Source organism: Mesocricetus auratus, unplaced genomic scaffold (assembly GCF_017639785.1).
Source record: "Mesocricetus auratus isolate SY011 unplaced genomic scaffold, BCM_Maur_2.0 scaffold_2739_pilon_obj, whole genome shotgun sequence".
Taxonomy (NCBI): Eukaryota; Metazoa; Chordata; class Mammalia; order Rodentia; family Cricetidae; genus Mesocricetus; species Mesocricetus auratus.
Genome location: NW_024434430.1, coordinates 99,108 through 161,838, shown reverse-complemented (window position 1 = coordinate 161,838; position 62,731 = coordinate 99,108). Strand labels below are relative to the sequence as shown.

Genomic DNA, 62,731 nt, shown 5'->3' with positions numbered 1-62,731 from the left:
CTTCTCTAACTATATAACACTATATGAGAAAATACGTACTTAACTTCATGAAAAGTAATGACACAACACAGTATGTGAAACTAAGTGCTTAACTTCTTCAAAACTAATGATAAAACATTGTGTGTGAAACTACATGCTTAACTTCATGAAATCTAACTATATAGCACTATATGAGAATCCACGTACTTAACTTCATGAAAACTAACGACACAACATTGTGTGTGAAAATATGTGCTTAACGTCATGAACTCTCACTATATAACACTATATGAGAAACTACGTACTTAACTTCATGGAAACTAACGACACAACACAGTATGTGAAAATAATTGCTTAACATCTTCAAAACTATCAATACAGCATTGTGGTTGAAGCTACGTGCTTAACATAATGAGAACTTAACATATAACACTGTGTTAGAAACTACATTCTTAACTTCTTCAAAACTAACGATACAACACTGTGTGTGACACTATGTGCCTACCTTCATGAAATCTAACTATATAACACTATATGTGAAACTACGTACTTAACTTCATGAAAAGTAATGACCCAACACAGTATGTGAAACTACATTCTTAACTTCTTCAAAACTAACGATACAACACTGTGTGTGACGCTATGTGCTTACCTTCATGAAATCTAACTACATAACACTATATGAGAAACTACGTACTTAACTTCATGAAAACTAACGACACAACACAGTATGTGAAACAAAGTGCTTAACATCTTCAAAACTAATGATACAACATTGTGTGTGAAACTACATGATTAACTTCATGAAGGCTAACTATATAACACTATATGAGAATCCACGTACTTAACTTGATGAAAACTAACGATACAACACTGTGTGTGAAACAATGTGCTTAAGGTCATGAAATCTCACTTTATAACACTATATGAGAAACTACGTACCAAACTTCATGGAAACTAACGATACAAAACAGTATGTGAAACTAAGTGCTTAAATTCTTCAAAACTAATGATACAACATTGTGTGTGAAACTACATGCTTACCTTCATGAAATCTAAGTATATAACACTATATGAGAAACTACGTACTTAACTTCATGAAAAGTAATGACACAACACAGTATGTGAAACTAAGTGCTTAAGTTCTTCAAAACTAATGATACAACATTGTGTGTGAAACTACATGCTTACCTTCAAGAAATCTAACTATATAACACTATATGAGATACTACGTACTTAACATCATGAAAACGAACAACACAACACAGTATGTGAAACTAAGTGCTTAACTTCTTCAAAACTAATGATACAACATTGTGTGTGAAACTACATTCTTAACTTCATGAAATCTAACTATATAACACTATATGAGAATCCAGGTACTTAACTTGATGAAAACTAACGATACAACACTGTGTGTGAAACTATGTGCTTAAGGTCATGAAATCTCATTTTATAACACTATATGAGAAACTACGTACTTAACTACATGGAAACTAACGACACAACACAGTACGTGAAACTAAGTGCTCAACTTCTTCAAAACTAACAATACAGCATTGTGTTTGAAGCTACGTGCGTAACATAATGAGAACTTACCATACAACACTGTGTAAGAAACTACATTCTTAACTTCTTCAAAACTAACGATACAACACTGTGTGTGACACTATGTGCTTACCTTCATGAAATCTCACTATATAACACTATATGAGGTACCACGTACTTAACTTCATGAAAACGAACGACCCAACACAGTATGTGAAACTAAGTGCTTAACTTCTTCAAAACTAATGATACAACATTGTGTGTGAAACTACATGCTTACCTTCATGAGATCTAACTATATAAAACTATATGAGAATGCACGTACTTAACTTCATGAAAACTAACGATACAACACTGTGTGTGAAACTAGGTGCTTAACGTCATGAAATCTCACTATATAACACTATATGAGAAACTACTTACTTAATTTCATGGAAACTAATGACACAACACAGTATGTGAAAATAAGTGCTTAACATCTTCAAAACTATCAATACAGCATTGTGGTTGAAGCTACGTGCTTAACATAATGAGAACTTACCATATAACACTGTGTTAGAAACTACATTCTTAACTTCTTCAAACTAATGATACAACACTGTGTGTGACACTATGTGCCTACCTTCATGAAATCTAACTATATAACACTATATGAGAAACTACGTACTTAACTTCATGTAAAGTAATGGCACAACACAGTATGTGAAACTAAGTGCTTAACTTCTTCAAAACTAATGATACAACATTGTTTGTGAAACTACCTGCGTAACTTCATGAAATCTAACTATATAACACTATATGAGAATCCACGTACTTAACTTCATGAAAACTAACGATACAACACTGTGTATGAAACTATGTGCTTAACGTCATGAAATCTCACTATATAACACTATATGAGAAACTACGTACTAAACTTCATGGAAACTAACGATACAAAACAGTATGTGAAACTAAGTGCTTAAATTGTTCAAAACTAATGATACAACATTGTGTGTGAAACTACATGCTTACCTTCATGAAATCTTACTATATAACACTATATGAGATACTACGTACTTAACTTCATGAAAACGAACGACACAACACAGTATGTGAAACTAAGTGCTTAACTTCTTCAAAACTAAGGATACAACATTGTCTGTGAAACTACAGGCTTACCTTCATGGAATCTAACTATATAACACTATATGGGAAACTAGGTACTTCATGAAAACTAACGACACAACACAGTATGTGAACCTAAGTGCTTAACTTCATCATAACTAATGATACAACATTGTGTGTGAAACTACATGCTTAACTTCATGAAATCTAACTATATAAAACTATATTAGAATCCACGTACTTAACTTCATGAAAACTAACGATACAACACTGTGTGTGAAATGATATGCTGAACGTCATGAAATCTCACTATATAACACTATATGAGGTACCACGTACTTAACTTCATGGAAACTAACGACACAACACAGTATGTGAAACTAAGTGCTTAAATTCTTCAAAACTAATGATACAACATTGTGTGTGAAACTACATGCTTACTTTCATGAGATCTAACTGTATAACACTATATGAGAAACTACGTACTTAATTTCATGAACACTAATGACACAACACAGTATGTGAAACTAAGTGGTTAACTTCTTCAAAACTAACAATACAGCATTGTGTTTGAAGCAACGTGCTTAACATAAGGAGAACTTACCATATAACACTGTGTTAGAAACCACATTCTTAACTTCTTCAAAACTAACGATACAACACTGTGTGTGACACTATGTGCTTACCTTCATGAAATCTAACTATATAACACTATATGAGAAACTACGTACTTAACTTCATGAAAACTAACGACACAACACAGTATGTGAAACTAATTGCTTAACATCTTCAAAATAATGAAACAACATTGTGTGTGAAACTACATGCTTACCTTCAATTAATCTAACTATATAACACTATATGAGAAACTACGTCCTTAGCTTCAAGAAAACGAACGACACAACACAATATGTGAAACTAAGTGCTTAACTTCTTCAAAACTAATGATACAACATTGTCTGTGAAACTACAAGCTTACCTTCGTGAAATCTAACTATATAACACTATATGGGAAACTAGGTACTTCATGAAAACTAACGACACACCACAGTATGTGAACCTAAGTGCTTAACTTCATCATAACTAATGATACAACATTGTGTGTGAAACTACATACTTACCTTCATGAAATCTAACTATATAACACTATATGAGAATCCACGTACTTAACTTCATGAAAACTAACCATACAACACTGTGTGTGAAACTATGTGCTTAACGTCATGAAATCTCACTATGTAACACTATATGAGAAAGTCCGTACTTAACTTCATGGAAACTAACGACACAACACAGTATCTGAAACAAAGGGCTTAACTTCTTCAAAACTAACAATACAGCATTGTGTTTGAAGCTACCTGCTTAACACAATGAAAACTTACCATATAACACTGTGTTAGAAACTACTTTCTAAACTTCTTCAAAACTAACGATACAACACTGTGTGTGACACTATGTGCTTACCTTCATGAAATCTAACTATGTAACACTATATGAGAAACTACGTTCTTAACTTCATGAAAACTAACGACACAACACAGTATGTGAAACTAAGTGCTAAACATCATCAAAACTAACGATACAACACTGTGTGTGAAACTATGTGCTGAACGTCATGAAATCTCACTATATAACACTGTATGAGAAACTACGTACTTAACTTCATGGAAACTAACGACACAACACAATATGTGAAACTAAGTGCTTAACTTCTTTAATCTAACAATACAGCATTGTGTTTGAAGCTACGTGCTTAATATAATGAGAACTTACCATATAAAACTGTGTTAGAAATTACATTCTTAACTTCTTCAAAACTACTGATACAACACTGCGTGTGACACTATGTGCTTACCTTCATGAAATCTAACTATATAACACTATAAGAGAAACTATGTACTTAACTTCATGAAAACTAACGACACAACACAGTATGTGAAACTAAGTGCTTAACATCTTCAAAATTAATGATACAACATTGTGTGTGAAACTACATGATTACCTTCATGAAATCTAACTATATAACACTATATGAGAAACTACGTACTTAATTTCATGAAAACTAATGATACAACACAGTATGTGAAACTAAGTGCTTAACTTCTTCAAAACTAACAATACAGCATTGTGTTTGCAGCTACGTCCTTAACATAATGAGAACTTTCCATATAACACTGTGTTAGAAACTACATTCTTAACTTCTTCAAAACTAACGATACAACACTGTGTGTGACACTATGTGCCTACCTTCATGAAATCTAACTATATAACACTATATGAGAAACTACGAACTTAACTTCATGAAAAGTAATGACACAACACAGTATGTGAAACTACATTCTTAACTTCTTCAAAACTAACGATACAACACTGTGTGTGACGCTATGTGCTTACCTTCATGAAATCTAACTATATAACACTATATGAGAAACTACGTACTTAACTTCATGAAAACTAACGACCCAACACAGTATGTGAAACTAAGTGCTTAACTTCTTCAAAACTAATGATACAACATTGTGTGTGAAACTACATGCTTAACTTCATGAAGGCTAACTATATAACACCATATGAGAATCCACGTACTTAACTTCATGAAAACTAACGATACAACACTGTGTGTGAAACGATGTGCTTAACGTCATGAAATCTCACTATATAACACTATATGAGAAACTACATACTAAACTTCTAGGAAACTAACGATACAAAACAGTATGTGAAACTAAGTGCTTAAATTCTTCAAAACTAATGAAACAACATTGTGTGTGAAACTACATGCTTACCTTCATGAAATCTAACTATATAACACTATATGAGAAACTATGTACTTAACTTCATGAAAAGTAATGACACAACACAGTATGTGAAACTAAGTGCTTAAGTTCTTCAAAACTAATGATACAACATTGTGTGTGAAACTACATGCTTACCTTCAAGAAATCTAACTATATAACACTATATGAGATATTACGTACTTAACTTCATGAAAACGAACGACACAACACAGTATGTGAAACTAAGTGCTTAACTTCTTCAAAAATAATGATACAACATTGTGTGTGAAACTACATGCTTAACTTCATGAAATCTAACTATATAACACTATATGAGAATCCACGTACTTAACTTGATGAAAACTAACAATGCAACACAGTGTGTGAAACTATGTGCTTAAGGTCATGAAATCTCACTTTATAACACTATATGAGAAACTACGTACTTAACTTTATGGAAACTAACGACACAACACAGAACGTGAAACTAAGTGCTTAACTTCTTCAAAACTAACAATACAGCATTGTGTTTGAAGCTACGTACGTAACATAATGAGAACTTACCATATAACACGGTGTAAGAAACTACATTCTTAACTTCTTTAAAACTAACGATACAACACTGTATGTGACACTATGTGCTTACCTTCATGAAATCTAACTATATAACACTATATGAGAAACTACGTACTTAACTTCATGAAAACGAACGACCCAACACAGTATGTGAAACTAAGTGCTTAACTTCTTCAAAACTAATGATACCATGTTGTGTGTGAAATTACAAGCTTACCTTCATGAAATCTGACTATATAACACTATATGAGAAACTACATACTTAACTTTATGAAAACGAATGACACAACACAGTATGTGAAACTAAGTGCTTAACTTCTTCAACACTAACAATACAGCATTGTGTTTGAAGCTACGTGCTTAACATAATGAGAACTTACCATATAACACTGTGTTTGAAACTACATTCTTAACCTTTTCATAACTAACGATACAACACTGTGTGTGACACTATGTACCTACCTTCATGAAATCTAACTATATAACACTATATGAGAAACTACGTACTTTAATTCAGGAAAACGAACGACACAACACAGTATGTGAAACAAAGTGCTTAACTTCTTCAAAACTAATGATACAACATTGTGTGTGAAACTACATGCTTACCTTCATGAAATCTAACTCTATAATACTATATGAGAAACTACGTACTTAACTTCATGAAAACTAATGACACAACACAGAATGTGAAACTAAGTGCTTAACTTCTTCAAATCTAATGATACAACATTGTGTGTGAAACTACATGCTTAACTTCATGAAATCTAACTATATAAAACTATATGAGAATCCACGCACTTAACTTCATGAAAACTAACGATACAACACTGTGTGTGAAACTATGTGCTGAAAGTCATGAAATCTCACTATATAACACTATATGAGAAACCACGTACTTAACTTCATGGAAACTAACGACACAACACAGTATGTGAAACTAAGTGCTTAAATTCTTCAAAACTAATGATACAACATTGTGTGTGAAACTACATGCTTACCTTCATGAGATCTAACTGTATAACACTATATGAGAAACTACGTACTTAATTTCATGAACACTAATGACACAACACAGTATGTGAAACTAAGTGGTTAACTTCTTCAAAACTAACAAAACAGCATTGTGTTTGAAGCAACGTGCTTAACATAAGGAGAACTTACCATATAACACTGTGTTAGAAACCACATTCTTAACTTCTTCAAAACTAACGATACAACACTGTGTGTGACACTATGTGCTTACCTTCATGAAATCTAACTATATAACACTATATGAGAAACTACGTACTTAACTTCATGAAAACTAACGACACAACACAGTATGTGAAACTAATTGCTTAACATCTTCAAAATAATGAAACAACATTGTGTGTGAAACTACATGCTTACCTTCAATTAATCTAACTATATAACACTATATGAGAAACTACGTCCTTAACTTCAAGAAAACGAACGACACAACACAGTATGTGAAACTAAGTGCTTAACTTCTTCAAAACTAATGATACAACATTGTGTGTGAAACTACATGCTTACATTCAAGAAATCTAACTATATAACACTATATGAGTAACTACGTACTTAACTTCAAGAAAACGAACGACACAACACAGTATGTGAAAATAAGTGCCTAACTTCTTCAAAATTAATGATACAACATTGTGTGTGAAACGACATGCTTAATTTCATGAAATCTAACTATATAACACTATATGAGAATCCACGTACTTACCTTCATGAAAACTAACGATACAACACTATGTGTGAAACTATGTGCTTAACGTCATGAAATCTCACTATATAACACTATATGAGAAACTAGGTACTTAACTTCATGGAAACTAACGACACAACACAGTATGTGAAACTAAGTGCTTAACTTCTTCAAAACTAATGATACAACATTGTCTGTGAAACTACAGGCTTACCTTCGTGAAATCTAACTATATAACACTATATGGGAAACTAGGTACTTCATGAAAACTAACGACACAACACAGTATGTGAACCTAAGTGCTTAACTTCATCATAACTAATGATACAACATTGTGTGTGAAACTACATGCTTACCTTCATGAAATCTAACTATATAACACTATATGAGAATCCACGTACTTAACTTCATGAAAACTAACCATACAACACTGTGTGTGAAACTATGTGCTTAACGTCATGAAATCTCACTTTATAACACTATATGAGAAAGTACGTACTTAACTTCATGGAAACTAACGACACAACACAGTATCTGAAACAAAGGGCTTAACTTCTTCAAAACTAACAATACAGCATTGTGTTTGAAACTACGTGCTTAACACAATGAAAACTTACCATATAACACTGTGTTAGAAACTACTTTCTAAACTTCTTCAAAACTAACGATACAACACTGTGTGTGACACTATGTGCTTACCTTCATGAAATCTAACTATGTAACACTATATGAGAAACTACGTACTTAACTTCATGAAAACTAACGACACAACACAGTATGTGAAACTAAGTGCTAAACATCATCAAAACTAACGATACAACACTGTGTGTGAAACTATGTGCTGAACGTCATGAAATCTCACTATATAACACTCTATGAGAAACTACGTACTTAACTTCATGGAAACTAACGACACAACACAATATGTGAAACTAAGTGCTTAACTTCTTTAACCTAACAATACAGCATTGTGTTTGAAGCTACGTGCTTAATATAATGAGAACTTACCATATAAAAAACTGTGTTAGAAATTACATTCTTAACTTCTTCAAAACCACCGATACAACACTGTGTGTGACACTATGTGCTTACCTTCATGAAATCTAACTATATAACACTATAAGAGAAACTATGTACTTAACTTCATGAAAACTAACGACACAACACAGTATTTGAAACTAAGTGCTTAACATCTTCAAAATTAATGATACAACATTATGTGTGAAACTACATGCTTACCTTCATGAAATCTAACTATATAACACTATATGAGAAACTACGTACTTAATTTCATGAAAACTAATGTTACAACACAGTATGTGAAACTAAGTGCTTAACTTCTTCAAAACTAACAATACAGCATTGTGTTTGCAGCTACGTCCTTAACATAATGAGAACTTTCCATATAACACTGTGTTAGAAACTACATTCTTAACTTCTTCAAAACTAACGATACAACCCTGTGTGTGACACTATGTGCCTACCTTCATGAAATCTAACTATATAACACTGTTTGAGAAACTACGTACTTAACTTCATGAAAACTAACGACCCAACACAGTATGTGAAACTAAGTGCTTAACTTCTTCAAAACTAATGATACAACATTGTGTGTGAAACTACATGCTTAACTTCATGAAGGCTAACTATATAACACTATATGAGAATCCACGTACTTAACTTCATGAAAACTAACGATACAACACTGTGTGTAAAACTATGTGCTTAACGTCATGAAATCTCACTATATAACACTATATGAGAAACTACGTACTAAACTTCATGGAAACTAACGATACAAAACAGTATGTGAAACTAAGTGCTTAAATTCTTCAAAACTAATGAAACAACATTGTGTGTGAAACCACATGCTTACCTTCATGAAATCTAACTATATAACACTATATGAGAAACTATGTACTTAACTTCATGAAAAGTAATGACACAACACAGTATGTGAAACTAAGTGCTTAAGTTCTTCAAAACTAATGATACAACATTGTGTGTGAAACTACATGCTTACCTTCAAGAAATCTAACTATATAACACTATATGAGATACTACGTACTTAACTTCATGAAAACGAACGACACAACACAGTATGTGAAACTAAGTGATTAACTTCTTCAAAAATAATGATACAACATTGTGTGTGGAGCTACATGCTTAACTTCATGAAATCTAACTATATAACACTATATGAGAATCCATGTACTTAACTTCATGAAAACTAACGATACAACACTGTGTGTGAAATTATGTGCTTAACGTCATGAAATATCACTACATAACACTATATGAGAAACTACTTACTCAACTTCATGGAAACTAATGATACAACACAGTATTTGAAACTAAGAGCTTAAATTCTTCAAAACTAATGATACAACATTGTGTGTGGAACTACATGCTTACCTTCATGAAATCTAACTATATAACACTATATGAGAAACTACGTACTTAATTTCATTAAAACTAATGACACAACACACTATGTGAAACTATGTGCTTAACTTCTTCAAACCTAACAATACATCATTGTGTTTGAAGCTACGTGCTTAACATAATGAGAACTTACCCTATAACACTGCGTTAGAAACTACATTCTTAACTTCTTCAAAACTAACGATACAACACTGTGTGTGACACTATGTGCTTAACTTCTTCAAATCTAACTATATAACACTATATGAGAATCCACGTACTTAACTTCATGAAAACTAACGGCAAAACACAGTATGTAAAACTAAGTGCTTAACTTCTTCATAACGAATGATACAACATTGGTGTGAAACTACATGCTTAACTTCATGAAATCTAACTATATAACACTAGATGAGAATCCAAGTACTTAACTTCATGACAACTAACCATACAACACTCTGTGTGAAACTATGTGCTTAACGTCATAAAATCTCACTATATAACACTATATGAGAAACTACGTACTTAACTTCATGGAAACTAACGACACAACACAGTATGTGAAACTAATTGCTTAACTTCTCCAAAATAACAATACAGCATTGTGTTTGAAGCTACGTGCTTAACATAATGAGAACTTACCATATAACACTGTGTTAGAAACTACTTTCTTAACTTCTTCAAAACTAATGATACAACACTGTGTGTGACACTATGTGCTTCCCTTCATGAAATCTAACTATATAACACTGTAAGAGAAACAACGTACTTAACTTCATGAAAACTAACGACACAACACAGTAAGTGAAACGAAGTTCTTAACATCTTCAAAACTAATGATACAACATTGTGTGTGAAACTACACGCTTACCTTCATGAAATCTAACTATATAACACTATATAAGAAACTACGTACTTAACATCATGAAAAAGAACGACACAACACAGTATGTGTAACTAAGTGCTTAACTTCTTCAAAACTAACAATACAGCATTGTGTTTGAAGCTACGTGCTTAACATAATGAGAACTTACCATATGAACTGTGTTAGAAACTACATTCTTAACTTCTTCAAAACTAACGATACAACACTGTGTGTGACACTATGTGCTTACCTTCATGAAATCTAACTATATAACACTATATGAGAAACTATGTACTTAACTTCATGAAAACGAACTACACAACACAGTATGTGAATCTAAGTGCTTAACTTCTTCAAAACTATTCATACAACTTTGTGTGTGAAACTACATGCTTAACTTCATGAAATCTAACTATATAACACTATATGAGAATTCACGTACTTAACTTCATGAAAACTAACCATACAACACTCTGTGTGAAACTATGTGCTTAACGTCATGAAATCTCACTATATAACACTATATGAGAAACTACGTTCTTAATTTCATGAAAACTAACGACACAACACAGTATGTGAAACTAAGTGCTTAACTTCTTCAAAACTAATGATACAACATTGGGTGTGAAACTACATGCTTACATTCAAGAAATCTAACTATATAACACTATATGAGATACTATGTACTTAACTTCATGAAAACTAACGCCACAACACAGTATGTGAAACTAAGTGCTTAACATGTTCAAAACTAACAATACAGCATTGTGTTTGAAGCTACGTGCTTAACATAATGAGAACTTACCATATAACACTGTGTTAGAAACTACATTCTTAACTTCTTCAAAACTAACGATACAACACTGTGTGTGACACTATGTGCTTACCTTCATGAAATCTAACTATATAACACTATATGAGAAACTACGTCCTTAACTTCATGAAAACTAAGGACACAACACAGTATGTGAAACTAATTGCTTAACATCTTCAAAGTAATGAAACAACATTGTGTGTGAAACTACATGCTTACCTTCAATTAATCTAACTATATAACACTATATGAGAAACTACGTACTTAACTTCATGAAAACTAACGACAGAACACAGTATGTGAAACTAAGTGCTTAACTTCTTCAAAACTTACAATACAGCATTGTGTTTGAAACTACGTGCTTAACATAATGAGAACTTACCATATAACACTGTGTTAGAAACTACATTCTTAACTTCTTCAAAACAAACGATACAACACTGTGTGTGAAACTATGTGCTTAACGTCATGAAATCTCACTATATAACACTATATGAGAAACTATGTACTAAACTTCATGGAAACTAACGATACAAAACAGTATGTGAAACTAAGTGCTTAAATTCTTCAAAACTAATGATACAACATTGTGTGTGAAACTACATGCTTACCTTCATGAAATTTAACTATATAACACTATATGAGAAACTACGTACTTAACGTCATGAAAAGTAATGAAACAACACAGTATGTGAAACTAAGTGCTTAAGTTCTTCAAAACTAATGATACAACATTGTGTGTGAAACTACATGCTTACCTTCAAGAAATCTAACTATATAACACTATATGAGATACTACGTACTTAACTTCATGAAAACGAACGACACAACACAGTATGTGAAACTAAGTGCTTAACTGCTTCAAAACTAATGACACAACATTGTCTGTGAAACTACAGGCTTACCTTCATGAAATCTAACTATATTACACTATATGGGAAACTAGGTACTTCATGAAAACTAACGACACAACACAGTATGTGAACCTAAGTGCTTAACTTCATCATAACTAATGATACAACATTGTGTGTGAAACTACATGCTTAACTTCATGAAATCTAACTATATAACACTATATGATAATCCACGTACTTAACTTCATGAAAACTATCGATACAACACTGTGAGTGAAACTATGTGCTTAAAGTCATGAACTCTCACTATATAACACTATATGAGAAAGTACGTACTTAACTTCATGGAAACTAACGACACACCACAGTGTGTGAAACTAAGTGCTTAACTTCTTCAAAACTAACAATACAGCATTGTGTTTGAAACTACGTGCTTAACATAATGAGAACTTACCATATAACACTGTGTTAGAAACTAGTTTCTTAACTTCTTCAAAATTAACGATACAACACTGTGTGTGACACTATGTGCTTACCGTCATGAAATCTAACTATGTAACACTATATGAGAAACTACGTACTTAACTTCATGAAAAGTAACGACACAACACAGTATGTGAAACTAAGTGCTTAACATCATCAAATGTAATGATACAACATTATGTGTGAAACTACATGCGTAACTTCATGAAATCTAACTATATAAAACTATATGAGAATCCACGTACTTAACTTCATGAAAACTAACTATACAACACTGTGTGTGAAACTATGTGCTGAACGTCATGAAATCTCACTATATAACACTATATGAGAAACCACGTACTTAACTTCATGGAAACTAACGACACAACACAGTATGTGAAACTAAGTGCTTAACATCTTCAAAACTAATGGTACAACATTGTGTGTGAAACTACATGCTTACCTTCATGAGATCTAACTGTATAACACTATATGAGAAACTACGTACTTAATTTCATGAACACTAATGACACAACACAGTATGTGAAACTAAGTGGTTAACGTCTTCAAAACTAACAATACAGCATTGTGTTTGAAGCAACGTGCTTAACATAAGGAGAACTTACCATATAACACTGTGTTAGAAACTACATTCTTAACTTCTTCAAAACTAATGATACAACACTGTGTGTGACACTATGTGCTTACCTTCATGAAATCTAACTATATAACACTATATGAGAAACTACGTACTTAACTTCATGAAAACTAACGACACAACACAGTATGTGAAACTAATTGCTTAACATCTTCAAAATAATGAAACAACATTGTGTGTGAAACTACATGCTTACCTTCAATTAATCTAACTATATAACACTATATGAGAAACTACGTCCTTAACTTCAAGAAAATGAACGACACAACACAGTATGTGAAACTAAGTGCTTAACTTCTTCAAAACTAATGATACAACATTATGTGTGAAACTACATGCTTACATTCAAGAAATCTAACTATATAACACTATATGAGTAACTACGTACTTAACTTCAAGAAAACGACCGACACAACACAGTATGTGAAAATATGTGCCTAACTTCTTCAAAATTAATGATACAACATTGTGTGTGAAACTACATGCTTAACTTCATGAAATCTAACTATATAACACTATATGAGAATCCACGTACTTACCTTCATGAAAACTAACGATACAACACTGTGTGTGAAACTATGTGCTTAACTTCATGAAATCTCACTATATAACACTATATGAGAAAGTACGTACTTAACTTCATGGAAACTAATGACACAACACAGTATGTGAAACTAAGTGCTTAACTTCTTCAAAACTAATGATACAACATTGTCTGTGAAACTACAGGCTTACCTTCGTGAAACCTAACTATATAACACTATATGGGAAACTAGGTACTTCATGAAAACTAACGACACAACACAGTATGTGAACCTAAGTGCTTAACTTCATCATAACTAATGATACAACATTGTGTGTGAAACTACATGCTTACCTTCATGAAATCTAACTATATAACACTATATGAGAATCCACGTACTTAACTTCATGAAAACTAACCATACAACACTGTGTGTGAAACTATGTGCTTAACTTCATGAAATCTCACTATATAACACTATATGAGAAAGTACGTACTTAACTTCATGGAAACTAATGACACAACACAGTATCTGAAACAAAGGGCTTAACTTCTTCAAAACTAACAATACAGCATTGTGTTTGAAACTACGTGCTTAACACAATGAAAACTTACCATATAACACTGTGTTAGAAACTACATTCTAAACCTCTTCAAAACTAACGATACAACACTTTGGGTGACACTATGTGCTTACCTTCATGAAATCTAACTATATAACACTATATGAGAAACTACGTACTTAACTTCATGAAAACTAACGACACAACACAGTATGTGAAACTAAGTGCTAAAAATCATCAAAACTAACGATACACACTGTGTGTGAAACTATGTGCTGAACGTCATGAAATCTCACTATATAACACTGTATGAGAAACTACGTACTTAACTTCATGGAAACTAACGACACAACACAATATGTGAAACTAAGTGCTTAATGTCTTTAACCTAACAATACAGCATTGTGTTTGAAGCTACGTGCTTAATATAATGAGAACTTACCATATAAAACTGTGTTAGAAACTACATTCTTAACTTCTTCAAAACTACCGATACAACACTGTGTGTGACACTATGTGCTTACCTTCATGAAATCTAACTATATAACACTATAAGAGAAACTATGTACTTAACTTCATGAAAACTAACGACACAACACAGTATGTGAAACTAAGTGCTTAACATCTTCAAAATTAATGATACAACATTGTGTGTGAAACTACATGCTTACCTTCATGAAATCTAACTATATAACACTATATGAGAAACTACGTACTTAATTTCATGAAAACTAATGATACAACATAGTATGTGAAACTAAGTGCTTAACTTCTTCAAAACTAACAATACAGCATTGTGTTTGCAGCTACGTCCTTAACATAATGAGAACTTTCCATATAACACTGTGTTAGAAACTACATTCTTAACTTCTTCAAAACTAACGATACAACACTGTGTGTGACACTATGTGCCTACCTTCATGAAATCTAACTATATAACACTATAAGAGAAATTATGTACTTAACTTCATGAAAACTAACGACACAACACAGTATGTGAAACTAAGTGCTTAACTTCTTCAAAACTAATGATACAACATTGTGTGTGAAACTACATGATTAACTTCATGAAGGCTAACTATATAACACTATATGAGAATCCACGTACTTAACTTCATGAAAACTAACGATACAACACTGTGTGTGAAACTATGTGCTTAACGTCATGAAATCTCACTATATAACACTATATGAGAAACTACGTACTAAACTTCATGGAAACTAACGATACAAAACATTATGTGAAACTAAGTGCTTAAATTCTTCAAAACTAATGAAACAACATTGTGTGTGAAACTACATGCTTACCTTCATGAAATCTAACTATATAACACTATATGAGAAACTATGTACTTAACTTCATGAAAAGTAATGACACAACACAGTATGTGAAACTAAGTGCTTAAGTTCTTCAAAACTAATGATACAACATTGTGTGTGAAACTACATGCTTACCTTCAAGAAATCTAACTATATAACACTATATGAGATTCTACGTACTTAACTTCATGAAAACGAACGACACAACACAGTATGTGAAACTAAGTGCTTAACTTCTTCAAAAATAATGATACAACATTGTCTGTGAAACTACATGCTTAACTTCATGAAATCTAACTATATAACACTATATGAGAATCCATGTACTTAACTCGATGAAAACTAACAATACAACACAGTGTGTGAAACTATGTGCTTAAGGTCATGAAATCTCACTTTATAACACTATATGAGAAACTACGTACTTAACTTTATGGAAACTAACGACACAACACAGTACGTGAAACTAAATGATTAACTTCTTCAAAACTAACAATACAGCATTGTGTTTGAAGCTACGTGCGTAACATAATGAGAACTTACCATATAACACTGTGTAAGAAACTACATTCTTAACTTATTTAAAACTAACGATACAACACTGTGTGTGACACTATATGCTTACCTTCATGAAATCTAACTATATAACACTATATGAGAAACTACGTACTTAACTTCATGAAAACGAACGAACCAACACAGTATGTGAAACTAAGTGCTTAACTTCTTCAAAACTAATGATACAATATTGTGTGTGAAATTACAAGCTTACCTTCATGAAATCTGACTATATAACACTATATGAGAAACTACATACTTAACTTCATGAAAACGAATGACACAACACAGTATGTGAAACTAAGTGCTTAACTTCTTCAACACTAACAATACAGCATTGTGTTTGAAGCTACGTGCTTAACATAATGAGAACCTTCCATATAACACTGTGTTTGAAACTACATTCTTAACTTCTTCATAACTAACGATACAACACAGTGTGTGTGACACTATGTACCTACCTTCATGAAATCTAACTATATAACACTATATGTGAAACTACGTACTTTAATTCAGGAAAACGAACGACACAACACAGTATGTGAAACTAAGTGCTTACCTTCTTCAAAACTAATGATACAACACTGTGTGTGAAACTACATGCTAACCTTCATGAAATCTAACTCTATAATACTATATGAGAAACTATGTACTTAACTTCATGAAAACTAATGACACAACACAGAATGTGAAACTAAGTGCTTAACTTCTTCAAATCTAATGATACAACATTGTGTGTGAAACTACATGCTTAACTTCATGAAATCTAACTATATAAAATTATATGAGAATCTACGTACTTAACTTCATGAAAACTAACGATACAACATTGTGTGTGAAACTACGTGCTTAACGTCATGAAATCTCACTATAAAACACTATATGAGAAACTACGTACTTAACTTCATGGAAACTAATGACACAACACAGTATATGAAAATAAGTGCTTAACATCTTCAAAACTATCAATACAGCATTGTGGTTGAAGCTACGTGCTTAACATAATGAGAACTTACCATATAACACCGTGTTAGAAACTACATTCTTAACTTCTTCAAAACTAACGATTCAACACTGTGTGTGACACTATGTGCCTACCTTCATGAAATCTAACTATATAACACTATATGAGAAACTACGTACTTAACTTCATGAAAACGAACGACACAACACAGTATGTGAAACTACATTCTTAACTTCTTCAAAACTAACGATACAACACTGTGTGTGACGCTATGTGCTTACCTTCATGAAATCTAACTATATAACACTATATGAGAATCCATGTACTTAACTTCATGAAAACTAACGATACAACACTGTGTGTGAAACTATGTGCTTATCGTCATGAAATCTCACTACATAACACTATATGAGAAACTACTTACTCAACTTCATGGAAAATAATGATACAACACAGTATTTGAAACTAAGAGTTTAAATTCTTCAAAACTAATGATATAACATTGTGTGTGGAACTACATGCTTACCTTCATGAAATCTAACTATATAACACTATATGAGAAACTACGTACTTAATTTCATGAAAACTAACGACACAACACACTATGTGAATCTATGTGCTTAACTTCTTCAAACCTAACAATACATCATTGTGTTTGAAGCTACGTGCTTAACATAATGAGAACTTACCCTATAACACTGCGTTAGAAACTACATTCTTAACTTCTTCAAAACTAACGATACAACACTGTGTGTGACACTATGTGCTTACCTTCATGAAATCTAACTATATAACACTATATGAGAAAATACGTACTTAACTTCATGGAAACTAATGACACAACACAGTATGTGAAAATAAGTGCTTAACATCTTCAAAACAATCAATACAGCATTGTGGTTGAAGCTACCTGCTTAACATAATGAGAACTTACCATATAACACTGTGTTAGAAAGTACATTCTTAACTTCTTCAAAACAAACGATACAACACTGTGTGTGACACTATGTGCTTAACTTCATCAAATCTAACTATATAACACTATATGAGAATCTACGTACTTAACTTCATGAAAACTAACGGCAAAACACAGTATGTGAAACTAAGTGCTTAACTTCTTCATAACGAATGATACAACATTGGTGTGAAACTACATACTTAACTTCATGAAATCTAACTATATAACATTATATGAGAATCCACGTACTTAACTTCATGGAAACTAACCATACAACACTCTGTGTGAAACTATGTGCTTAACGTCATAAAATCTCACTATATAACACTATATGAGAAACTACGTACTTAACTTCATGGAAACTAACGACACAACACAGTATGTGAAACTAATTGCTTAACTTCTCCAAAATAACAATACAGCATTGTGTTTGAAGCTACGTGCTTAACATAATGAGAACTTACCATATAACACTGTGTTAGAAACTACTTTCTTAACTTCTTCAAAACTAATGATACAACACTGTGTGTGACACTATGTGCTTCCCTTCATGAAATCTAACTATATAACACTATAAGAGAAACTATGTACTTAACTTCATGAAAACTAACGACACAACACTGTAAGTGAAACGAAGTTCTTAACATCTTCAAAACTAATGATACAACATTTTGTGTGAAACTACAAGCTTACCTTCATGAAATCTAACTATATAACACTATATGAGAAACTACATACTTAACTTCATGAAAACGAACGACACAACACAGTATGTGAATCTAAGTGCTTAACTTCTTCAAAACTAATGATACAACAGTGTGTGTGAAAGTACATGCTTAACTTCATGAAATCAAACTATATAACACTATATGAGAATCCACGTACTTAACTTCTTGAAAACTAACGATACAACACTGTGTGTGAAACTATGTTCTTAACGTCATGAAATCTCACTATATAAAACTATATGCGAAACTGCGTACTTAACTTCATGGAAGCTAACGACACAACACAGTATGTGAAACTAAGTGCTAACTTCTTCAAAACTGACAATACAGCATTGTGTTCGAAGCTACATGCTTAATATAATGAGAACTTACCATATGAACTGTGTTAGAAAATACATTCTTAACTTCTTCAAAACTACCGATACAACACTGTGTGTGACACTATGTGCTTACCTTCATGAAATCTAACTATATAACACTATAAGAGAATCTATGGACTTAACTTCATGAAAACGAACTACACAACACAGTATGTGAAACTAAGTGCTTAACTTCTTCAAAACTAATGATACAACATTGTGTGTGAAACTACATGCTTACCTTCATGAAATCTAACTATATAACACTATATGAGAAACTAGTTACTTCATGAAAACTAACGACACAACACAATATGTGAAACTAAGTGCTTCACTTCTTCAAAACGAATGATACAACATTGTGTGTGAAACTACATGCTTAACTTCATGAAATCTAACTATATAACACTATATGAGAATCCACGTACTTAACTTCATGAAAACTAACCATACAACACTCTGTGTGAAACTATGTGCTTAACGTCATGAAATCTCACTATATAACGCTATATGAGAAACTACGTTCTTAACTTCATGAAAACTAACGACACAACACAGTATGTGAAACTAAGTGCTTAACTTCTTCAAAACTAATGATACAACATTGGGTGTGAAACTACATGCTTACATTCAAGAAATCTAACTATATAACACTATATGAGATACTATGTACTTAACTTCATGAAAACTAACGACACAACACAGTATGTGAAACTAAGTGCTTAACATCTTCAAAACTAACAATACAGCATTGTGTTTGAAGCTACGTGCTTAACATAATGAGAACTTACCATATAACACTGTGTTAGAAACTACATTCTTAACTTCTTCAAAACTAACGATACAACACTGTGTGTGACACTATGTGCTTACCTTCATGAAATCTAACTATATAACACTATATGAGAAACTACGTACTTAACTTCATTAAAACTAAGGACACAACACAGTATGTGAAACTAATTGCTTAACATCTTCAAAATAATGAAACAACATTGTGTGTGAAACTACATGCTTACCTTCAATTAATCTAACTATATAACACTACATGAGAAACTACGTACTTAACTTCATGAAAACTAACGACACAACACAGTATGTGAAACTGAGTGCTTAACTTCTTCAAAACTAATGATACAACATTTTGTGTGAAACTACAAGCTTACCTTCATGATATCTAACTATATAACACTATATGAGGAACTACGTACTTAACTTCATGAAAACGAACGACACAACACAGTATGTGAATCTAAGTGCTTAACTTCTTCAAAAGTAATGATACAACATTGTGTGTGAAACTACATGCTTACCTTCATGTAATCTAATTATGTAACACTATATGAGAAACTAGGTACTTCATGAAAACTAACGACACAACACAGTATGTGAAACTAAGTGCTTAACATCTTCAAAACTAATATACAACATTGTGTGTGAAACTACATGCTTAACTTCATGAAATCTAACTATATAACACTATATGAGAAACTAGTTACTTCATGAAAAGCAACGACACAACACAGTATGTGAAACTAAGTGCTTAACTTCTTCAAAATTAACAATACAGCATTGTGTTTGAAGCTACGTGCTTAACCTAATGAGAACTTACCACATAACAGTGTGTTAGAAACTATATTCTTAACTTCTTCAAAACTAACGATACAACACTGAGTGTGACACTATGTACTTAACTTCATGAAATCTAACTGTATAACACTATATGAAAAACTACGTACTTAACTTCATGAAAACCAACGGTAAACACAGTATGTGAAACTAAGTGCTTAACTTCTTCAAAAGTAATGATACAACATTGTGTGTGAAACTGCATGCTTACCTTCATGAAATCTAACTATATAACACTATATGGGAAACTACGTACTTAACTTCATGAAAACTAATAAACACAACACAGTATGTGCAACGAAGTGCTTAACTTCTTCAAAACTAACAAAACAGCATTGTGTTTGAAGCTACGTGCTTAACATAATGAGAACTTACCATATAACACTGTGTTAGAAACTACATACTTAACTTCTTCAAAACTAACGACACAACACTGTGTGTGACACTATGTGCTTAACTTCATGAAATCTAACTATATAACACTATATGAGAAACTAGGTACTTAACTTCATGAAAACGAACGACACAAGACAGTATGTGAAACTAAGTGCTTAACTTCTTCAAAACGAATGACACAACATTGTGTGTGAAACTACATGCTTACCTTCATGAAATCTAACTATATAAAACTCTATGAGAATACACGTACTTAACTTCATGAAAACTAACCATACAACACTCTGTGTGAAACTATGTGCTTAACGTCATGAAATCTCACTATATAACACTATATGAGAAACTATGTACTTAACTTCATGGAAACTAACGACACAACACAGTATGTGAAACTAATTGCTTAACTTCTCCAAAATAACAATACAGCATTGTGTTTGAAGCTACGTGCTTAACATAATGAGAACCTACCATATAACACTGTGTTAGAAACTACTTTCTTAACTTCTTCAAAACTAATGATACAACACTGTGTGTGACACTATGTGCTTACCTTCATGAAATCTCACTATATAACACTATATGCGAAACTGTGTACTTAACTTCATGGAAGCTAAGGACACAACACAGTATGTGAAACTAAGTGCTTAACTTCTTCAAAACTAATGATACAACATTGGGTGTGAAACTACATGCTTACATTAAAGAAATCTAACTATATAACACTATATGTGATACTACATACTTAACTTCATGAAAACTAATGACACAACACAGTATGTGAAACTAAGTGCTTAACATCTTCAAAAGTAACAATACAGCATTGTGTTTGAAGCTCCGTGCTTAACATAATGAGAACTTACCATATAACACTGTGTTAGAAACTACATTCTTAACTTCTTCAAAACTAACGATACAACACTGTGTGTGAAACTATGTGCTTACCTTCATGAAATCTAAATATATAACACTATATGAGAAACTACATACTTAACTTCATGAAAACTAACGACACAACACAGTATGTGAAACTAATTGCTTAACATCTTCAAAATAATGAAACAACATTGTGTGTAAAACTACATGCTTACCTTCAATTAATCTAACTATATAACACTATATGAGAAACTACGTACTTAACTTCATGAAAACTAACGACACAACACAGTATGTGAAACTAAGTGCTTAACTTCTTCAAAACTTACATTACAGCATTGTGTTTGAAGCTACGTGCTTAACATAATGAGAACCTACCATATAACACTGTGTTAGAAACTACATTCTTAACTTCTTCAAAACTAACGATACAACACTGTGTGTGACACTATGTGCTTACCTTCATGAAATCTAACTATATAACACTACATGAGAAACTACGTACTTAACTTCATGAAAAGTAACGAAACAACACAGTGTGTGAAACTAAGTGCTTAACTTCTTCAAAACTAATGATACAACATTGTGTGTGAAACTACATGCTTACCTTCATAAAATCTAACAATATAACACTATATGAGATACTACGTACTTAACTTCATGAAAACTAACGAAAAAACACAGTATGTGAAACTAAGTGCTTAACTTCTTCAAAACTAATGATACAAGATTGTGTGTGAAACTACATGCTTACCTTCATGAAATCTCGCTATGTAACACTATATGAGAAACTACGTACTTAACTTCATGAAAACTAACGACACAACACACTATGTCAAAATAAGTGCTTAACTTCTTCAAAATTAACAATACAGCATTGTGTTTGAAGCTACGTGCTTAACCTAATGAGAACTGACCATATGACACTGTGTTAGAAACTACTTTCTTAACTTTTTCAAAACTAACGATACAACACTGAGTGTTACACTATGTGCTTAACTTCATGAAATCTAACATTATAACACTATATGAGAAATTACGTACTTCTTGAAAACTAACGACACAACACAGTATGTGAAACTAAGTGCTTAACTTCTTCAAAACTAATGATACAACATTGTGTGTGAAACTACATGCTTACCGTCATCAAATCTAATTATATAACACTATATGAGAAACTACGTACTTAACTTCATGAAAACTAACGAAAAAACACAGTATGTGAAACTAAGTGCTTAACATCTTCAAACCTAATGATACAACATTGTGTGTGAAACTACATGCTTAACTTCATGAAATATATCTATATAACACTGTATGAGAATCCACGTACTTAACTTCAAGGAAACTAACGATACAACACTGTGTGTGAAACTATGTGCTTAACGTCATGAAAGCTCACTATATAACACTATATGAGAAACTACGTACTTAACTTCATGGAAACTAACGACACAACACAGTATGTGAAACTAAGTGATTAACTTCTTCAAAACTAACAATACAGCATTGTGTTTGAAGCTACGTGCGTAACATAATGAGAACTTACCATATAACACTGTGTTAGAAACTACATTCTTAACTTCTTCAAAACTAACGATACAATACTGTGTGTGACATAATGTGCTTAACTTCTTCAAATCTAACTATATAACACTATATGAGAATCTACGTACTTAACTTCATGAAAACGAACGACACAACACAGTATGTGAATCTAAGTGCTTAACTTCTTCAAAACTAACGATACAACATTGTGTGTGAAACTAAATGCTTACCTACATGAAATCTAACTATATAACACTATATGAGAAACTACGTACTTAACTTCATGAAAAAGAACGACACAACACAGTATGTGAAACTAAGTGCTTAACATCTTCAAAACTAATGATACAACATTGTGTGTGAAACTACAAGCTTACCTTCATGAAATCTAACTATATAACACTATATGAGAAACTACGTACTTAACTTCATGAAAACGAACGACACAACACAGTATGTGAAACTAAGTGCTTAACTTCTTCAAAACTAATGATACAACATTGTGTGTGAAAGTACATGCTTAACTTTGTGAAATCTAACTATATAACACTATATGAGAATCCACGTACTTAACTTCATGAAAACTAACGATACAACACTGTGTTTGAAACTATGTACTTAACGTCATGAAATCTCACTATATAACACTATATGAGAAACTACTTACTTAACTTCATGGAAACTAACGACACAACACAGTATGTGAACCTAAGTGCTTAACATCTTCAAAACTAATGTTACAACAATTGTGTGAAACTACATGCGTACCTTCATGAAATCTAACTATATAACACTATATGAGAAACTACGTACTTAACTTCATGAAAAAGGACGACACAACACAGTATGTGAAACTAAGTGCTTAACATCTTCAAAACTAATGATACAACATTGTGTGTGAAACTACGAGCTTACCTTCATGAAATCTAACTATATAACACTATATGAGAAACTACGTACTTAACTTCATGAAAACGAACGACACAACACAGTATGTGAAACTAAGTGCTTAACTTCTTCAAAACTTACAATACAGCGTTGTGTTTGAAGCTACGTGCTTAACCTAATGAGAACATACCATATAACACTGTGTTAGAAACTACATTCTTAACTTCTTCAAAACTAACGATACAACAATGTGTGTGACACTATGTGCTTAACTTCATGAAATCTAACTATATAACACTATATGAGAAACTAAGTACTTAACTTCATGAAAACTAACGACACAACACAGTATATGAAACTAAGTGCTTAACATCTTAAAAACTAATGATACAACATTGTGTGTGAAACTTCATGCTTACCTTCATGAAATCAAACTATATAACACTATATGAGAATCCACGTACTTAACTTCATGAAAACTAACGACACATCACAGTATGTGATACTAAGCGCTTAACTTCTTCAAAACTAATGATACAAGATTGTGTGTGAAACTCTATGCTTACCTTCATGAAATCTAACTATATAACACTATATGAGAAACTAAGTACTTAATTTCATGAAAACTAACGACACAACAGAGTATGTGAAACTAAGTGCTTAACTTCTTCAAAACTAATGATACAATATTGTGTGTGAAACTACATGCTTACCTTCATGAAATCTAACTATATAACACTATATGGGAATCTACGTACTTAACTTCATGGAAACTAACAACACAACACAGCCAGGGTCGGCCCGGAGGGCGGGGCCGGCACGAGTGTCTCTGGGCCGAGGCGGTGAGCACGTGGGCTTGTTGGGCCCGTCACGTGGGGCGCCGAGGATCTCAGTGCGCGAGGCCGCGGCGGCTGGTGTGGGGTTGAGTCAGTTGTGACACCCGGAGCTGCGGACACCCGACCTGCTGCCCTCGTCACCCGCTGCCCAGCAGCAGGCACGCAGCCTGGGCGGCAGTCGTGAGCCTGGGCCCTGTCCTACTAGAGCTCCTCTGCTCAGGCCTCGCTGCCACCCTGCCCCCACCCCCCCCAGTCCCCGCCGCCCCGAACTGCCGCCGCCGCGGGCGCGCCCCTGCTCTGTGCTGTCTCTGATGGCATCCGCCTTGGGGCCATGGCGAAGCACGAGCAGATCCTGGTCATCGACCCAGCCTCCGACCTCAAATTCAAAGGCCCCTTCACAGATGTAGTCACTACAAACCTTAAATTGTGAAATCCATCGGATAGAAAAGTGTGTTTTAAGGTGAAGACCACAGCACCTCGTCGGTCCTGTGTGCGGCCCAACAGTGGATTCATTGACCCCAGGGTCAATTGTGACTGTTTCAGTAATGCTGCAGCCGTTCGATTATGATCTAAATGAAAAGAGTAAACATGAGTTCATGGTACAGACGATTTTTGCTCCACCAAATATTTCAGATATGGAAGCTGTGTGGAAAGAGGCAAAAGCTGATGAATTAATGGATTCTAAACTGAGATGTGTATTTGAACTGCCGAATGAAAATGATAAACTGAACGATACAGAGCCCAGCAAAGCTGTTCCCCTGAACGCAACCAAACAAGACGGACCCCTGCCAAAGCCGCACAGAGCCTCCCTCAGCGACACGGAGACCAGGAAGCTGATGGAGGAGTGCAAGAGACTTCAGGGGAGGTGATGAAGCTGTCAGAGGAGAACCGGCACCTCAGGGATGAAGGCTTGAGACTTAGAAAGGTAGCACACTCGGATAAACCGGGGTCCACCGCAGCTGTGTCCTTCAGAGATAGCGTCACCAGCCCTCTTCCTTCTCTTCTGGTTGTAATCACAGCCATTTTCATTGGATTCTTTCTAGGGAAATTCGACTTGTAGAGTGAAGCATGCAGAGTGTTATTTCTTTTTTTTCTCTCGACCAGAAAAAGATTTGTTTGCCTACCATTTCATTGGTAGTATGGCCCGCGGTTGCCATTTTTTTGTGTGTACAGCGTCATGTAGGCTTTGCCTTTAATGCTCTCTTACGGTTAGAAAACACAATAAGACAAACTGTTCGGCTACTGGACACATTGTACATTGTCAGATCATCACTAGCAGATGCCAGTTGCACATTCAGTCCTTTATGAAATTCATAAATAAAGAATTGTTCTTTCTTTGTGGTTTTAATAAGAGTTCAAGAATTGTCAGCCTTGTAAATGTTATTTTAATAATCCCTTTAAATTTTATCTGTTGCTGTTACCTCTTGAAATATGATTTATTTAGATTGCTAATCTCACTCATTCAGGAAATGCCAAGAGGTTTTCTGTGGGGATCTGGTGCCTCTTACTGTGTAAATTCTCTCCTTACCTTTGCTAATATCATGGCAGAATTTTTCTTATCCCTTGTGAGGCAGTTTGTTGACTGAGTTTTTCATCCTTATAATCCTGTCCCATGGTATTTAACATAAAAAATAAAACTGTTAACAGAAACTATGTGCTTAACTTCTTCAAAACTAACGATACAACACTGTGTGTGAAACTATGTGCTTAACTTCATGAAATCTAACTATGTAACACTATATGAGAAAATATGTACTTAACTTCATGGAAACTAACGATACAACACTGTGTGTGAAACTATGTGCTTAACTTCATGAGAACTTACCATATAACCATATAAAAAATAAAACTGTTAACAGAAACTACATGCTTAAGTTCTTCAGAACTAACGATACAACACTGTTTGTGAAACTACATACTTAACTTCTTCAAAACTAACGATACAACACTGTGTATGAAACTATGTGCTTAACTTCATGAAATCTAACTATATAACACTTTGTGAGAAACTACGGACTTAACTTCATGAAAACTAACAACACAACACAGTATGTGAAACTAAGTGCTTAACTTCTTCAAAAGTAACGATACAACATTGTGTTTGAAACTACGTGCTTAACTTCATGAGAACTTACCATATAACACTGTGTTAGAAACTATGTGCTTAGCCCCCAGGCGCTCGATGGCCTCCAGTTCGGAGTTCCACTTGGAATGCTGTGCGGGCCCCATCCGTCGTGGTCGCTCCCCTAGGCACTTGCAGCCCCTGGGGACCGAGAACGAAAGACGCCTCTGGCCTGGAGCTCTGCTCTGCCTCGCCCCAGCTCACACCACAGAGACTGACAGCCGCACAGAGCTGGGAGCTAAGGCAGCAGCTGAGGCGGTGCCTGCGCAGGCGCAGGAGCCCCTCCTGCAGCCAGGGTCGGCCCGGAGGGCGGGGCCGGCACGAGTGTCTCTGGGCCGAGGCGGTGAGCACGTGGGCTTGTTGGGCCCGTCACGTGGGGCGCCGAGGATCTCAGTGCGCGAGGCCGCGGCGGCTGGTGTGGGGTTGAGTCAGTTGTGACACCCGGAGCTGCGGACACCCGACCTGCTGCCCTCGTCACCCGCTGCCCAGCAGCAGGCACGCAGCCTGGGCGGCAGTCGTGAGCCTGGGCCCTGTCCTACTAGAGCTCCTCTGCTCAGGCCTCGCTGCCACCCTGCCCCCACCCCCCAGTCCCCGCCGCCCCGAACTGCCGCCGCCGCGGCGCGCCCCTGCTCTGTGCTGTCTCTGATGGCATCCGCCTTGGGGCCATGGCGAAGCACGAGCAGATCCTGGTCATCGACCCAGCCTCCGACCTCAAATTCAAAGGCCCCTTCACAGATGTAGTCACTACAAACCTTAAATTGTGAAATCCATCGGATAGAAAAGTGTGTTTTAAGGTGAAGACCACAGCACCTCGTCGGTCCTGTGTGCGGCCCAACAGTGGATTCATTGACCCCAGGGTCAATTGTGACTGTTTCAGTAATGCTGCAGCCGTTCGATTATGATCTAAATGAAAAGAGTAAACATGAGTTCATGGTACAGACGATTTTTGCTCCACCAAATATTTCAGATATGGAAGCTGTGTGGAAAGAGGCAAAAGCTGATGAATTAATGGATTCTAAACTGAGATGTGTATTTGAACTGCCGAATGAAAATGATAAACTGAACGATACAGAGCCCAGCAAAGCTGTTCCCCTGAACGCAACCAAACAAGACGGACCCCTGCCAAAGCCGCACAGAGCCTCCCTCAGCGACACGGAGACCAGGAAGCTGATGGAGGAGTGCAAGAGACTTCAGGGGAGGTGATGAAGCTGTCAGAGGAGAACCGGCACCTCAGGGATGAAGGCTTGAGACTTAGAAAGGTAGCACACTCGGATAAACCGGGGTCCACCGCAGCTGTGTCCTTCAGAGATAGCGTCACCAGCCCTCTTCCTTCTCTTCTGGTTGTAATCACAGCCATTTTCATTGGATTCTTTCTAGGGAAATTCGACTTGTAGAGTGAAGCATGCAGAGTGTTATTTCTTTTTTCTCTCGACCAGAAAAAGATTTGTTTGCCTACCATTTCATTGGTAGTATGGCCCGCGGTTGCCATTTTTTTGTGTGTACAGCGTCATGTAGGCTTTGCCTTTAATGCTCTCTTACGGTTAGAAAACACAATAAGACAAACTGTTCGGCTACTGGACACATTGTACATTGTCAGATCATCACTAGCAGATGCCAGTTGCACATTCAGTCCTTTATGAAATTCATAAATAAAGAATTGTTCTTTCTTTGTGGTTTTAATAAGAGTTCAAGAATTGTCAGCCTTGTAAATGTTATTTTAATAATCCCTTTAAATTTTATCTGTTGCTGTTACCTCTTGAAATATGATTTATTTAGATTGCTAATCTCACTCATTCAGGAAATGCCAAGAGGTTTTCTGTGGGGATCTGGTGCCTCTTACTGTGTAAATTCTCTCCTTACCTTTGCTAATATCATGGCAGAATTTTTCTTATCCCTTGTGAGGCAGTTTGTTGACTGAGTTTTTCATCCTTATAATCCTGTCCCATGGTATTTAACATAAAAAATAAAACTGTTAACAGAAACTATGTGCTTAACTTCTTCAAAACTAACGATACAACACTGTGTGTGAAACTATGTGCTTAACTTCATGAAATCTAACTATGTAACACTATATGAGAAAATATGTACTTAACTTCATGGAAACTAACGATACAACACTGTGTGTGAAACTATGTGCTTAACTTCATGAGAACTTACCATATAACCATATAAAAAATAAAACTGTTAACAGAAACTACATGCTTAAGTTCTTCAGAACTAACGATACAACACTGTTTGTGAAACTACATACTTAACTTCTTCAAAACTAACGATACAACACTGTGTATGAAACTATGTGCTTAACTTCATGAAATCTAACTATATAACACTTTGTGAGAAACTACGGACTTAACTTCATGAAAACTAACAACACAACACAGTATGTGAAACTAAGTGCTTAACTTCTTCAAAAGTAACGATACAACATTGTGTTTGAAACTACGTGCTTAACTTCATGAGAACTTACCATATAACACTGTGTTAGAAACTATGTGCTTAGCCCCCCAGGCGCTCGATGGCCTCCAGTTCGGAGTTCCACTTGGAATGCTGTGCGGGCCCCATCCGTCGTGGTCGCTCCCCCTAGGCACTTGCAGCCCCTGGGGACCGAGAACGAAAGACGCCTCTGGCCTGGAGCTCTGCTCTGCCTCGCCCCAGCTCACACCACAGAGACTGACAGCCGCACAGAGCTGGGAGCTAAGGCAGCAGCTGAGGCGGTGCCTGCGCAGGCGCAGGAGCCCCTCCTGCAGCCAGGGTCGGCCCGGAGGGCGGGGCCGGCACGAGTGTCTCTGGGCCGAGGCGGTGAGCACGTGGGCTTGTTGGGCCCGTCACGTGGGGCGCCGAGGATCTCAGTGCGCGAGGCCGCGGCGGCTGGTGTGGGGTTGAGTCAGTTGTGACACCCGGAGCTGCGGACACCCGACCTGCTGCCCTCGTCACCCGCTGCCCAGCAGCAGGCACGCAGCCTGGGCGGCAGTCGTGAGCCTGGGCCCTGTCCTACTAGAGCTCCTCTGCTCAGGCCTCGCTGCCACCCTGCCCCCACCCCCCCCAGTCCCCGCCGCCCCGAACTGCCGCCGCCGCGGGCGCGCCCCTGCTCTGTGCTGTCTCTGATGGCATCCGCCTTGGGGCCATGGCGAAGCACGAGCAGATCCTGGTCATCGACCCAGCCTCCGACCTCAAATTCAAAGGCCCCTTCACAGATGTAGTCACTACAAACCTTAAATTGTGAAATCCATCGGATAGAAAAGTGTGTTTTAAGGTGAAGACCACAGCACCTCGTCGGTCCTGTGTGCGGCCCAACAGTGGATTCATTGACCCCAGGGTCAATTGTGACTGTTTCAGTAATGCTGCAGCCGTTCGATTATGATCTAAATGAAAAGAGTAAACATGAGTTCATGGTACAGACGATTTTTGCTCCACCAAATATTTCAGATATGGAAGCTGTGTGGAAAGAGGCAAAAGCTGATGAATTAATGGATTCTAAACTGAGATGTGTATTTGAACTGCCGAATGAAAATGATAAACTGAACGATACAGAGCCCAGCAAAGCTGTTCCCCTGAACGCAACCAAACAAGACGGACCCCTGCCAAAGCCGCACAGAGCCTCCCTCAGCGACACGGAGACCAGGAAGCTGATGGAGGAGTGCAAGAGACTTCAGGGGAGGTGATGAAGCTGTCAGAGGAGAACCGGCACCTCAGGGATGAAGGCTTGAGACTTAGAAAGGTAGCACACTCGGATAAACCGGGGTCCACCGCAGCTGTGTCCTTCAGAGATAGCGTCACCAGCCCTCTTCCTTCTCTTCTGGTTGTAATCACAGCCATTTTCATTGGATTCTTTCTAGGGAAATTCGACTTGTAGAGTGAAGCATGCAGAGTGTTATTTCTTTTTTTTCTCTCGACCAGAAAAAGATTTGTTTGCCTACCATTTCATTGGTAGTATGGCCCGCGGTTGCCATTTTTTTGTGTGTACAGCGTCATGTAGGCTTTGCCTTTAATGCTCTCTTACGGTTAGAAAACACAATAAGACAAACTGTTCGGCTACTGGACACATTGTACATTGTCAGATCATCACTAGCAGATGCCAGTTGCACATTCAGTCCTTTATGAAATTCATAAATAAAGAATTGTTCTTTCTTTGTGGTTTTAATAAGAGTTCAAGAATTGTCAGCCTTGTAAATGTTATTTTAATAATCCCTTTAAATTTTATCTGTTGCTGTTACCTCTTGAAATATGATTTATTTAGATTGCTAATCTCACTCATTCAGGAAATGCCAAGAGGTTTTCTGTGGGGATCTGGTGCCTCTTACTGTGTAAATTCTCTCCTTACCTTTGCTAATATCATGGCAGAATTTTTCTTATCCCTTGTGAGGCAGTTTGTTGACTGAGTTTTTCATCCTTATAATCCTGTCCCATGGTATTTAACATAAAAAATAAAACTGTTAACAGAAACTATGTGCTTAACTTCTTCAAAACTAACGATACAACACTGTGTGTGAAACTATGTGCTTAACTTCATGAAATCTAACTATGTAACACTATATGAGAAAATATGTACTTAACTTCATGGAAACTAACGATACAACACTGTGTGTGAAACTATGTGCTTAACTTCATGAGAACTTACCATATAACCATATAAAAAATAAAACTGTTAACAGAAACTACATGCTTAAGTTCTTCAGAACTAACGATACAACACTGTTTGTGAAACTACATACTTAACTTCTTCAAAACTAACGATACAACACTGTGTATGAAACTATGTGCTTAACTTCATGAAATCTAACTATATAACACTTTGTGAGAAACTACGGACTTAACTTCATGAAAACTAACAACACAACACAGTATGTGAAACTAAGTGCTTAACTTCTTCAAAAGTAACGATACAACATTGTGTTTGAAACTACGTGCTTAACTTCATGAGAACTTACCATATAACACTGTGTTAGAAACTATGTGCTTAGCCCCCAGGCGCTCGATGGCCTCCAGTTCGGAGTTCCACTTGGAATGCTGTGCGGGCCCCATCCGTCGTGGTCGCTCCCCTAGGCACTTGCAGCCCCTGGGGACCGAGAACGAAAGACGCCTCTGGCCTGGAGCTCTGCTCTGCCTCGCCCCAGCTCACACCACAGAGACTGACAGCCGCACAGAGCTGGGAGCTAAGGCAGCAGCTGAGGCGGTGCCTGCGCAGGCGCAGGAGCCCCTCCTGCAGCCAGGGTCGGCCCGGAGGGCGGGGCCGGCACGAGTGTCTCTGGGCCGAGGCGGTGAGCACGTGGGCTTGTTGGGCCCGTCACGTGGGGCGCCGAGGATCTCAGTGCGCGAGGCCGCGGCGGCTGGTGTGGGGTTGAGTCAGTTGTGACACCCGGAGCTGCGGACACCCGACCTGCTGCCCTCGTCACCCGCTGCCCAGCAGCAGGCACGCAGCCTGGGCGGCAGTCGTGAGCCTGGGCCCTGTCCTACTAGAGCTCCTCTGCTCAGGCCTCGCTGCCACCCTGCCCCCCCCCCCAGTCCCCGCCGCCCCGAACTGCCGCCGCCGCGGGCGCGCCCCTGCTCTGTGCTGTCTCTGATGGCATCCGCCTTGGGGCCATGGCGAAGCACGAGCAGATCCTGGTCATCGACCCAGCCTCCGACCTCAAATTCAAAGGCCCCTTCACAGATGTAGTCACTACAAACCTTAAATTGTGAAATCCATCGGATAGAAAAGTGTGTTTTAAGGTGAAGACCACAGCACCTCGTCGGTCCTGTGTGCGGCCCAACAGTGGATTCATTGACCCCAGGGTCAATTGTGACTGTTTCAGTAATGCTGCAGCCGTTCGATTATGATCTAAATGAAAAGAGTAAACATGAGTTCATGGTACAGACGATTTTTGCTCCACCAAATATTTCAGATATGGAAGCTGTGTGGAAAGAGGCAAAAGCTGATGAATTAATGGATTCTAAACTGAGATGTGTATTTGAACTGCCGAATGAAAATGATAAACTGAACGATACAGAGCCCAGCAAAGCTGTTCCCCTGAACGCAACCAAACAAGACGGACCCCTGCCAAAGCCGCACAGAGCCTCCCTCAGCGACACGGAGACCAGGAAGCTGATGGAGGAGTGCAAGAGACTTCAGGGGAGGTGATGAAGCTGTCAGAGGAGAACCGGCACCTCAGGGATGAAGGCTTGAGACTTAGAAAGGTAGCACACTCGGATAAACCGGGGTCCACCGCAGCTGTGTCCTTCAGAGATAGCGTCACCAGCCCTCTTCCTTCTCTTCTGGTTGTAATCACAGCCATTTTCATTGGATTCTTTCTAGGGAAATTCGACTTGTAGAGTGAAGCATGCAGAGTGTTATTTCTTTTTTTTCTCTCGACCAGAAAAAGATTTGTTTGCCTACCATTTCATTGGTAGTATGGCCCGCGGTTGCCATTTTTTTGTGTGTACAGCGTCATGTAGGCTTTGCCTTTAATGCTCTCTTACGGTTAGAAAACACAATAAGACAAACTGTTCGGCTACTGGACACATTGTACATTGTCAGATCATCACTAGCAGATGCCAGTTGCACATTCAGTCCTTTATGAAATTCATAAATAAAGAATTGTTCTTTCTTTGTGGTTTTAATAAGAGTTCAAGAATTGTCAGCCTTGTAAATGTTATTTTAATAATCCCTTTAAATTTTATCTGTTGCTGTTACCTCTTGAAATATGATTTATTTAGATTGCTAATCTCACTCATTCAGGAAATGCCAAGAGGTTTTCTGTGGGGATCTGGTGCCTCTTACTGTGTAAATTCTCTCCTTACCTTTGCTAATATCATGGCAGAATTTTTCTTATCCCTTGTGAGGCAGTTTGTTGACTGAGTTTTTCATCCTTATAATCCTGTCCCATGGTATTTAACATAAAAAATAAAACTGTTAACAGAAACTATGTGCTTAACTTCTTCAAAACTAACGATACAACACTGTGTGTGAAACTATGTGCTTAACTTCATGAAATCTAACTATGTAACACTATATGAGAAAATATGTACTTAACTTCATGGAAACTAACGATACAACACTGTGTGTGAAACTATGTGCTTAACTTCATGAGAACTTACCATATAACCATATAAAAAATAAAACTGTTAACAGAAACTACATGCTTAAGTTCTTCAGAACTAACGATACAACACTGTTTGTGAAACTACATACTTAACTTCTTCAAAACTAACGATACAACACTGTGTATGAAACTATGTGCTTAACTTCATGAAATCTAACTATATAACACTTTGTGAGAAACTACGGACTTAACTTCATGAAAACTAACAACACAACACAGTATGTGAAACTAAGTGCTTAACTTCTTCAAAAGTAACGATACAACATTGTGTTTGAAACTACGTGCTTAACTTCATGAGAACTTACCATATAACACTGTGTTAGAAACTATGTGCTTAGCCCCCAGGCGCTCGATGGCCTCCAGTTCGGAGTTCCACTTGGAATGCTGTGCGGGCCCCATCCGTCGTGGTCGCTCCCCTAGGCACTTGCAGCCCCTGGGGACCGAGAACGAAAGACGCCTCTGGCCTGGAGCTCTGCTCTGCCTCGCCCCAGCTCACACCACAGAGACTGACAGCCGCACAGAGCTGGGAGCTAAGGCAGCAGCTGAGGCGGTGCCTGCGCAGGCGCAGGAGCCCCTCCTGCAGCCAGGGTCGGCCCGGAGGGCGGGGCCGGCACGAGTGTCTCTGGGCCGAGGCGGTGAGCACGTGGGCTTGTTGGGCCCGTCACGTGGGGCGCCGAGGATCTCAGTGCGCGAGGCCGCGGCGGCTGGTGTGGGGTTGAGTCAGTTGTGACACCCGGAGCTGCGGACACCCGACCTGCTGCCCTCGTCACCCGCTGCCCAGCAGCAGGCACGCAGCCTGGGCGGCAGTCGTGAGCCTGGGCCCTGTCCTACTAGAGCTCCTCTGCTCAGGCCTCGCTGCCACCCTGCCCCCACCCCCCCAGTCCCCGCCGCCCCGAACTGCCGCCGCCGCGGGCGCGCCCCTGCTCTGTGCTGTCTCTGATGGCATCCGCCTTGGGGCCATGGCGAAGCACGAGCAGATCCCGGTCATCGACCCAGCCTCCGACCTCAAATTCAAAGGCCCCTTCACAGATGTAGTCACTACAAACCTTAAATTGTGAAATCCATCGGATAGAAAAGTGTGTTTTAAGGTGAAGACCACAGCACCTCGTCGGTCCTGTGTGCGGCCCAACAGTGGATTCATTGACCCCAGGGTCAATTGTGACTGTTTCAGTAATGCTGCAGCCGTTCGATTATGATCTAAATGAAAAGAGTAAACATGAGTTCATGGTACAGACGATTTTTGCTCCACCAAATATTTCAGATATGGAAGCTGTGTGGAAAGAGGCAAAAGCTGATGACTTAATGGATTCTAAACTGAGATGTGTATTTGAACTGGCGAATGAGAATGATAAACTGAACGATACAGAGCCCAGCAAAGCTGTTCCCCTGATCGCACCCAAACAAGACGGACCCCTGCCAAAGCCGCACAGAGCCTCCCTCAGCGACACGGAGACCAGGAAGCTGATGGAGGAGTGCAAGAGACTTCAGGGGGAGGTGATGAAGCTGTCAGAGGAGAACCGGCACCTCAGGGATGAAGGCTTGAGACTTAGAAAGGTAGCACACTCGGATAAACCGGGGTCCACCGCAGCTGTGTCCTTCAGAGATAGCGTCACCAGCCCTCTTCCTTCTCTTCTGGTTGTAATCACAGCCATTTTCATTGGATTCTTTCTAGGGAAATTCGACTTGTAGAGTGAAGCATGCAGAGTGTTATTTCTTTTTTTTTCTCTCGACCAGAAAAAGATTTGTTTGCCTACCATTTCATTGGTAGTATGGCCCGCGGTTGCCATTTTTTTGTGTGTACAGCGTCATGTAGGCTTTGCCTTTAATGCTCTCTTACGGTTAGAAAACACAATAAGACAAACTGTTCGGCTACTGGACACATTGTACATTGTCAGATCATCACTAGCAGATGCCAGTTGCACATTCAGTCCTTTATGAAATTCATAAATAAAGAATTGTTCTTTCTTTGTGGTTTTAATAAGAGTTCAAGAATTGTCAGCCTTGTAAATGTTATTTTAATAATCCCTTTAAATTTTATCTGTTGCTGTTACCTCTTGAAATATGATTTATTTAGATTGCTAATCTCACTCATTCAGGAAATGCCAAGAGGTTTTCTGTGGGGATCTGGTGCCTCTTACTGTGTAAATTCTCTCCTTACCTTTGCTAATATCATGGCAGAATTTTTCTTATCCCTTGTGAGGCAGTTTGTTGACTGAGTTTTTCATCCTTATAATCCTGTCCCATGGTATTTAACATAAAAAATAAAACTGTTAACAGAAACTATGTGCTTAACTTCTTCAAAACTAACGATACAACACTGTGTGTGAAACTATGTGCTTAACTTCATGAAATCTAACTATGTAACACTATATGAGAAAATATGTACTTAACTTCATGGAAACTAACGATACAACACTGTGTGTGAAACTATGTGCTTAACTTCATGAGAACTTACCATATAACCATATAAAAAATAAAACTGTTAACAGAAACTACATGCTTAAGTTCTTCAGAACTAACGATACAACACTGTTTGTGAAACTACATACTTAACTTCTTCAAAACTAACGATACAACACTGTGTATGAAACTATGTGCTTAACTTCATGAAATCTAACTATATAACACTTTGTGAGAAACTACGGACTTAACTTCATGAAAACTAACAACACAACACAGTATGTGAAACTAAGTGCTTAACTTCTTCAAAAGTAACGATACAACATTGTGTTTGAAACTACGTGCTTAACTTCATGAGAACTTACCATATAACACTGTGTTAGAAACTATGTGCTTAGCCCCCAGGCGCTCGATGGCCTCCAGTTCGGAGTTCCACTTGGAATGCTGTGCGGGCCCCATCCGTCGTGGTCGCTCCCCCTAGGCACTTGCAGCCCCTGGGGACCGAGAACGAAAGACGCCTCTGGCCTGGAGCTCTGCTCTGCCTCGCCCCAGCTCACACCACAGAGACTGACAGCCGCACAGAGCTGGGAGCTAAGGCAGCAGCTGAGGCGGTGCCTGCGCAGGCGCAGGAGCCCCTCCTGCAGCCAGGGTCGGCCCGGAGGGCGGGGCCGGCACGAGTGTCTCTGGGCCGAGGCGGTGAGCACGTGGGCTTGTTGGGCCCGTCACGTGGGGCGCCGAGGATCTCAGTGCGCGAGGCCGCGGCGGCTGGTGTGGGGTTGAGTCAGTTGTGACACCCGGAGCTGCGGACACCCGACCTGCTGCCCTCGTCACCCGCTGCCCAGCAGCAGGCACGCAGCCTGGGCGGCAGTCGTGAGCCTGGGCCCTGTCCTACTAGAGCTCCTCTGCTCAGGCCTCGCTGCCACCCTGCCCCCACCCCCCAGTCCCCGCCGCCCCGAACTGCCGCCGCCGCGGCGCGCCCCTGCTCTGTGCTGTCTCTGATGGCATCCGCCTTGGGGCCATGGCGAAGCACGAGCAGATCCTGGTCATCGACCCAGCCTCCGACCTCAAATTCAAAGGCCCCTTCACAGATGTAGTCACTACAAACCTTAAATTGTGAAATCCATCGGATAGAAAAGTGTGTTTTAAGGTGAAGACCACAGCACCTCGTCGGTCCTGTGTGCGGCCCAACAGTGGATTCATTGACCCCAGGGTCAATTGTGACTGTTTCAGTAATGCTGCAGCCGTTCGATTATGATCTAAATGAAAAGAGTAAACATGAGTTCATGGTACAGACGATTTTTGCTCCACCAAATATTTCAGATATGGAAGCTGTGTGGAAAGAGGCAAAAGCTGATGAATTAATGGATTCTAAACTGAGATGTGTATTTGAACTGCCGAATGAAAATGATAAACTGAACGATACAGAGCCCAGCAAAGCTGAATCCTGTCTGTTATTTCAAATAGCCTTTATTTGAGTTTGAAATATCTCGGTGTGTCCAATGCATTGGCATAATCAGAGTGCCTCAAGTCAGATGGGGTTGGGATTTTATAATAGCAGAGTTTGGGGTGAGGGATTTCTAAGGATCAGGACCCTTGATTGACTGACATTTATCTATGGCATCTAGGTAAAAGGGGATAGGGTTGTATGCAGGACTATGGGATGACAACAGGTGTCCCTATCTTCTATGTCTGGAATATTAGGGATTTCCTTTTAGAAGTTTTAATAATTTCCCTTTTGGTAGTTTATTCCAGTGTGGTGTCTGACTGATTTTAGTTTGTGATCATTTCTGGAACGAGGTTTTGACTTAGGGTAATCTGAAACTCAGTCTTTTATTGAACTTGTCATGGCTGGGCCCTACTCAATTTATGTGGAGTTTTTGTTGTTGATTGTCAATGCAAACAAAACTGTGGTTACAGTTTGTGTGTGTCTAAAGAGTGAGCATTCACTAATGTAGAAGTGTGTTACAGAGTCAGCAATGGCTCAGCAGGTGCAGCCACTGGTCCCTGCCCCTGAAGTCCTGAGTTCTATCCCTAGAACACACATGGTGGAAGAGGAGAACCAAGTCCTTAGAGTTGTCCTCTGACCTCCGCAAACACTAGGTATTAACACAAAGGCACATGGAGAGAATAAGTAATGAATTAATGTAAAGGAGAGAATGCTACACTGAGAACTCTTTATGATGACAGGGGTGGGAGCTCATGCCTGTAAGTGCAGCACGTTGGAGCCTCAGGAAACCTAGAATACATAGAGAATTGTCAGACTGCTTGTGTTACAGAGTAAGATCTTGTCTCAAAAAAAAAAAGCTTTTTTTTGGAACACACCTTTGCAAACAGTCTTGGAGTTCTCTGACTGAACCACTACATGGGAAACATGGAGGATCCAAGCTTGAGTTTGACTCTTGCATAAAGTCTCTTTATTTTGCATATGGACTCAGTCTTCAGGGTATCCAACAATCTGAGTTTGATAATGGAACCATGAGTGAAATAAACCCTTTCCTCCTCAAGTTACTTTTTTTGACTCATGTTGTAATGTCAGTCCAGGTATCTCCCATGTTCTTACACCCTCTGTAGGTACTGTGCACAGACACATGCACACAACTAATTCTTTTTTGAAGTTAGACAAAGGAAAGAATTAAATTCTCTACAGCCCTGAGATAGAGAGCAAGACAGGGTTAGTTAAATTGAACTCCTTCTGGTCTTGCATAGAAGCAGCTGTGGCTATAGACAAAATCAGCCTACTCAGAGGCAAAAGCAGCTATGTTCTGAGGTTAATAGAAATCATCACAATCGTTCATCAAGGAGCACAGTATACAGTGCTATTACCTTACTTTTCCTTCAAGTTTTCTGTTTTTGTATTTTATATCTTTTATCTATATGAATTTTGCTGTTGGTACAGTTATCTTTTAGATCAAACATCAAGATTTACACTCTACTTTTCACAGTGTCATCTACTTAATTTTCAACTAAGACCTTGTAGTAAAATATGAATATGCCACAGATCTTTATTCCAGGATTTTTATAATTCACCTATGTTCCTACATAACTTTGAGGTAAGAATGCCCCTAAATGCTTCTACTTTTACATTTGGATCATGTTTACAAGTGGAATTATTAACTGAGAATGATAAGAAGAGAGAGAGTATTATACAAACATGTGAAGATTTCCTAACTAAATTCATCATGCTTCCTGTTTTGGAACCACACCCATGCTGCCGCTGTCTCCTTCAGACAAGAAAATTTTCTCATGTCTTCTGTCTTGGTGGTTGAGTTACAGATTTCTATTCTGTAACTGCCCAATTCACAAAAATTCGGTTACACCTGAGAGGGACTTTACACAATTGAATTTTTGTTTTGTTTTGTTTGTTTCTTTGAGACAGAGTTTCTCTATAACTCTGGAGGCTGTCTTTGAACTAGCTCTTGTAGACCACACTGGTCTCTAACTCAGAGATGCTCCTGCCTCTGCCACCTGAGAGTTGGGATTAAAGACATGTGCCTCCACAACCTGACTTAATTGAAGGGTTTTATATGAGAAAGCCCTTCATTATCAGGATCATTGGAGGTGATAATATCCCCCTTTTTGTGCTTGGTGGCAGTTTAACACCATAAATCAGGAGGAAGAGGCAGTAGGACTTTCTGAATTTGAGATTGGCCTGGACTACAGAATGATTTACAGGGCTAAACAGATAAACGATTCTTGAAAACACACACACACCACCAACAACAGCAACAACAATGACAAAAATAAACCACCAAACAGAGAATATAAACCACTTGTTTGGGGGGTTGAGAAAGAGTTTCTCTGTAATTTTGAGGGTGTCCCAGACATAGTTCTTGTAAACCAGCATGGTCTTGAACTCACAGAGATGCAGGTGCCTCTCCCTCCCAAGTGCTAGGATTAAAGTCATACCCCACCAATGCCCAGTGAGAATATGATCCACTTTTAACCTGGATCTCACTTTCTGGTAGGAGACAACATATGTAAAAATTATTGAAGAAGGAAGCTGTCTTTTTGCCTGCTTGCTCTAGCTCTCACTACCAACTTAATTCCTTCACTAGCATTAGAGCTACTTCTTTGGAATTGTTGTGTGTAAGGAGACAAGTGGACATGTCCATCCTCATGGACTGAACAGTTACTGGATCCTTCACTTGATTTCACCTACAGACTGAGAAAAGATCTACTGGATTCTTAAAATTTCCATTGATAGGAAGCCATGGTTGAGCTACCTAGACCACAGCTTGTGAGACATTCTAATAAATCTACTTTGTAGCTACATGGAGAGATGCACTCTACCATCCCATTCCAGTAGAGACCCTTAACTAATGCAGCTGCATTTTTTCACCTGGCCCTGGAGGAAGATATGCTTTCTAACAATGGAGATCATTAACACATTCTTCCTAGCTCATTTTCCTCTAGGTATTCAAGTTTCCATGAACACTACTCTTTCTATTATTATTATTCATTTCCTAGAGTTTGCTCTGAATTTCAGGAGTAAACTGAAAACAATGGAGCCATCTTCCAGCCTTCTGAAGAGGAATGATCTATTCTTTTTGTTTGAGATCTATTTTTTGTTGTTGTTGCTGTTGTTGAGACAGGGTTTCTCTGTATTGCTTTGGAGCCCATCTGGGAATTCCCGGAATAGACCAGGCTGCCTTTGGACTCACAGAGATCAACCTGCCTTGGCATACCTGGTGGACATCTGTTTCTTCCCTTTCTTCCCTGCTTATCTGAAGCCCCTGTGACAACCAGGAGGAAAGTATGTTCAGTTCATCTGATCTCAACCTGAAGCCCCAGAACAAGCATCTCACTTTGTGTCCTTAAATCTCTCTTTAATTTTTAATATTCTTGTCAGTCTTGCAGCTGTGAGACAGGGGCTCACCCCACCTATCTAGTGTGGTGGGCTGTACAAGTTGCTGGTCACATTATTATTATGGTGGAAGCTTCCTTCTAGCCACTGGCTTCCATATACCCAAAGAGCCTGGAAGGTTATGGTGGGGGTTCCACACAAGCCCTCTTCCCCCATTTTCCTCCAAAACTATCTACATCTCAGAAAGCAACATAATGACAAATAATGTTCCCTATTGTTAGAACTCCTGCCATTATGCTCTCCCCACCCCCTGGTGATGTCACGGGCACTCAGGGCTGTGGCTACATCATCACTATGTCACTTATTACAGAACTCAGTGCACATGCTACAGCTACCCCAGAGATACTAATGAACAGTCCCACAGGGTACTTAAACAGTGCCCCAGAGACCAGACTCATAGTTTTTAAGGTCTCCCTTTCTCATCTCTTCTCTTCTCTTCTCTAACTATATAACACTATATGAGAAAATACGTACTTAACTTCATGAAAAGTAATGACACAACACAGTATGTGAAACTAAGTGCTTAACTTCTTCAAAACTAATGATAAAACATTGTGTGTGAAACTACATGCTTAACTTCATGAAATCTAACTATATAGCACTATATGAGAATCCACGTACTTAACTTCATGAAAACTAACGACACAACATTGTGTGTGAAAATATGTGCTTAACGTCATGAACTCTCACTATATAACACTATATGAGAAACTACGTACTTAACTTCATGGAAACTAACGACACAACACAGTATGTGAAAATAATTGCTTAACATCTTCAAAACTATCAATACAGCATTGTGGTTGAAGCTACGTGCTTAACATAATGAGAACTTAACATATAACACTGTGTTAGAAACTACATTCTTAACTTCTTCAAAACTAACGATACAACACTGTGTGTGACACTATGTGCCTACCTTCATGAAATCTAACTATATAACACTATATGTGAAACTACGTACTTAACTTCATGAAAAGTAATGACCCAACACAGTATGTGAAACTACATTCTTAACTTCTTCAAAACTAACGATACAACACTGTGTGTGACGCTATGTGCTTACCTTCATGAAATCTAACTACATAACACTATATGAGAAACTACGTACTTAACTTCATGAAAACTAACGACACAACACAGTATGTGAAACAAAGTGCTTAACATCTTCAAAACTAATGATACAACATTGTGTGTGAAACTACATGATTAACTTCATGAAGGCTAACTATATAACACTATATGAGAATCCACGTACTTAACTTGATGAAAACTAACGATACAACACTGTGTGTGAAACAATGTGCTTAAGGTCATGAAATCTCACTTTATAACACTATATGAGAAACTACGTACCAAACTTCATGGAAACTAACGATACAAAACAGTATGTGAAACTAAGTGCTTAAATTCTTCAAAACTAATGATACAACATTGTGTGTGAAACTACATGCTTACCTTCATGAAATCTAAGTATATAACACTATATGAGAAACTACGTACTTAACTTCATGAAAAGTAATGACACAACACAGTATGTGAAACTAAGTGCTTAAGTTCTTCAAAACTAATGATACAACATTGTGTGTGAAACTACATGCTTACCTTCAAGAAATCTAACTATATAACACTATATGAGATACTACGTACTTAACATCATGAAAACGAACAACACAACACAGTATGTGAAACTAAGTGCTTAACTTCTTCAAAACTAATGATACAACATTGTGTGTGAAACTACATTCTTAACTTCATGAAATCTAACTATATAACACTATATGAGAATCCAGGTACTTAACTTGATGAAAACTAACGATACAACACTGTGTGTGAAACTATGTGCTTAAGGTCATGAAATCTCATTTTATAACACTATATGAGAAACTACGTACTTAACTACATGGAAACTAACGACACAACACAGTACGTGAAACTAAGTGCTCAACTTCTTCAAAACTAACAATACAGCATTGTGTTTGAAGCTACGTGCGTAACATAATGAGAACTTACCATACAACACTGTGTAAGAAACTACATTCTTAACTTCTTCAAAACTAACGATACAACACTGTGTGTGACACTATGTGCTTACCTTCATGAAATCTCACTATATAACACTATATGAGGTACCACGTACTTAACTTCATGAAAACGAACGACCCAACACAGTATGTGAAACTAAGTGCTTAACTTCTTCAAAACTAATGATACAACATTGTGTGTGAAACTACATGCTTACCTTCATGAGATCTAACTATATAAAACTATATGAGAATGCACGTACTTAACTTCATGAAAACTAACGATACAACACTGTGTGTGAAACTAGGTGCTTAACGTCATGAAATCTCACTATATAACACTATATGAGAAACTACTTACTTAATTTCATGGAAACTAATGACACAACACAGTATGTGAAAATAAGTGCTTAACATCTTCAAAACTATCAATACAGCATTGTGGTTGAAGCTACGTGCTTAACATAATGAGAACTTACCATATAACACTGTGTTAGAAACTACATTCTTAACTTCTTCAAACTAATGATACAACACTGTGTGTGACACTATGTGCCTACCTTCATGAAATCTAACTATATAACACTATATGAGAAACTACGTACTTAACTTCATGTAAAGTAATGGCACAACACAGTATGTGAAACTAAGTGCTTAACTTCTTCAAAACTAATGATACAACATTGTTTGTGAAACTACCTGCGTAACTTCATGAAATCTAACTATATAACACTATATGAGAATCCACGTACTTAACTTCATGAAAACTAACGATACAACACTGTGTATGAAACTATGTGCTTAACGTCATGAAATCTCACTATATAACACTATATGAGAAACTACGTACTAAACTTCATGGAAACTAACGATACAAAACAGTATGTGAAACTAAGTGCTTAAATTGTTCAAAACTAATGATACAACATTGTGTGTGAAACTACATGCTTACCTTCATGAAATCTTACTATATAACACTATATGAGATACTACGTACTTAACTTCATGAAAACGAACGACACAACACAGTATGTGAAACTAAGTGCTTAACTTCTTCAAAACTAAGGATACAACATTGTCTGTGAAACTACAGGCTTACCTTCATGGAATCTAACTATATAACACTATATGGGAAACTAGGTACTTCATGAAAACTAACGACACAACACAGTATGTGAACCTAAGTGCTTAACTTCATCATAACTAATGATACAACATTGTGTGTGAAACTACATGCTTAACTTCATGAAATCTAACTATATAAAACTATATTAGAATCCACGTACTTAACTTCATGAAAACTAACGATACAACACTGTGTGTGAAATGATATGCTGAACGTCATGAAATCTCACTATATAACACTATATGAGGTACCACGTACTTAACTTCATGGAAACTAACGACACAACACAGTATGTGAAACTAAGTGCTTAAATTCTTCAAAACTAATGATACAACATTGTGTGTGAAACTACATGCTTACTTTCATGAGATCTAACTGTATAACACTATATGAGAAACTACGTACTTAACTTCATGAAATCTAACGACACAACACAGTATATGAAACTAAGTACTTAGCTTCTTCAAAACTAATGATACAACATTGTGTGTGAAACTATATGCTTACCTTCATTGAATCTAACTATATAACACTATATGAGAAACTACGTACTTGATTTCATGAAAACTAACGACACAACAGAGTATGTGAAACTAAGTGCTTAACTTCTTCAAAACTAACAATACAGCAATGGGTTTGAAGCTACGTGCTTAACATAATGAGAACTTACCATATAACACTTTGTTAGAAACTACATTCTTAGCTTCTTCAAAACTAACGATACAACACTGTGTGCGACACTATGTGCTTACCTTCATGAAATCTAACTATATAACACTATATGAGAAACTACGTACTTAACTTCATGAAAAGTAATGACACAACACAGTATGTGAATCTACATTCTTAACTTCTTCAAAACTAACGATACAACACTGTGTGTGACGCTATGTGCTTACCTTCATGAAATCTAACTATATAACACTATATGCGAAACTACGTACTTAACTTCATGAAAACTAACGACACAACACAGTATGTGAAACTAAGTGCTTAACTTCTTCAAAACTAATGATACAACATTGTGTGTGAAACTACATGCTTAACTTCATGAAGGCTAACTATATAACACTATAGGAGAATCCACGTACTTAACTTCATGAAAACTAACGATACAACACTGTGTGTGAAACTATGTGCTTAACGTCATGAAATCTCACTATATAACACTATATGAGAAACTACGTACTAAACTTCAAGGAAACTAACGACACAACACAGTATGTGAAACTAAGTGCTTAAATTCTTCAAAACTCATGATACAACATTGTGTGTGAAACTACATGCTTACCTTCATGAAATCTAACTATATAACACTATATGAGAAACTATGTACTTAACTTCATGAAAAGTAATGACACAACTCAGTATGTGAAACTAAGTGCTTAACTTCTTCAAAACTAATGATACAACATTGTGTGTGAAACTACATGCTTACCTTCAAGAAATCTAACTATATAACACTATATGAGATACTACGTACTTAACTTCATGAAAACAAACGACACAACACTGTATGTGAAACTAAGTGCTTAACTTCTTCAAAACTAATGATATAACATTGTGTGTGAAACTACATGCTTAACTTCATGAAATCTAACTATATAACACTATATGAGAATCCACGTATTAACTTGATGAAAACTAATGATACAACACATTGTGTGAAGCTATGTGCTTAAGGTCATGAAATCTCACTTTATAACACTATATGAGAAACTACGTACTTAACTTCATGGAAACTAACGACACAACACAGTACGTGAAACTAAGTGCTTAACTTCTTCAAAACTAACAATACAGCATTTTGTTTGAAGCTACGTGCGTAACATAATGAGAACTTACCATATAACACTGTGTAAGAAACTACATTCTTAACTTCTTCAAAACTAATGATACAACACTGTGTGTGACACTATGTGCTTACCTTCATGAAATCTAACTATGTAACACTATATGAGAAACTACGTACTTAACTTCATGAAAACGAACGACCCAGCACAGTATGTGAAACTAAGTGCTTAACTTCCACAAAACTAATGATACAACATTGTGTGTGAAATTACAAGCTTACCTTCATGAAATCTGACTATATAACACTATATGAGAAACTACATACTTAACTTCATGAAAAGTAATGACACAACACAGTATGTGAAACTAAGTGCTTAACTTCTTCAACACTAACAATACAGCAATGTGTTTGAAGCTACGTGCTTAACATAATGAGAACTTACCATATAACACTGTGTTTGAAACTACATTCTTAACTTCTTCATAACTAATGATACAACACTGTGTGTGACACTATGTACCTACCTTCATGAAATCTAACTATATAACACTACATGAGAAACTACGTACTGCAATTCAGGAAAACGAACGACACAACACAGTATGTGAAACTAAGTGCTTAACTTCTTCAAAACAAATGATACAACATTGTGTGTGAAACTACATGCTTACCTTCATGAAATCTAACTCTATAATACTATATGAGAAACTACGTACTTAACTTCATGAAAACTAATGACACAACACAGGATGTGAAACTAAGTGCTTAACTTCTTCAAATCTAATGATACAACATTGTGTGTGAAACTACATGCTTAACTTCATGAAATCTAACTATATAAAATTATATGAGAATCCACGTACTTAACTTCATGAAAACTAACGATACAACACTGTGTGTGAAACTATGTGCTGAACGTCATGAAACCTCACTATATAACACTATATGAGAAACTACGTACTTAACTTCATTAAACTAACGACACAACACAGTATGTGAAACTAAGTGCTTAAAGTCTTCAAAACTAATGATACAACATTGTGTGTGAAACTACATGCTTACCTTCATGAGATCTAAATGTATAACACTATATGAGAAACTACGTACTTAATTTCATGAAAACTAATGACACAACACAGTATGTGAAACTAAGTGGTTAACTTCTTCAAAACTAACAATACAGCATTGTGTTTGAAACAACGTGCTTAACATAAGGAGAACTTACCATATAACACTGCGTTAGAAACTGCATTCTTAACTTCTTCAAAACTAACGATACAACACTGTGTGTGACACTATGTGTTTACCTTCATGAAATCTAACTATATAACACTATATGAGAAACTACGTACTTAACTTCATGGAAACTAACGACACAACACAATATGTGAAAATAAGTGCTTAACATCTTCAAAACTATCAAAACAGAATTGTGGTTGAAGCTACGTGCTTAACATAATGAGAACTTACCAAATAACACTGTGTTAGAAACTACCTTCCTAACTTCTTCAAAACTAACGATATAACCCTGTGTGTGACACTATGTGCCTACCTTCATGAAATCTAACTATATAACACTATATGAGAAACTATGTACTTAACTTCATGAAAAGTAATGACACAACACAGTATGTGAAACTAAGTGCTTAACTTCTTCAAAACTAATGATACAACATTGTGTGTGAAACTAAGTGCTTAACTTCATGAAGGCTAACTATATAACACTATATGAGAATCCACGTACTTAACTTCATGAAAACTAACGATACAACACTGTGTGTGAAACTATGTGCATAACGTCATGAAATCTCACTATATAACACTATATGAGAAACTACGTACTTGATTTCATGAAAACTAACGACACAACAGAGTATGTGAAACTAAGTGCTTAACTTCTTCAAAACTAACAATACAGCAATGGGTTTGAAGCTACGTGCTTAACATAATGAGAACTTACCATATAACAATTTGTTAGAAACTACATTCTTAGCTTCTTCAAAACTAACGATACAACACTGTGTGCGACACTATGTGCTTACCTTCATGAAATCTAAGTATATAACACTATATGAGAAACTACGTACTTAACTTCATGAAAAGTAATGACACAACACAGTATGTGAATCTACATTCTTAACTTCTTCAAAACTAACGATACAACACTGTGTGTGACGCTATGTGCTTACCTTCATGAAATCTAACTATATAACACTATATGCGAAACTACGTACTTAACTTCATGAAAACTAACGACACAACACAGTATGTGAAACTAAGTGCTTAACTTCTTCAAAACTAATGATACAACATTGTGTGTGAAACTACATGCTTAACTTCATGAAGGCTAACTATATAACACTATAGGAGAATCCACGTACTTAACTTCATGAAAACTAACGATACAACACTGTGTGTGAAACTATGTGCTTAACGTCATGAAATCTCACTATATAACACTATATGAGAAACTACGTACTAAACTTCATGGAAACTAACGACACAACACAGTATGTGAAACTAAGTGCTTAAATTCTTCAAAACTCATGATACAACATTGTGTGTGAAACTACATGCTTACCTTCATGAAATCTAACTATATAACACTATATGAGAAACTATGTACTTAACTTCATGAAAAGTAATGACACAACTCAGTATGTGAAACTAAGTGCTTAACTTCTTCAAAACTAATGATACAACATTGTGTGTGAAACTACTTGCTTACCTTCAAGAAATCTAACTATATAACACTATATGAGATACTACGTACTTAACTTCATGAAAACAAACGACACAACACTGTATGTGAAACTAAGTGCTTAACTTCTTCAAAACTAATGATATAACATTGTGTGTGAAACTACATGCTTAACTTCATGAAATCTAACTATATAACACTATATGAGAATCCACGTATTAACTTGATGAAAACTAATGATACAACACAGTGTGTGAAGCTATGTGCTTAATGTCATGAAATCTCACTTTATAACACTATATGAGAAACTACGTACTTAACTTCATGGAAACTAACGACACAACACAGTACGTGAAACTAAGTGCTTAACTTCTACAAAACTAATGATACAACATTGTGTGTGAAATTACAAGCTTACCTTCATGAAATCTGACTATATAACACTATATGAGAAACTACGTACTTAACTTCATGGAAACTAACGACACAACACAGTACGTGAAACTAAGTGCTTAACTTCTTCAAAACTAACAATACAGCATTGTGTTTGAAGCTACGTGCGTAACATAATGAGAACTTACCATATAACACTGTGTAAGAAACTACATTCTTAACTTCTTCAAAACTGACGATACAACACTGTGTGTGACACTATGTGCTTACCTTCTTGAAATCTAACTATATAACACTATATGAGAAACTACGTACTTAACTTCATGAAAACGAACGACCCAACACAGTATGTGAAACTAAGTGCTTAACTTCTACAAAACTAATGATACAACATTGTGTGTGAAATTACAAGCTTACCTTCATGAAATCTGACTATATAACACTATATGAGAAACTACATACTTAACTTCATGAAAAAATATGACACAACACAGTATGTGAAACTAAGTGCTTAACTTCTTCAACACTAACAATACAGCATTGTGTTTGAAGCTACATGCTTAACATAATGAGAACTTACCATATAACACTGTGTTTGAAACTACATTCTTAACTTCTTCATAACTAACGATACAACACTGTGTGTGACACTATGTACCTACCTTCATGAAATCTAACTATGTAACACTACATGAGAAACTACGTACTGTAATTCAGGAAAACGAACGACACAACACAGTATGTGAAACTAAGTGCTTAACTTCTTCAAAACTAATGATACAACATTGTGTGTGAAACTACATGCTTACCTTCATGAAATCTAACTCTATAATACTATATGAGAAACTACGTACTTAACTTCATGAAAAGTAATGACTCAACACAGTATGTGAATCTACATTCTGAACTTCTTCAAAACTAACGATACAACACTGTGTGTGACGCTATGTGCTTACCTTCATGAAATCTAACTATATAACACTATATGCGAAACTACGTACTTAACTTCATGAAAACTAACGACACAACACAGTATGTGAAACTAAGTGCTTAACATCTTCAAAACTAATGATACAACATTGTGTGTGAAACTACATGCTTAACTTCATGAAGGCTAACTATATAACACTATATGAGAATCCACGTACTTAACTTCATGAAAACTAACGATACAACACTGTGTGTGAAACTATGTGCTTAACGTCATGAAATCTCACTATATAACACTATATGAGAAACTACGTACTAAACTTCATGGAAACTAACGACACAACACAGTATGTGAAACTAAGTGCTTATATTCTTCAAAACTCATGATACAACATTGTGTGTGAAACTACATGCTTACCTTCATGAAATCTAACTATATAACACTATATGAGAAACTATGTACTTAACTTCATGAAAAGTAATGACACAACTCAGTATGTGAAACTAAGTGCTTAACTTCTTCAAAACTAATGATACAACATTGTGTGTGAAACTACATGCTTACCTTCAAGAAATCTAACTATATAACACTATATGAGATACTACGTACTTAACTTCATGAAAACAAACGACACAACACTGTATGTGAAACTAAGTGCTTAACTTCTTCAAAACTAATGATATAACATTGTGTGTGAAACTACATGCTTAACTTCATGAAATCTAACTATATAACACTACATGAGAATCCACGTATTAACTTGATGAAAACTAATGATACAACACAGTGTGTGAAGCTATGTGCTTAAGGTCATGAAATCTCACTTTATAACACTATATGAGAAACTACGTACTTAACTTCATGGAAACTAACGACACAACACAGTACGTGAAACTAAGTGCTTAACTTCTTCAAAACTAACAATACAGCATTGTGTTTGAAGCTACGTGCGTAACATAATGAGAACTTACCATATAACACTGTGTAAGAAACTACATTCTTAACTTCTTCAAAACTAACGATACAACACTGTGTGTGACACTATGTGCTTACCTTCATGAAATCTAACTATATAACACTATATGAGAAACTACGTACTTAACTTCATGAAAACGAACGACCCAACACAGTATGTGAAACTAAGTGCTTAACTTCTACAAAACTAATGATACAACATTGTGTGTGAAATTACAAGCTTACCTTCATGAAATCTGACTATATAACACTATATGAGAAACTACATACTTAACTTCATGAAAACGAATGACACAACACAGTATGTGAAACTAAGTGCTTAACTTCTTCAACACTAACAATACAGCATTGTGTTTGAAGCTACGTGCTTAACATAATGAGAACTTACCATATAACACTGTGTTTGAAACTACATTCTTAACTTCTTCATAACTAACGATACAACACTGTGTGTGACACTATGTACCTACCTTCATGAAATCTAACTATATAACACTACATGAGAAACTACGTACTGTAATTCAGGAAAACGAACGACACAACACAGTATGTGAAACTAAGTGCTTAACTTCTTCAAAACTAATGATACAACATTGTGTGTGAAACTACATGCTTACCTTCATGATATCTAACTCTATAATACTAAATGAGAAACTACGTACTTAACTTCATGAAAACTAATGACACAACACAGAATGTGAAACTAAGTGCTTAATTCTTCAAAACAAATGATACAACATTGTGTGTGAAACTACATGCTTACCTTCATGAAATCTAACTCTATAATACTATATGAGAAACTACGTACTTAACTTCATGAAAACTAATGACACAACACAGGATGTGAAACTAAGTGCTTAACTTCTTCAAATCTAATGATACAACATTGTGTGTGAAACTACATGCTTAACTTCATGAAATCTAACTATATAAAATTATATGAGAATCCACGTACTTAACTTCATGAAAACTAACGATACAACACTGTGTGTGAAACTATGTGCTGAACGTCATGAAATCTCACTATATAACACTATATGAGAAACTACGTACTTAACTTCATTAAACTAACGACACAACACAGTATGTGAAACTAAGTGCTTAAAGTTCTTCAAAACTAATGATACAACATTGTGTGTGAAACTACATGCTTACCTTCATGAGATCTAAATGTATAACACTATATGAGAAACTACGTACTTAATTTCATGAAAACTAATGACACAACACAGTATGTGAAACTAAGTGGTTAACTTCTTCAAAACTAACAATACAGCATTGTGTTTGAAACAACGTGCTTAACATAAGGAGAACTTACCATATAACACTGCGTTAGAAACTACATTCTTAACTTCTTCAAAACTAACGATACAACACTGTGTGTGACACTATGTGCTTACCTTCATGAAATCTAACTATATAACACTATATGAGAAACTACGTACTTAACTTCATGGAAACTAACGACACAACACAATATGTGAAAATAAGTGCTTAACATCTTCAAAACTATCAAAACAGAATTGTGGTTGAAGCTACGTGCTTAACATAATGAGAACTTACCAAATAACACTGTGTTAGAAACTACCTTCCTAACTTCTTCAAAACTAACGATACAACACTGTGTGTGACACTATGTGCCTACCTTCATGAAATCTAACTATATAACACTATATGAGAAACTATGTACTTAACTTCATGAAAAGTAATGACACAACACAGTATGTGAAACTAAGTGCTTAACTTCTTCAAAACTAATGATACAACATTGTGTGTGAAACTAAGTGCTTAACTTCATGAAGGCTAACTATATAACACTATATGAGAATCCACGTACTTAACTTCATGAAAACTAACGATACAACACTGTGTGTGAAACTATGTGCATAACGTCATGAAATCTCACTATATAACACTATATGAGAAACTACGTACTTGATTTCATGAAAACTAACGACACAACAGAGTATGTGAAACTAAGTGCTTAACTTCTTCAAAACTAACAATACAGCAATGGGTTTGAAGCTACGTGCTTAACATAATGAGAACTTACCATATAACAATTTGTTAGAAACTACATTCTTAGCTTCTTCAAAACTAACGATACAACACTGTGTGCGACACTATGTGCTTACCTTCATGAAATCTAAGTATATAACACTATATGAGAAACTACGTACTTAACTTCATGAAAAGTAATGACACAACACAGTATGTGAATCTACATTCTTAACTTCTTCAAAACTAACGATACAACACTGTGTGTGACGCTATGTGCTTACCTTCATGAAATCTAACTATATAACACTATATGCGAAACTACGTACTTAACTTCATGAAAACTAACGACACAACACAGTATGTGAAACTAAGTGCTTAACTTCTTCAAAACTAATGATACAACATTGTGTGTGAAACTACATGCTTAACTTCATGAAGGCTAACTATATAACACTATATGAGAATCCACGTACTTAACTTCATGAAAACTAACGATACAACACTGTGTGTGAAACTATGTGCTTAACGTCATGAAATCTCACTATATAACACTATATGAGAAACTACGTACTAAACTTCATGGAAACTAACGACACAACACAGTATGTGAAACTAAGTGCTTAAATTCTTCAAAACTAATGATACAACATTGTGTGTGAAACTACATGCTTACCTTCATGAAATCTAACTATATAACACTATATGAGAAACTACGTACTTAACTTCATGAAAAGTAATGACACAACACAGTATGTGAAACTAAGTGCTTAACTTCTTCAAAACTAATGATACAACATTGTGTGTGAAACTACATGCTTACCTTCAAGAAATCTAACTATATAACACTACATGAGAAACTACGTACTGCAATTCAGGAAAACGAACGACACAACACAGTATGTGAAACTAAGTGCTTAACTTCTTCAAAACAAATGATACAACATTGTGTGTGAAACTACATGCTTACCTTCATGAAATCTAACTCTATAATACTATATGAGAAACTACGTACTTAACTTCATGAAAACTAATGACACAACACAGGATGTGAAACTAAGTGCTTAACTTCTTCAAATCTAATGATACAACATTGTGTGTGAAACTACATGCTTAACTTCATGAAATCTAACTATATAAAATTATATGAGAATCCACGTACTTAACTTCATGAAAACTAACGATACAACACTGTGTGTGAAACTATGTGCTGAACGTCATGAAACCTCACTATATAACACTATATGAGAAACTACGTACTTAACTTCATTAAACTAACGACACAACACAGTATGTGAAACTAAGTGCTTAAAGTCTTCAAAACTAATGATACAACATTGTGTGTGAAACTACATGCTTACCTTCATGAGATCTAAATGTATAACACTATATGAGAAACTACGTACTTAATTTCATGAAAACTAATGACACAACACAGTATGTGAAACTAAGTGGTTAACTTCTTCAAAACTAACAATACAGCATTGTGTTTGAAACAACGTGCTTAACATAAGGAGAACTTACCATATAACACTGCGTTAGAAACTGCATTCTTAACTTCTTCAAAACTAACGATACAACACTGTGTGTGACACTATGTGTTTACCTTCATGAAATCTAACTATATAACACTATATGAGAAACTACGTACTTAACTTCATGGAAACTAACGACACAACACAATATGTGAAAATAAGTGCTTAACATCTTCAAAACTATCAAAACAGAATTGTGGTTGAAGCTACGTGCTTAACATAATGAGAACTTACCAAATAACACTGTGTTAGAAACTACCTTCCTAACTTCTTCAAAACTAACGATATAACCCTGTGTGTGACACTATGTGCCTACCTTCATGAAATCTAACTATATAACACTATATGAGAAACTATGTACTTAACTTCATGAAAAGTAATGACACAACACAGTATGTGAAACTAAGTGCTTAACTTCTTCAAAACTAATGATACAACATTGTGTGTGAAACTACAGTGCTTAACTTCATGAAGGCTAACTATATAACACTATATGAGAATCCACGTACTTAACTTCATGAAAACTAACGATACAACACTGTGTGTGAAACTATGTGCATAACGTCATGAAATCTCACTATATAACACTATATGAGAAACTACGTACTTGATTTCATGAAAACTAACGACACAACAGAGTATGTGAAACTAAGTGCTTAACTTCTTCAAAACTAACAATACAGCAATGGGTTTGAAGCTACGTGCTTAACATAATGAGAACTTACCATATAACAATTTGTTAGAAACTACATTCTTAGCTTCTTCAAAACTAACGATACAACACTGTGTGCGACACTATGTGCTTACCTTCATGAAATCTAAGTATATAACACTATATGAGAAACTACGTACTTAACTTCATGAAAAGTAATGACACAACACAGTATGTGAATCTACATTCTTAACTTCTTCAAAACTAACGATACAACACTGTGTGTGACGCTATGTGCTTACCTTCATGAAATCTAACTATATAACACTATATGCGAAACTACGTACTTAACTTCATGAAAACTAACGACACAACACAGTATGTGAAACTAAGTGCTTAACTTCTTCAAAACTAATGATACAACATTGTGTGTGAAACTACATGCTTAACTTCATGAAGGCTAACTATATAACACTATAGGAGAATCCACGTACTTAACTTCATGAAAACTAACGATACAACACTGTGTGTGAAACTATGTGCTTAACGTCATGAAATCTCACTATATAACACTATATGAGAAACTACGTACTAAACTTCATGGAAACTAACGACACAACACAGTATGTGAAACTAAGTGCTTAAATTCTTCAAAACTCATGATACAACATTGTGTGTGAAACTACATGCTTACCTTCATGAAATCTAACTATATAACACTATATGAGAAACTATGTACTTAACTTCATGAAAAGTAATGACACAACTCAGTATGTGAAACTAAGTGCTTAACTTCTTCAAAACTAATGATACAACATTGTGTGTGAAACTACTTGCTTACCTTCAAGAAATCTAACTATATAACACTATATGAGATACTACGTACTTAACTTCATGAAAACAAACGACACAACACTGTATGTGAAACTAAGTGCTTAACTTCTTCAAAACTAATGATATAACATTGTGTGTGAAACTACATGCTTAACTTCATGAAATCTAACTATATAACACTATATGAGAATCCACGTATTAACTTGATGAAAACTAATGATACAACACAGTGTGTGAAGCTATGTGCTTAATGTCATGAAATCTCACTTTATAACACTATATGAGAAACTACGTACTTAACTTCATGGAAACTAACGACACAACACAGTACGTGAAACTAAGTGCTTAACTTCTACAAAACTAATGATACAACATTGTGTGTGAAATTACAAGCTTACCTTCATGAAATCTGACTATATAACACTATATGAGAAACTACGTACTTAACTTCATGGAAACTAACGACACAACACAGTACGTGAAACTAAGTGCTTAACTTCTTCAAAACTAACAATACAGCATTGTGTTTGAAGCTACGTGCGTAACATAATGAGAACTTACCATATAACACTGTGTAAGAAACTACATTCTTAACTTCTTCAAAACTGACGATACAACACTGTGTGTGACACTATGTGCTTACCTTCTTGAAATCTAACTATATAACACTATATGAGAAACTACGTACTTAACTTCATGAAAACGAACGACCCAACACAGTATGTGAAACTAAGTGCTTAACTTCTACAAAACTAATGATACAACATTGTGTGTGAAATTACAAGCTTACCTTCATGAAATCTGACTATATAACACTATATGAGAAACTACATACTTAACTTCATGAAAAAATATGACACAACACAGTATGTGAAACTAAGTGCTTAACTTCTTCAACACTAACAATACAGCATTGTGTTTGAAGCTACATGCTTAACATAATGAGAACTTACCATATAACACTGTGTTTGAAACTACATTCTTAACTTCTTCATAACTAACGATACAACACTGTGTGTGACACTATGTACCTACCTTCATGAAATCTAACTATGTAACACTACATGAGAAACTACGTACTGTAATTCAGGAAAACGAACGACACAACACAGTATGTGAAACTAAGTGCTTAACTTCTTCAAAACTAATGATACAACATTGTGTGTGAAACTACATGCTTACCTTCATGAAATCTAACTCTATAATACTATATGAGAAACTACGTACTTAACTTCATGAAAAGTAATGACTCAACACAGTATGTGAATCTACATTCTGAACTTCTTCAAAACTAACGATACAACACTGTGTGTGACGCTATGTGCTTACCTTCATGAAATCTAACTATATAACACTATATGCGAAACTACGTACTTAACTTCATGAAAACTAACGACACAACACAGTATGTGAAACTAAGTGCTTAACATCTTCAAAACTAATGATACAACATTGTGTGTGAAACTACATGCTTAACTTCATGAAGGCTAACTATATAACACTATATGAGAATCCACGTACTTAACTTCATGAAAACTAACGATACAACACTGTGTGTGAAACTATGTGCTTAACGTCATGAAATCTCACTATATAACACTATATGAGAAACTACGTACTAAACTTCATGGAAACTAACGACACAACACAGTATGTGAAACTAAGTGCTTATATTCTTCAAAACTCATGATACAACATTGTGTGTGAAACTACATGCTTACCTTCATGAAATCTAACTATATAACACTATATGAGAAACTATGTACTTAACTTCATGAAAAGTAATGACACAACTCAGTATGTGAAACTAAGTGCTTAACTTCTTCAAAACTAATGATACAACATTGTGTGTGAAACTACATGCTTACCTTCAAGAAATCTAACTATATAACACTATATGAGATACTACGTACTTAACTTCATGAAAACAAACGACACAACACTGTATGTGAAACTAAGTGCTTAACTTCTTCAAAACTAATGATATAACATTGTGTGTGAAACTACATGCTTAACTTCATGAAATCTAACTATATAACACTACATGAGAATCCACGTATTAACTTGATGAAAACTAATGATACAACACAGTGTGTGAAGCTATGTGCTTAAGGTCATGAAATCTCACTTTATAACACTATATGAGAAACTACGTACTTAACTTCATGGAAACTAACGACACAACACAGTACGTGAAACTAAGTGCTTAACTTCTTCAAAACTAACAATACAGCATTGTGTTTGAAGCTACGTGCGTAACATAATGAGAACTTACCATATAACACTGTGTAAGAAACTACATTCTTAACTTCTTCAAAACTAACGATACAACACTGTGTGTGACACTATGTGCTTACCTTCATGAAATCTAACTATATAACACTATATGAGAAACTACGTACTTAACTTCATGAAAACGAACGACCCAACACAGTATGTGAAACTAAGTGCTTAACTTCTACAAAACTAATGATACAACATTGTGTGTGAAATTACAAGCTTACCTTCATGAAATCTGACTATATAACACTATATGAGAAACTACATACTTAACTTCATGAAAACGAATGACACAACACAGTATGTGAAACTAAGTGCTTAACTTCTTCAACACTAACAATACAGCATTGTGTTTGAAGCTACGTGCTTAACATAATGAGAACTTACCATATAACACTGTGTTTGAAACTACATTCTTAACTTCTTCATAACTAACGATACAACACTGTGTGTGACACTATGTACCTACCTTCATGAAATCTAACTATATAACACTACATGAGAAACTACGTACTGTAATTCAGGAAAACGAACGACACAACACAGTATGTGAAACTAAGTGCTTAACTTCTTCAAAACTAATGATACAACATTGTGTGTGAAACTACATGCTTACCTTCATGATATCTAACTCTATAATACTAAATGAGAAACTACGTACTTAACTTCATGAAAACTAATGACACAACACAGAATGTGAAACTAAGTGCTTAATTCTTCAAATCTAATGATACAACATTGTGTGTGAAACTACATGCTTAACTTCATGAAATCTAACTATATAAAATTATATGAGAATCCACGTACTTAACTTCATGAAAACTAACGATACAACACTGTGTGTGAAACTATGTGCTGAACGTCATGAAATCTCACTATATAACACTATATGAGAAACTACGTACTGAACTTCATTAAACTAACGACACAACACAGTATGTGAAACTAAGTGCTTAAGTTCTTCAAAACTAATGATACAACATTGTGTGTGAAACTACATGCTTACCTTCATGAGATCTAAATGTATAACACTATATGAGAAACTACGTACTTAATTTCATGAAAACTAATGACACAACACAGTATGTGAAACTAAGTGGTTAACTTCTTCAAAATTAACAATACAGCATTGTGTTTGAAACAACGTGCTTAACATAAGGAGAACTTACCATATAACACTGCGTTAGAAACTACATTCTTAACTTCTTCAAAACTAACGATACAACACTGTGTGTGACACTATGTGCTTACCTTCATGAAATCTAACTATATAACACTATATGAGAAACTACGTACTTAACTTCATGGAAACTAACGACACAACACAATATGTGAAAATAAGTGCTTAACATCTTCAAAACTATCAAAACAGAATTGTGGTTGAAGCTACGTGCTTAACATAATGAGAACTTACCAAATAACACTGTGTTAGGAACTACCTTCCTAACTTCTTCAAAACTAACGATACAACACTGTGTGTGACACTATGTGCCTACCTTCATGAAATCTAACTATATAACACTATATGAGAAACTATGTACTTAACTTCATGAAAAGTAATGACACAACACAGTATGTGAAACTAAGTGCTTAACTTCTTCAAAACTAATGATACAACATTGTGTGTGAAACTACATGCTTACCTTCTTGAAATCTCACTATATAACACTATATGAGAAACTAGGTACTTAACTTCATGAAAAGTAATGACACAACACATTATGTGAAACTAAGTGCTTAACTTCTTCAAAACTAATGATACAACATTGTGTGTGAAACTACCTGCTTAACATCATGAAATCTGGCTATATAACACTATATGAGAATCCACGTACTTAACTTCATGAAAACTAACGATACAACACTGTGTGTGAAACTATGTGCTTAACGTCATGAAATCTCACTATATAACACTATATGAGAAACTACGTACTAAACTTCATGGAAACTAACGATACAAAACAGTATGTGAAACTAAGTGCTTAAATTCTTCAAAACTAATGATACAACATTGTGTGTGAAACTACATGCTTACCTTCATGAAATCTATCTATATAACACTATATGAGAAACTACGTACTTAACTTCATGAAAAGTAATGAAACAACACAGTATGTGAAACTAAGTGCTTAAGTTCTTCAAAACTAATGATACAACATTGTGTGTGAAACTACATGCTTACCTTCAAGAAATCTAACTATATAACACTATATGAGATACTGCGTACTTAACTTCATGAAAACGAACGACACAACACAGTATGTGAAACTAAGTGCTTAACTTCTTCAAAACTAATGAAACAGCAATGTCTGTGAAACTACAGGCTTACCTTCATGAAATCTAACTATATAACACTATATGGGAAACTAGGTACTTCATGAAAACTAACGACACAACACAGTATGTGAACCTAAGTGCTTAACTTCATCATAACTAATGATACAACATTGTGTGTGAAACTACATGCTTAACTTCATGAAATCTAACTATATAACACTATATGAGAATCCACGTACTTAACTTCATTAAAACTAACGATACAACACTGTGTGTGAAACTATGTGCTTAAAGTCATGAAATCTCACTATATAACACTATATGAGAAAGTACGTACTTAACTTCATGGAAACTAACGACACACCACAGTGTGTGAAACTAAGTGCTTAACTTCTTCAAAACTAACAATACAGCATTGTTTTTGAAACTACGTGCTTAACATAATGAGAACTTACCATATAACACTGTGTTAGAAACTACTTTCTTAACTTCTTCAAAACTAACGATACAACACTGTGTGTGACACTATGTGCTTACCTTCATGAAATCTAACTATGTAACACTATATGAGAAACTACGTACTTAACTTCATGAAAACTAACGACACAACACAGTATGTGAAACTAAGTGCTTAACATCATCAAAAGTAATGATACAACATTGTGTGTGAAACTAAATGCGTAACTTCATGAAATCTAACTATATAAAACTATATGAGAATCCACGTACTTAACTTCATGAAAACTAACTATACAACACTGTGTGTGAAACTATGTGCTGAACGTCATGAAATCTCACTATATAACACTATATGAGAA

At 36.0% G+C, this 62,731-nt stretch overlaps 6 pseudogenes; all 6 read left to right on the top strand.

The window, feature by feature from the left end:
* Positions 1-26,243: 26,243 nt before the first annotated feature.
* LOC121138606 lies at positions 26,244-27,002 on the top strand (annotated as a pseudogene).
* A 1,700-nt stretch (positions 27,003-28,702) lies between these two features.
* Positions 28,703-30,029, top strand: LOC121138605 (annotated as a pseudogene).
* Positions 30,030-31,158: 1,129 nt separating this feature from the next.
* Positions 31,159-32,490, top strand: LOC121138604 (annotated as a pseudogene).
* A 1,124-nt stretch (positions 32,491-33,614) lies between these two features.
* LOC121138607 lies at positions 33,615-34,946 on the top strand (annotated as a pseudogene).
* A 1,141-nt stretch (positions 34,947-36,087) lies between these two features.
* LOC121138608 lies at positions 36,088-37,406 on the top strand (annotated as a pseudogene).
* Positions 37,407-38,534: 1,128 nt separating this feature from the next.
* On the top strand, positions 38,535-39,003 carry LOC121138601 (annotated as a pseudogene).
* Positions 39,004-62,731: the final 23,728 nt, after the last annotated feature.